Consider the following 72,089-nt stretch of genomic DNA (forward strand, 5'->3'; position numbering starts at 1 on the left):
ATTGACCCGATGACCACCGGAGGGAATGGGGGATGATCTCCCCATACTCCCCCAGTGGTCACCAACCCCCTCCCACACTAAAAAAATAAAAATAAAACACTTTTTTGCCAGCCTGTATGCCAGCCTCAAATGGGTGCAGTGCACTTCAGGCAGGCAGACCCAGGTCCACCCCCCTACCTGTTACACTTGTGGTGCTAAGTGTTGAGCTCTACAACCCCCCCCCCCAAACCCACTGTACCCACATGTAGGTGCCCCCCTTCGCCCATAAGGGCTATGGTAATAGTGTAGAGTTGTGGGGAGTGGGTTTTGGGGGGGATTTGGGGAGGCTCAGCACCCAAGGTAAGGGAGCTATGGACCTGGGAGCTATTTGTATATATTTCTTTAATTTTTAGAAGTGCCCCCTAGGGTACTCGGTTGGTGTCCTGGCATGTCAGGGGGACCAGTGCACTACAAATGCTGGCTCCTCCCACGACCAAATGCCTTGGATTTCCCGGGTTTGAGATGGCCAGCATTTCTTTCCATTATCGCTGAAAAAAATGGCGATCTCAAACCCGGCGAACTCTGGCATTTGGCCGGCCTAAACCATATTATCGATAAAAAGATGGCCTGCCATCTTTTTCGAAAATACGGTTGCGGCCAGCTGTTGCACTGCCGCCAAAATAGATTGTCGGCGACCTATTTCGCTGGCGACGTTGGATTATGCCCCTCTTTGTCTCATTAATCCATGCTTTTGAATATGCTCTGTAATTTCTCAATAAAAGTCTCTACCATTTTTGCCCGGCACCGATGTCAGACTCACCAGTCTGTAATTTCCTGGATCTCCTCTGGAACCTTTTCTAAAAATCAGTGTTACATTGGCCACCCTCCAATCTTCCAGTACCATGCTCGATTTTAAGGATAAATTACATATTACTAACAATAGCTCCGCAAGCTCATTTTTCAGTTCTATCAGTACTCTGGGATGAATACCTTCTGGTCCAGGAAATTTGCTACTCTTTAGTTTGTAGAACTGCCCCATTACATACTCCAGGTTTACAGGGAATTCATTAAGTTTCTGCGACTTGTCAGCTTCCAATACCATTTCCGGCACCGGTATCTCACCCAAATCTTCCTCAGTGAAGACCGAAGCAAAGAATTCATTTAATCTCTCCACTATGGCTTTGTCTTCCCTGATCACCCCTTTCACTCCTCGGTCATCTAGCGGTCCAACCAATTCTTTTACCAGCTTCCTGCTTTTAATATACCTTAAAAAATTTTTACTATGTGTTTTTGCCTCCAACGCAATCTTTTTTTCGAAGTCCCTCTTAGCTTTCCTTATCAGCGCTTTGCATTTGACTTGACATTCCTTATGCTGTTTCTTATTATTTTCCTACTATCCTTTTAAAGTTCTTTGGCTGTTAAGTTTCTACCTCTAAAAAATGTTTCAATTTAAAACTATGGGAAAAGTGTCTACTTCTAGAGAAAATCTCTCTCTTCCCCTTTCATCCAGTATTTCTGCTCTCTCCCTCCCCTTCTACCCAGCATCTCTCATCTCTCTCATCCCCTTTTATCTAGTGTCTCCCTTCCCCCTTCCATCCAGCATCTCCCCCCTCTCTCTCACCCTTTGCAGCATCTCCCATCTCTCTCATTCCTTTCCATCCAGTGTCTCCTTTTCCCCTTCCATTTGGCATCTCCCTCTCTCTCTCTCTCCCCTTTGCAGCATCTTCCATCTCTCTCTCTCATTCCTTTCCATCCAGTGTCTCCCCAGGGCCTTCCATTCAGCATCTTCCCCTCTCTCCTTTTGGAGCATCTCCAATTTCTCTCATTTCTTTCCATCCAGTGTCTCCCTTCTCCCTTCCATTTAGCATCTTTCCTTCTCTCTCTCCCCCCCCCCTTCGCAGCATCTCCCATCTCTCTCATTCCTTTTCATCCAGTTTCTCCCCAGGCCCTTCTATTCAGCATCTTCTCCTTTCTCTATCTCTTTGCAGGATCTCCCATCTCTCTCATTCCTTTCCATCCTTTCCATAAGCCCCCTAAATATGTCATGTAGAAATTTGCAATTCTCATGTGGTAAAATCACACGTTATGTCATGCCAACTGCAAATTTTAGCATACTTTAATAAAAGAAGGCCCGATGCATAAAGCTAACCATGCTGTTAATGTTTGCTTTATGCTGATTGTGGCCAGTCTAAAGCAAACATTATTTAGTGAGTAATGCACAAAGGGGTTTTCCATGGCTCTAAAATCCTATGCAAATGCATTACAAAAAGCTCATTAGTGCCCATGCTGACTTCATGCATTTCAATTTCTTGCTAAGCTCCTTCCAGTTTGCTCTTTTGCTTGCCAAACAGGACTACGACATCCAGTTGACAAATTCTCTTGGCTCAAACCCTCGATGTCTCTTTGCCACACTGAACTCTCTCCTCAAAGTGCCTTCACCTCCAACTCCTCCTTCATTTTCTCACCAGACTTTGGCTGAGTACTTGCATGATAAGGTTCATAAGTTTAAACTTGAATTCTCAACCAAGTCACCTCTTCTTCCCTTAGTCCATTCTCTCAACCCTCCTTCAACCCCTGCCTCCTTTTCTGAAATCACTGAAGAAACTGCACGTTTTCTTTCCTCCTTGAAAATAACTCAGTTCCTCTTATCCCATTCCCACCTGTCGGGGCCTTTGCATTCTGTCGGGTCTTCGAGGCAGAACCGGGATTCATGAGCCCTTGGGCCACTGCCGAGGAGCGGCAGCGGCAGGCAAGACCACCCTGGAACTGGATACACAGAAGAGCAGGGCTGGAACTTTGGACTGGAGTAGTACTGAGGCAGGCAACTAGAACAGGCAGAACAGGAACAACTTCACCTGCGCTTGACCACCGTTCCTCCGGAGTTGAGCTCCGGAGTGCGGGTGGCCGGCAGGACTTCAAGGATCAGGCAGGAACGAAGATCCAGAGGACCCACCCTGGGTCCAGGATACACGAGGGAGACTAGGCTAAATACTAGACTCGGACTGAAAGCTGCATGCAGCCACTAAGCCAGAAACACAAGACAGACCAAGGGGACAAGATGTACACAAAGGCTAGGCAGAGACAGGATTCAGGATATACACTCAGGATATACACCCTAGCTAGGCAGAGACAGGATTCAGGATATACCTTCAGGATATACACACTAGCTAGGCAGAGACAGGATTCAGGATCTACACTCAGGATATACACACTAGCTAGGCAGAAGCAGGACTCAGGAAATACAAGCAAGCTAGGCAGCTTAGACAGAAGAAGAACCAGGAACTAGCAGAGTCTTTAGGCAGGCAGCGGACAATAGAATAAACCAGGAGCAAACAGAGTCTTTGGGCAGGCAGCAGGCAGAGGAATAAACCAGGAGCTAACAGAGTCTTAGGGCAGGCAGCGGATAATAGAATAAACCAGGAGCAAACAGAGTCTTTGGGTAGGCAGCGGATAATAGAATAAACCAGGAGCAAACAGAGTCTTTGGGCAGGCAGCGGATAATAGAATAAACCAGGAGCAAACAGAGTCTTTGGGCAGGCAGCGGGCAGAGGAAAAAACCAGGAGCTAACAGAGTCTTTGGGCAGGCAGCAGGCAGAGGAATAAACCAGGGATAAAAAAGTCAGGGCTGAAGCTTCAGCAGCTCCAAACACAGACAGAGAGAAAATGGCTGAAGCTTCAGACTCCAAACGCAGAGCAAGGCAAAGGAAGTACTAGCAGTCCACAGACACAAAACAGAAGGGCAAAAGCCCACACGGAAGGACTAGCAGTCCACAGACACAAAGCACAGGGGCAGCACCCAAACAGAAGGACTGGCAGTCCACAGACACAAATAGCAGAATGGGCAAGAGCCCCCAGAGGAAGGCTAAGTAGCAGCACAACAGTGCTCTCACTAACCTTACGACCTATTGGCATAACACTCTTACTTACTATGCAAAGGCCCTGAATGCAAGCACAGTACTTCCTTATGAAGGCTCTCCCTGATGATGTCACCTACTGCAGGACAGGAGCAGGGAACACACTCACACCAAGGAGAGGCTTGGAACACATAGGAAGAACAGGCAGGAGCCATCTTGGAAGCTGGCACAAAACAAACGGGAGCCATCTTAGAAGCTGGCTCCTCAGAGAGGCACAACCCACACAGGTGAGGTCTAGTGAAGCAATCAGCACACAGAGACAGAAACAAAACTAACACAGAAACAGACAGAAGCCAGCATAGATGCTGACCCCCAGAAATAAAGTAAGTCTGAGGGTGGTCACAACCACAGACGTCACATATATTCTGTCCTCATCCTTCTTGATCTATCTGCTGCTTTTGACACTGTTGATCACTGCCTACTCCTTGATACCTGTCCTCACTTGGATTTCAGGGCTGTGTTCTTTCCTGGTTTTCTTCTTATCTTTCCCATTGTACTGTTAGTTTATACTCTGGTGGATCCTCCTCCACTTCTATCCCACTATCAGTTGGTGTACCTCAGGGATCTGTCCATGGACCTCTTCTTTTCTCCATCTATACTTCCTCACTTGGTACTCTGATCTCATCCCATGGTTTTCAGTATCACCTTTATGCTGATGACTCCCAGATCTACCTCTCTACACCAGAAATTTCAGCAGGAATCCAGGCATGAGAGCTGCTATTATCTGGTATAGGGCCACGTTAACTACCTATGGGGCCCTAGGCAAACATTTGTGGATGTCCCCCCTCCCAAGTCCAGCTTCCTTAGCCCCCTGCTGAAATATTATGGCATAAATATGTAGAGCCATTGTCTAGGCCATGCAAAGATGATTAGGGTGGTGCATCCCAAACAGTAAGAGTGAAGGCCAAGGAATGAGGTTTTTCCGTGATGTATTTGGGTTATAAATTTGGGACTGAGGTCTAGGGAAGGGTTGCAGGCTACTTTTATTGACAAGCAATGCCTTCAAATGCATCCAAAAATGGATTTCTGTGTCATAGGTGATGTTACATATTTTAAACTCAATTATTTCAAGCACAAAACGACACCCACACACACACCTATGGAAACAATTCAACTGTATTTAAAGACTCATCAAGAGACAGTGAGGGACATAATCGAACACGAACGCCTATCTCCATGGGCGTCTATGTCTGAAAATGGGTACGTGAAGAGGTGGGACAGACCGTATTTTCGAAAAAAAAGGACATCTTTTTTTTGTTTCGAAAATACGGTTTGTACGGACCAAATGCCATGGATTTGTTTGTTTCTGAGCTGAGCGTTTTTTTTTTTTTTTTAGCGATAATGGAAACTAAAACCGGCCAGCTCAAAAACGTCCTAATCCGAGCCATTTGGTCGTGGGAGGGGCCAGGATTCGTAGTACACTGGCACCCCTCACATGCCAGGACACCAACTGGGCACCCTAGAGGTCAGTGCGGTGGACTTCAGAAACAGCTCCCACATGCATAGCTCCCTTACCATGGGTGCTGAGCCCCCAACCCCCTCCCCCAAACCCACTACCCACAAATGTACAACACTACCATAGCTCTTATGGGTGAAGGGGGCACCTACATGTGGGTACAGTGGGTTTTGGAGGCCTTCCATTTACCAGCACAAGTGTTACAGGTAGGGGGGATGGGCCTGGGTTTGCCTGCCTGAAGTGCACTGCAGTACCCACTAAAAGTGCTCCAGGGACCTGCATACACGCAGGCCTCTAGGACTTGTTGCTGCTGTAGAACCTTGGCACACCAGTTGACACCTGAAGACTAATGTCTCCGAAAACGTCCTTTATTGGAATAAGCATGTTTACTCACAGTTAACTGCAGATCAGAGGTTGTGCCCCACTGGCAAAGAGTCTCCCTGGTACTGAGATTAGCAGTAGGTCAGAGCTGGCAGAATGCTGTACAATGCCCACTTTCAGTATTGTGGCTAACACATGAAAGGGAGCTAAAACTGGCTTACAAAAATGGCCATTACCTCATGGACTACCGGAAACAAAACAGGGCACACTCTGACCCAGTAAGCAGAGGGAAAAGCACCATGGGAGTAGAGCCTACCAACTACCAACATCGTCAGCATTTAACACAAGCTAGTGGAATCACAGAGCCCAATACCCTACTCCCCCCACAATGCATTGCTGATGTGACTCTGCAGTGTGCATAACAGAAAAGGTGTCACACTCACCTGAGAGCCACATCAGAACCAGGGAAAGGCTGTCAGAGGATAGAACACATTCTGCTGTCATGGAGGTGGGTACGACATTTGAGGTTGGCATACAGGCTGGGAAAAAAGTTTGTATAGTGGTTTTTTTTTTGGTGGGAGGGGGTTAGTGACCACTGGGGGAGTCAGGGGAGGTGATCCCCGATTCTCTCCGGTGGTCATCTGGTCAGTTGGGACACTTTTTTGGGATTTGGACCTGAAAAAAAAAGGGTCCAAATAAAGCGGACTAAATTCTCGTCAAATATGCCCTTCTTGTTTCGATTATCAGCTAAAGACGCCCATCTCTCCTCGGCAGATAACCACGCCCCAGTCCCGCCTTCACTACGCCTCTGACATGCCCCCATCCACTTAGTTCGTTCCTGCGACGGAGTGCAGTTGAAGACGACCAAAATCGACTTTCGATTATACCGATTTGTTCGCCCACGGGAGAAAGACGCCCATCTCCCGATTTGGGTCGAAATATGGGCGTCTTTCTCTTTCGAAAATAAGCTGGAGTGTCTCATACTTTAAACCTGATCAAACACAATTCTACTATTATGACAACTATCTCAACACATATCAGATCCTGTAAAATCTAAAACCCCGTCTGATATTATAACAAACTAAAACTATATTAGTTTTGATGTTCCTTCAGTAAGGCCAACACACAATCCCTCCACTGCAAAACACTATGCACAAACTTGTGTAAAAAACACATTTATAATCTTACCATACCAACAGCACAACTCCCAGGCCTCAAAGAGCAACAACCTTATCTATGAAAAGGTAGCACTATACATATTACACTGGGGCCTAAAATGTCAATACACCAATTCGTGAGAAAATAGAACAAATGGGACTGCTATAGATCTCTATACAGAAACTACATTCTAGCAGAATACCACATCTTCTAATACACACAAAACATAGATAGACCCTCAACGAATATAAAAGAAGGGACCACAGATAAGTAATAGAGAGTTGAAGGAAAAAACACACAGAGAGAAATAGAAACTGAAATGCAAGATATCAAAGATGTGCATTCCCAAATCTGTCATATTCCAATTAATAAATTCAAATTAAAATACTTTTTTCCACTTTTGTTGTCTGAGCATTTTATTTTTTCTATTCACTTTGGTCCCAGTGTCTCTTTTCTCTTTCCTCAGTTTTTTTCTGTCTTTGCAGGGATAGGTTATGAAAAAGCTGCTGTGAAATTGATGTAAAAAAACCAAACAAAAAAAAAACCAGAAAAAAACCCCCACATGGAGCGATTCTGGTTGTGAGTGTAGTTTATACTGAGTTGACTTTATTCAGGTTCAGGTAAAGAAAGGGTGGAACCTGATTTAAAGCCCTAGGCTTAACCTATGAGGCTATAGATGAGAGTATGTGCTGAATCTGATTTTGAGTGCTCTTCAATAGAACAGGGAATTTGTGCTAAGATTAGGCCTAGAAGACAGGGATGCCTAATTTATTTTTGTTTTTATTATAGTTAATAATGTCACAGTGAGAGAATGTGTTAATTAAAAAAAATAGGGAGTTAATGTTTTCCTTTATTGAGTTTTTTAAAGCATAAGTTAGTAGCTAGACCTGCGGCAACCAATGCTGCACGCTAGAGAAGGGCCCCACTTCAAGAAAGACCAAAGTCTCTTTCAAGACAGATCACAGCTAAGTGAAACTTCATCACATGAACAAAGTGGGACTAGATTTTTATAGAATAAGCATCACTAAGAGGGTGGGAGTATTGATTTTGGGGTAACAAAACTACACTTACCTGGAAAAGTGGGTCCTAGAATCCATAGTGGGTCTCGAGCCTGTTGAAAGAAAAGTAAGTACAAAGGATCAATTTCTTGTAAGAGTTAAAGAAACAGGGAATTGTGCTAAGATTAGGCCTGGAAGACAGGGATGCCTAATTTATTTTTATTTTTATCATAGTTATAGATGTCCCTTTATAGCAGTGGCGTAGCCACAGGTGGGCCTGGGTGGGCTGGGGCCCATCCACTTAAGGCTCAGGCCCACCCAACAGTAGCACACATGGTTGCTGGTGGGGATTCCAAACTCTGCCAGCTGAAGTCTTCCCCCGATGGTAATGAAAACGCTACTCTCCACCATACCGGCATCTGCGCATGCTCAGTTTTCATCGCATGCCTGCTGCAGACTGCCAAGGTGGAAACAATTTGTTTCCCGTCAGCTGAGATATTGTTTTTTTTTTTTTTTTGGGAGGGGGAGAGGAGAACACTTGGTGCCCACCCACTTCTTGCCTAGGCCCACCCAAAATCTGTTCTCTGGCTACGCCCCTGCTTTATAGTACTTATATGATAGGTTTTTTTTCCTGTAAACTCTGGTTCAAACAAGCCGGGGTACCCCATTCTTAAACACAACAGTCTAGGTATGTTAAGCAGCTGTTCACTGGGGGGGGAAAAAGACATATAAAATAAGCTTGAAAATTGTTGGAAACACTTTTTATGTGAAAATTCTTGTTATTTGACTTTGAATTGAAATCCTTAAAAGAATTCACACTTTGAAAATTGAGTTATTGTCAGACTGAACAAAACAAATCCTGAAATCTAGTTACATTTCCTGCACTCAATACAGATTGAGTGTACATGGTTAGTGAAACTGAATGTTTCCCAAAGATGGTGACAAGCTCGAGGTAAAAGGACACAACTGCAAACACCTTGTAATGTAGAGCTTGTCCGCTCTAAGGCGGGGTATTACAGATTGAAGGCCCCAATGACAGCAGCCTGACTGCCAAGTCGCCGATGACGGTTAAAAACAAAAACAAAAACAGAGAGGACAACGGGAAACGATGAATGGGAAGAAGGGAGATAGACAGATGTAGCACTTGTCATGGAGCAGGGGATGAAAGAGAGAGAGAGAGAGAGAGAGAGAGAGAGAGAGAGAGAGAGAGAGCTAAATTTGCCAGTGGGAAACTGTATTTCTGGGTCCTCCTTTTTGCAGGGGACCAGAGCAGCTGCCCCTTTTGCCCATTGGTAAAAGCAGCCCTGCTCAGGCAGCCTGCAGAAAACGGAAGAGAAAGAAGATGAACAGGGAGAATAGCAGAGAACAGCCAGTCTAATCTCTAATTCAGCCCCTCTTCTGTTGCTGTTTTCCCAGCCCTACCTTCTCCTTCCATCAGCTCCACAATTCCACTTCCTTTTTATCTACAAAATTATGCCCTGTTAGAGTTTCTACAGTACTTACAAATGTTAATTTTGAGTGATTTGAGAAATGTAAAAAAAAAAAAATCACTAAAGTTCAATCTCCACTCTAGCAGACTCTTGGGGTATGCAATGCCAATACTCAAGTGCCACAAACCTGTCAGATTTTCAAGCTTTCCACACTGAATATGCATGAGCTGCATTTGCACGCAGTCTCCATTGTATACAAAGCCATCTCATGCATATTCAGTGTAGATATCCTATAAACTCAAGTAGCCTGTAGCATTCAAGGACCAGGGTTGCTTTCCACTGTGCTTGCATCCTTTAAATGAACTCTAAATTCCAAGCCAACCACAAACGATATCCAACCAGTTCTAAACTAAAGACCAAAGAAATTCTTTCCTATCCCATGTGGACAATTTTATAGATAACAACACACCGAGGAAACTTGTGATCCCATCCCCTTGTTTAAATGTTTATGTAGGAAAGGGAATTAGTTGAAGATAACCTGATCCCCAGGGTGTCTTCTCGCCACTGTATTACTATCTGACATTTTTGTAATCTTTCTTAATTGAAATGTTCTGAGCAGATAAACAGAGACAGTCTGAGACCATCTTTAGCAGCCAGACTGGAACGAGGACAACCAGTGGTAAACATATACTTTCCTAGAATTCTGCCGATGAGCTACAGCAAGCTTAGACAAAGTGCACATTACTGGGGGATGAAATCATTTCGGTTTTTCAGCTGTTTTCACCTTCTGACAGTTCCATATAAAACCCAGGCCGTGCATCTATAATCCTACCCCTGCAGAGAGATAAAGCTAGTAAAATAATAATAATAATATAGATAGATAGATAGATAGATAGATAGATAGATAGATAGATAGATAGATAGATAGATAGATAGATAGCTTGTTTACTGTCAGGGGAAAAAAGACAAATTATCTACATGTGTCGTAATTTAAATGTTCTCACTGAAACTCTGTTGATTTGTTCATGCTCTCTCACTTACATAAATGCACCACCAAAGGAATGCCAGCTTCCTGAATTTCTAAGTGCTTTGCTTTTTTTGGGAGATGGAGAGGTTTGCTTTTAAGTTTTTTCTTTTATTTCTTCTAAAGTAAATTCCCAGCAAAAGATCACAGTTCCTGGTGCATTTATTTGCTGATTGAAATCCACTTCAGAAATACTTTGGTCAAGATGATGAGTTACTGTGTTTATATAAAAAAGAAACAGAGAAACCCTAGACACAGGAAAATCTACTGGGGGGGGGGGGGTGAAATAAATGTCTGGTTTAAAGATTTAAATCTTTTTTTTGCCCTTGACACTGCTGGTAACACAGCAATGTGCTCCCCCTCCCCCCATCTTTTGACAGAGTAATAAAAATCTCATTATCTTTGAATAGGCAGCAATTGCATTATCTAATCTTTTTACCAAAAGGTTAGTTAATTAATCAGAAACAAATCCTGATTATTATTTCAATAGAATTAGAAAGACAAATCACCAGTGTGCAGCTAAATAGGGCAGGCCTGTGGTTTAACCTGCCTCATTTGCATACATGTACAATGATTGTCAGGCGCTCTCAGCAAGCAAACAGCCTCCCAAACATAAGCCAGCAGATGGTCCTTTCTCGGAGCTAGCCTTTCCTCTTCTCTAATGCCTGTGATCCCATTACCTCACTGAATCCGTTACCAGGGTAACTGTTAAATTGCTCTGAAAGGCATGGTAATAAAGTAACCTGTCACAGTGGCAATAAAAAGCAGCAGAATTTTCCTGTTCACTGAACTTTCCAGCTCATCAATACTCACTTTATGGGGAAATTCACCACTATAGGCAGGTCAGTTGCAAGGATTGTTTCAGGAGGCTTCAGAAATGCAAACTAAAGTTCAAGTAAACATCAGAAAGAGAGAGAGAGAGAGAGAAATTGAAAAACTGGATCCAGAAATATAATTAGAGTAAATGCTTTAGTTTGAGTTTCAACATCTAGTTAGACATGGGAAAAATGGAGTTTGCTCTTTTTAATCAAAAGGGTAAAGCGGATAGAGCATGCATCTTCAGAGAGAAAAGAACAGTGATACTGTCTGAAGAACTGCCACTTCAGTGCAATTTTGTTACACTGAAAGCCGAAGGGGCCCTTTTACTAAGCCGCGTAAGGGTCTATGTGCGCCCAATACACACCAAAATGGAGTTACTGCACGGTTACTGCGTGGCTGTTGCGGTAATTTCATTTTTGGCGCATGGCCGATACGCGCAGCCGAAAAATAATTTTTAATTTCTGCTCTGCGTATCGGATGCGTGCCAAGTGGTATTTAGTGGCCGTAGGTCATTACCACCTGGTTACCGCATGAGACTTTACTGCTAGATCAATGGCGGAAGCACGTCTATTTTTGACAAAAATTTTAAAAAGGCCTTTTTTACAGGTGCGCTGAAAAATGATTCTGCACGCATCCAAAACCCGTGCCTACACTACCACAGGCCATTTTTCAGCGCACCTTAGTAAAAGGACCCCCGAGTTTGCATACAGAGATAGACTCAGTAAATGGCACTGAAGGTTAGATGCCAGAAAGATCCATTCTGAAATTTCATTCTATAAATAGCATTCCCCACCAAGAGCCCATTATAGAATAGTACTTAGAGTTGATCCCATGACCGACTTTGCGTAAACAGACTTTCACCAAGTGAAACCTGGTGTAAATCCTGGCACGCAAGTTGAGCGCGTAACTCTGGAATTCTGTAACATTGCGATAAAATTATGGGAATGCCCCTGACCATACCATGCCCCTCCCATGGCCACACCCTTTTTGAGTTGCATGCAAGACAATTTCAGCAATCAACTTTATAGAACAGGTCATGGATCTCATCCCTTTGGATGGTACTCCCCTCTTCTTGGTGGTCTAAGGATTTAGTACATTTTTTTCTTTATCTATTTATTTGCTGCATAGCTTAGTGTTCTCTTTTTCATTATTCTTATTTAAGTTGTTAAAAAAAAAAGAAGGATCGCTCACAAGCAGAAGCATGTTTAGGTGGGAGTGAATACTGGGGCACCAGATGTGGCTGGAGTGATGGGGAGATAACAGTGACTTTAACTAGGCACTCATGGGTAACAAGCCAGGTAATCACTACATCTAGGCAAGATCTTATAGGTATTAGAAATGGCAAGTGAAAGAGCTTCACCATTCCCTGGTGTCATGCATCATCAGTGTAAGAAGCTCATTAGTCCAGATATGAAACATTTTCATTGGTCAAATTCAGCATAGTTTTCCTTTATAATTGTGGCAGCAGGACAAAATCTTGTAGGCAATAAAGAAAGCTAACTGAGGCCCTTTTACTAAATCTTAGCACATACTAATGAAATTAGCATGCACTAAATGCTGCTCATACTATTTTATATCTATGGGGTACATGGCACTTAGCATATGCTAATATCCGTTAGCACGTGCTAAGCTTTAGTAAAAGGGTCTCTAAGGTCGACCACAGTGCCATTATGCCATTGGCATAAAAAGCTCATAAATCCAGCATTCTCAGCATCGTCAGTGATCCAATCCAGCCTAACTTCCTTTCAACAAGAAATAAATTTAATCATTCCATTGCATTCATCTACATGCAGGGCATAAATCTCTATTAGGTCATATCATCATGTAGCTTTCATAATAAGGATTTAATTAAAAAAGAATTCTTAGTTTTCAAAACCATAATCACAGAAAGATATCACAATAAAAAATTACAATAATATAATAAAAAAATCATTCAATCAATTCCTCTTTTCAAGCCAAATGGTTCTAAAGCATTAAGCTGAAAAATCCATTTTTGTTCCAAACATATCAAAAGATTACACCAATCACTGCCTTGCAGCATTTTGAGAATGTGATCGATAATTATACAGTGCAAAAGGCAAACATCAACATGAGTATCTACTTTTTCTTTTTCTTGACACAATACTGGTGTTATGCTAGTATTGTTCTTAGTGATCTAGCTATTTTCTCCACAAATACTTTATTGCTAGGGCAGTTGATAAATCACAAATGATGATGCACATTTGTTTTCTCAACTGATATATATTTTTTTACAAAATGGATTTACAAATACATCCCAGATATACTAGCACAAGTTACACAATTCCCACAGGCATATTCCAACAGCTCCTGTCCACGTGGTGTTAAATTTCAATTCTACTGGACAAAACAATTTTCAAATTTTTATCACAGCTTGTCAATTTTATAGTGGCAAACCAAGAATGTACCAATAGAATTGGTTAATCTCTTTTCAATATAGGTGTAATTTCGTGTGAGTAGATAGAAAACCTCATTACACAAACCAATTGCTCGTCTTGCATAGAATTATAGATCTCTGTCGTCATATAAGGTTTGCTTCTAAGACTTTCTAATAACAAAGGGAGGATGTTCATGATGTAGTTCTTGAACTTTCAATTTGAATTCAGTAGTTGAGAAACTAATTATTTTTATAAGTCAAAAACTGGGAAGATGGGAGATTATTTTGATCTGTAGACTTTTAAAATACAGTTGTATTAAAATCATCTATAGTTTGAACACATCAACATCTAAGAAATTAATTTGCCGACGATCATATTTCATTTCAATTTGAATATATGAATTCTGTGAGTAAAGCCAGTTCAAAAGTACTAGCAGTTCTTGGTACATCTTCCAACAATAAAAATATGCTATCAATATAATGTTTCCATCTTTTGATCCCTGACCTGAAAGGAGATGTAGTAACCCAGCATTTTCCAATACCCTCCACAGAAAAATTATCTCATGAATAGGCAAATGTTGCTCCCTTTGCTTTTTCCTAGAAAAGGGTGATTAGCCCTTGCTCATGAATTGCTTTTGCAGATTGTCCAAGGCTGTATTGCCCATATGGTGTTCATTTGTCCAACATCATATTGGACATTTTTCTTACTATGATACAGGAACTTTTGGAAAGTTGTTTGCGAGGAGGTTTGTCCACAGTTATATGTGGTGGTGGTGGTGGGGGGGGGGGGGGGGGAGTGGTGACAAGCCTTGGGCTGTCACCGCTTGTGGCCTAGTGGGAGTGAATACTGGGGCACTAGATGTGGCTGGAGCGATGTTGGGGAGATAACAGTGACTTTAACTACGCACTCATGGGTAGCATCGATGTCACCTTAAGTCATGCATAGTTGATGGGGTATTATGGTAAGCAATTAAGGGATGCTAGCTTTGACACCAAATAGTACCCCAGGGATTAGTAAGCCACACTGGAGGCTCATATTGTTGTATTTGGGTACATGTTGATAATTGTTGAATGAGAATTTATTTATATAAATTGTTATTAAAGATAAATAAAGCTGTGGCCAAAGATTTACCATTGGAAACTGGTGTGTATTGGTTTTGGTTGAAGAGGTGATTGATATGTGCCAGTTGCAATGTGCGAATGCCAATGTTATGAGACACAAGGTTTGGCATGGCCTATTGTTTGATTTTGTTTTTATTTTTTTGCAGCAAAAGATTTTGATGAACTTGAAGTGCTCGATTTGCTGAACAAATCGAGCAGAGTAAATGCTAGCACTTTTGCTCTTGTGATCTTTGATATCCAATCCTAAACAAAGACTTTTCTGATATTTTTTACTAGGGTATTCGTTGGATATAGTATTTGACAAACAAACCTACTTATGCTACAGCTCTGGCTAAATTTGCTTGATCATCTGCAGTGACCACTGAGCCCTCAGCTCTAACCTGGGTTGCAACAATGGAACAGTCATAGAATGAGGCATATCCAAGTGATCTTCTAATTAGATTAGTTTTTTTTTTTTAATTAATTAATTAAATAATTAATGTGGTTTTCATGTCTACAATTCAGGAGTTAAAATCTTACTTACACGCCCCTGTCTGACCGAGTATACAAAATGAAATCAATGATGGAGAGCAGATGGATGCAGTGGTTGTGTTTCAAAATAAACTGCACAAATTAGAAACTATGAGAAAAACAAGTATTGATGCAAAATCTGTGCAATATGCATAGTATTGCTTATAAAGGCTCTGATATTTGGATAATTGCTGATCTATTCTCATACAGACTTTCATCCCTTAACTCAGCTGTTGCAACAATGTGGTACCAAATGCTCTTGGCATTTTCCATTTACACTATCCTTCCCCTGGAATGATTGTATTTGACAACTCTCTACCACTGACTCTTGTCAAAAGTGGGAACCCATCTTAGGAGGAGAAAGTAGAGAACACCCTGCTCAATTGAGGAACAATACTGGATGGATACTGAACACCACCAAAAGGAGGAAGATGGCAAATGACAGATGACATGTCTCAATGTAATCAATGTTGACACCATCAGAGATCTCTGTTCATACAGACACTGTGACTCCACCTTGATAGCCCTTAGCAGTGTACTTCTTCCTTTGATAGTCTTAGTAGTAGCAATTGATTTGGACTGTATATCTATTTTCATATTTTGTTAATTTTTTTCCCAGCCAATTTCAATGCTGGTCTATTGATTCAGAGAAACTAAGTGGTTGGTAGGTGAGGTACTATCACAACTTCACCCCCCCCTTGTGATGCTGCCTAAGATTAGCATCAACCTGATAGCTTTAGTGCACTACCTTTCTGAATTTTCTTTCTTTTTCTGGTTCTGTTGGGATATGAGGAGAGTGGATGGACAAGAAGGGGTAGAGTGGATGATAACCAGAAACAGGAATATATATGGGCCCATCACTTTATAGATAAGAGGCATATCTGGTTATTTTTCTTCTTATGTCTTATAAATTAGTAACTTAGAATCTGAATGGTCTCAATCATCCTATTAAAAGGAAGAGAGTCTTGTCCCTTTGGCTCATGTTCAAATTGCTTTCTTGCAGGAAACTCATTTGTCAGCTCTTGAACATCAGAAGTTGACCAAATAATTTTTGCCTTCTTTTGCAAATCTAAGGGAGGAGTTGCTATATTGATTGCAAAGACATACTAATTTCATTTACAGCAGGCCATTTCAGACTGAGGGTCAATATGTGATATTGGTATCTAACATCTGTGCACCTTCAAACAACCGCATCCTGGCTCACTTAAATCACCAATAATCTGCAATTCTTAGATGCGCTCACAGGGGCATGGTCCAAATTTGCCCATTTTAATTATAATTCAGAATTGCATCCTTTTATAATTTGGGGTGTAGCTAAGGCCACTCGTCAGGGAACTATTATTTTTATTGCAGTTCATATTGACAAAAAAGGATCAGCTTTCTTTGAGATCTTATGCTTAGATAAAGTTTTAGAAGCAGATCATAATTAATCTGGGAATAACAAAATTTTGACTGCTTTATCAAAGATATGTGAGGAGATTGCTACACTTAAATCAACCCTTATAGAATATTATCTTAATTTAATGAACGTACGTGATTATGCACATACTAATAAAGCAAGTAAACTTCTCTTAAAGCAGCTAAAGAGAAGGAAAATCAAGTTAAGAGTTGATAGGCAGGGTAAATTACTCATTAAAGTACCAGAGACTGCCAGTTGTTTTGCTGAATTTTTATCATGACTTATATGCTTCTAAGTTGAAAGTATTGCTGTAAGGTATTGAGGATATGTTAGGTCACCTACACACAGTGATATGATCTTTGAAAAATAATAAGGCCAAGGGCCCAGATCATTTACTAGCAGAATTTTATAAAAAGCTAAGTGATCATCTGCCCCCCCCCCCCCTCGCCAAGTTAGTTAGGTTTTTTAATGGAATACAGATTGATGGATGAATGTCTGCATCCTTTTATGAAGCCACAGTGACTTATCCCATAAGAAGGAAAGGACCTCATCGTGGGCCTAGATTCTATATATATATGGTTCCAAAATAATCAGTGTAAAAAAAGTGCTAGTCTATAAGCCACACTTAAAGTTATGTATGGTTTATAGAGCAGCACTTATGCCCAGGAATTGCATCTAACTTTAGTCATGGCCATTTGCACCAACTATTAGGTGCATATCCCCATTATTCTATAAAAATGAGCATTATTTTTAGGAATGCCCTGTTCCACCCATGACCCTCCCTTTTCCCCACCCCCTTTTTCAAAGCATACACTTTAGGTGCAGATCCCTTGCCTAAATTTATGCACACAAATTTCAATTAAATATAATTAGTGCCAATAATTGATTGTTAAAAAGACAAGTATTGGTGCTAATTAGATCATTAATTAAATTGCACATGCAATTTTGACAACTTTTACAGAATTAAGGGGTTTATGTGCTAATTATAGACTGATTTTGCTTGATTATAAAATATATGCAAATACTTTGAGTATGAGGATTGAATATCATTGTTCATCCATATCAGACTGACTTTAAGAAGAGACAAAATGACTCTGATAATGTCAGAAGGTTAATTAATATTGTTTATGCTTCTCAGCATCAAGGAGACCAGTCTGAGGTTTTATCTCTAAATGCTGAGAAGCCTTTGATAACATGAAGTGGCCTTATCTTTTTAGCAGGGTAAATCTTGGATTTGGCTCTGATTTTCTTAAATGGATTCAAGTTTTATTCTTATGACCCTCATTATCAGTAGTTGTTAATGGGTGCTTTTTCTCTCCATTTCAACTTGGACAAGGAACACATCAGGGTTGCCCTGTGTCACTTCTGTTATTTGCCAATGTTATTCAGCCCCCAGCTAATTAATTAGACATGTTGATAAAATCCGAGGCTTCATTATTGGGAGAGAAGTTCATACTATTTTGCTTTATCCAGATGACACTCTGATCTAGTTCAAAAATCCTCTCCATTAGTTGCCAGATTTTTTAGAGCTCATTAAAGACTTTGGAAGTGTCACAAAAAAATTCAGTTTATTTCGCTAAATCAGCTATTATGCTCCGTAGCCCTCATGTTTTATCTTAATTCTTCACATTGTTGGCGTTGGCCTTCAGGTAGTGTCTAAGTTTAAATATTAAGTATTATGATCTCATGTGGCCTATTCTCTCTTTATGCTTTAAATAATGAGCCTCTACTGTGTCATATCCAGTCTGAACTGCAGGAATGGAAATATTGTTGTGCATCCTGGCTAGGCAGAATTAGTGCTATTAAGATTCTGATTCTCCCTGAGATACTATTCTTTGATTACCTGCCCATTTCTTTACAGAGAGCTTTTTTCCAGATGTTACAAAAAAAACAAAAACAAACAACAACAACAACTTATAACTCAGATTATTTAGTAGGGTATGAGGGCCAATGCATCATTTAACAAGTTAATTCTGCCTAAGAAGGAAGGGAGTTTAGGCATTCCTAATTTGATGTGGTATTATTTGGTCATTAGATGTAAATCTTTGCACCAGTGGCTGCCTTCTACAGGTCATTTATATTCCTCCAAATTCTACATATGGCACCTAAAATTGTGCATGTTAATTTAGCTGCATGGCCAAATTGTGCGCAAAACTTAAATTGAACAACATGCCAATCAGCACTGATAATTGGAAATTAACAACCAGTTATCAGCACTAATTGGCAATAATTAGGAATTCTATAATAGAATATGCCTAAATCCTATCACGCATAACAATTTGGGGGTATGTTTAGGGGCATTCCCTGGAGCATTCCAAGTTTTTATGCATGTTGATATAGAATAATGCCTGAGTGAGCCTAAAGGGTCCTTTTATTAAGCTGCGGTAACAAGTGGCCTGCGGTAGTGTAGGCGTGTGTATTGGGTGCATGCTGGGCCAGTTTTTACCGCATCTGCAAAAAGGGCTTTTTTTAAATGGGACAAGAAAAGAGCCGGTGGTAAAACTGAAACCAGCATGTGCCCAAAACCAACTTGAGCCCTTAACGCCACCCATTGATCTAGCGGTAAGTGCTCACGTGTTTCACACGTGGTGACTTGTCAGCACACACCAAGTGTCCATTACCGCTGGAAATGATGCACGTGGGAGGAAATAAGGGCCCCTTTTACTAAGTAGCAGTAAGCCCAATGCGGACTTACTGCTTGCTAAATAGGAAGTACTGCTGGGCTACCACAGCAGCCTGGCGGTACTTCCCACTCCTAGCGAGCTGTCATATCTGGCACTACAAAAAATATTTATTTTTGTAGCGCCAGAGTGTACCCAGTGGTAATTGAGCAGTGCCGTGTGCTGCCTGGTTACCGCCATCTTAGCAAGGGAGCCCTTTCCACCAATTTCAATGGGTGGCAGTAAGGGCTCCCCCCAAAAATGGCCGTGTGGCAAGGGCTTTACTTGCCCCGTGGCCATTTCCTTCAGGAAAGAGACTTTGCTTTTGTCCCCTGGGGTAAAAGGCCTCAGCTGATGTGAAAAACATGCGCCAATGCCAGCACTGGACCCTTTTGCCAGAGCTTGGTAAAAGGAGCCCTAAATAAAATAAATCATCCAGACAGTATGTTCATATGCCAAATCTGAAATTACTGCCAGGGGGCATGGTAGCCTGGCAGTGATCTCATTTTGGTGCATGCTGCATGTGCAACCGCACATTACCCGAGGGCCCAGAGGCTCTAGGAGGACCAGAGGCTCTGCCCAGATGCCTACCACACACTGCAGCCCTCCCCGGTCCTACCATTAAAGGTGCGCTGCTGGTGATCTAGTGGCCTCTGCTTGGGGGGGGGGGGGGGGGACACACATATTCTTTCCTGACTATTATGCTTCTGATATTTTCCCTGCCCGGCCTCATCGTACTTTATAAATGGTGACCAAGAATCCCTACGAAAGCCTTTCGAGACTGTCGAGACTCGTGAGACTACTGCGGGAAGTCTCAGCTGCCATTTTGAAAACACGGCGGTGCCGGCAGGTGGAGGAATAGCAGCATTACAGCAGGCAGGATAGAACATGCTCCCCCCCCCCCCCCCCGCAGAGACCACTAGACCACAAGGGCCATTCAGGTAAGACTGGGGCAGTGGGGGCGTCGGCTGCGGCGATAGGGGGGCAGCAGCATGGGGGTAGGGGGGTGTCAGGCAGAGGTCAGGTGGGGGGCCCAGATCACCCTCAGTGGCTGGGAGCCCAGACCACTCTCAGTCCATCCCTGATGTAATGTTGTATGCTCTAATATTTAAATGCAGGATGCATTGACAATTCTGACCCAACACTGGCTGTGTTTCAGCTTCAGGGGTCATCAGGGGTCCTTATTGTCAGTAACCAAATAAAACAGCACGGAGCATATCCAGAAGTGAAATAGAATACACTGGCTGAAAGCAGCACAAACCCATACACATCCTTAAATAAAGACAGTTTCACTGTGTTTTAAGTAGAACAATCAGCAAAGCAAGAAAACGCTGTAACTGGAGAAAAGCACCACATGCCTATGATTGCATTCTCTACTCCCCCCAGTGGTCACTAACCCCTCCCATTCCTTAAAGATGTGAAAGAAACGTACATACCAGCCTCTATGATAGCCTCATATATTATAGCTAGTCCTACTGGAGAGCAAGCAGGTCCCTGGAGTAGCCTAGTGGTCAGTGCAGTGCACTGTAGAGAAGGGGGCCCAGGGCAATTTCTCACTCAAACTGTTCCACTAGTATTGGAAAGTGTGAGTCCTCCAAAACTCACCAAAACTACTGTGCCCACATATAAGTGACACCTGCAGCCATAAGAGCTATTGTAGTAGTGTATGGTTGGGTATAGTAGGTTTTTGGTGGGAATTGGAGGGCTCACCATACAATATAAAGGGGCAATGGTGAATGTGTACCTGGAACCTTTTATGTGAAATCCCTGCAATGCCCCCTCAGATGCTCCATTGTTCTGTTGAAATGTCTGTGTGGCCAGTCTACTAAGAATGCTGACTCCTCCTACATCCTAATGACTTGATTTTGCATGTTTTCCACTTGGACAGGTTTTTTTTTTAATGGACCAAAAAAATAAATGTACAGAGCACTAAAACAACTAGCAAGTGGCCATTAAAAAAAAAGATTGTTGTTTTGGTGTTTTGAAAATCACTATATTTGCCACTTGGATTATGGACATTTTGAGCAAAACGTCCAAAGTCGGATTTAGATGTCATATCAAAAATTCCCCTCCATATCATATCACCCCTGTCTCCTCTCCTCTAGAGATATACATATTCAGGTCCTCAAGTCTCTTCTCATACATCTTAGGGTACAGACCTAACCCCATCTTCTAAACTGCTTCAATTCTTTTTATATTCTTAGCAAAATATGGCCTCTGCAACAGAATGCAATACTCCAATTTAAGCCTCATCAAAGAATTCTACAGGGGTATTATCAGCTCCTTCTGATTGTTATACCTCTCTGTATGCAGCCTCGTATCCTTCTGAATTTGGCTACCGCCTTGTCATACTGTTTAATCACCTTGAAATCCTCAGACACCATCACCCTGAGGTCCCTCTCCTGGTTTGTACACAGTCTCTCTCTTCATTTCATGTACAACGCCTTTGGATTTCTGAACCCAAAATGCATCGCTCTGCATTTCTTTGTTTATAGATTAATTGCCAAGTTTTAGCCCATGCTTCAAAAATGTTTTATAGTATTTATTAATTTCAAAATTATACATCAAGAAACAATATTGAGAAGCAATTCTTACTGAAAACTAAAGAAAAAGAAAACCAACAAAATAGATATGAAATGAAAAATTGCAGACCACAATTGGGAGGATTCCAAGAATAGAAAGAAAATAACAGAGAACTCTTAATGAGGAAAATAACAATTATTAAATCTAACATTCATGCACTGAAAACCCCAACCCACATATTTATGATGCTCCATTAACTCAGACTTTCACTGTAATCACTTCTACACCTGATTTCATGTTCTGAATGAAAGTTTGCAGCTGTGTTGGATCATAAAGTACATATGATGCCTCACACAGTTGAATCTTACATTTACATGGAAACCATATGAAAAATTGAAACCCAAGAGTCAGGATTTACTGCTTCATAGCAAGGAACTGTTTCCTGTGGTCCTGGCTTTTTTTTATAAACATCCAGAAAAATTGTAATCTTATATCCAATCATAAACTATAGCAAGGGTATCTGATCTTACTTTTCTCTTTGAATGGAGGAAAAGACTTCAGATGTTTGGCTTATCGTTGTACATTTTCAACCAAAACTGCTTATCAGTCATAAAAACCTCTGTTCAGTGAATTTTATTTTTAAGTTTTTTTTCTTAATTTTCTTATTGTTTTCTTTCATTACTTTATAACAGTGTTTTTAATATCTCCTATATTAGGAACCTTAAAAATCTAGGACACATCTCAATTTTGATATGTTTCACATCAGTTTGCTCAACAGAGTGCCTCTGTTTCACAACTTGCTTCCTCAGGAGACAAACCGCCAGCTGTTCACATTTTTTGTGTCCTGCACAAACTAAAATAAATAAGTAAAATCTAGAGCTGCATATACTTTTTCTCCAGAACTTATGGCAACATTGATTCATGTTCCTTCGGGTCTGTCTCAGCATCTTTGACAATGTCAAAATGGTGTCTAACTTTTTTTTTTTTTAATAGACCCTGTTATATTTTAACCAACTAGCTTGCTGGTTACCTCATCTTAAAGGGACAAACTAGATCCTTCTACGTGCTCATTTGCATAATTGCCTTCTTTACAAGAATGCCCTCCATTCAATTTTATCGTTAAGACCTTTTGGGATGACAGATTGTAATTTGTATATCCATCTTTGTTCCAGTTGTAACAATTTGCTGCCCCTGTCTCCTCCTCGAATTGTGCTTAAAACTTGATCAATGACTACACATTTATAATCCGTAAAGGTATGCTGCTCTATATGCAGGGGTTTGACTCGGGAGGAAAATCGCTGGGCAGGTGTTTGACTCGGGAGAAAAATCGCTGCTTAAAACTGCCTAAAGCTAAGTGTTATGATTATAATATATTTCGATGTTAACATTTAAGGAAGACTTATTGGAAGATGTTGATTTATGAAGAGAGTTTTATGAAAAAGTGAACTTTAAATTCTTGAAAAAATAGATCGTTATAAAAAAAAGCAAATGGGTGTATCAATGACGATGTGAACAACACCACTAAAAATGCTGGAATAAGTTCCCTGGAAAGTGTCTGTTGTCAAACGAAATTCTGAGGATCCCCGTTTATCAAATAATGATGAACTATGAGTGAAGGTACATTGTAGTTAGAATAGTGATAGCACTGGCCTTCTGTGAATTTAATATGATAGAGTGTCTGAGATAAGATGAAAACAGTGTAAAGCAATAATCTCCACACATTAGAGGTCTCCTGAATTAGATTGCTCTATATTATGCATAACTACTGGGGCTTCTATTTTTTGAAGTAATAAATTGTGTTGATGCTCACTTAACCGCTGTTTCAATGCCCTAGTGGTCTTCCTCACATATAATTTTGGACAGGGGCAAATCAGAGCATAAACTACATGATTACTATTGCAATCTGTATGTCCTTTGATGATATATCATTTATTGTCAATCGGATTCATAAACTCTTTTAACGTAAGTATACTGGAACAAAACGAACATGATCCACAGATCTTGTGTCTTCTGGTGTCTTCATTTAGCATTTCCTTGGGACCTTCATTTTGTAAGATCTCTCTGATGTTCTTTCTCCAGGAGAGTGCTATTCTTAATTGATGATCCTTTAAAACTGGATTGAAATAAGTGTCCTAGATTTTTAAGGTTACAAATATGGGAGATGGAGATGGAGTATTGTGTTCAGTACTGGTCTCCGTATCTCAAAAAAGATATAGTAGAATTGGAAAAGGTACAGCGAAGGGCGACGAAAATGATAGTGGGGATGGGACGACTTTCCTATGAAGAGAGGCTGAGAAGGCTAGGGCTTTTCAGCTTGGAGAAGAGACGGCTGAGGGGAGATATGATAGAAGTGTATAAAATAATGAGTGGAATGGATCGGGTTGATGTGAAGCGACTGTTCACGCTATCCAAAAATACTAGGACTAGAGGGCATGAGTTGAAGCTACAGTGTGGTAAATTTAAAACGAATCGGAGAAAATTTTTCTTCACCCAACGTGTAATTAGACTCTGGAATTCGTTGCCGGAGAACGTGGTACGGGCGGTTAGCTTGACGGAGTTTAAAAAGGGGTTAGATAGATTCCTAAAGGACAAGTCCATAGACCGCTATTAAATGGACTTGGAAAAATTCCGCATTTTTAGGTATAACTTGTCTGGAATGTTTTTACGTTTGGGGAGCGTGCCAGGTGCCCTTGACCTGGATTGGCCACTGTCGGTGACAGGATGCTGGGCTAGATGGACCTTTGGTCTTTCCCAGTATGGCACTACTTATGTACTTATGTATAAAAACACTATTGTTATAAAGTAATGAAAGACAACAATAAGAAAATTAAGAAAAAATCTTAAAAAATAAAATTTACTGAATGGATGTTTTTTATGACAGATAAGGAAGTTTGCCTGGTAGTTTTGCTTGAAAATATACAATGATAATCCGAGCATCTGAAATCTTTCCCTCCATTCAAAGAGAAAAGTAAGATCAGATACCCTTGCTATAGTTTGTGATTAGAGGTTTCTCATAAGCAAGGTAATTGCCATATAGTTAATACAATCTTATATCCAAGAAATTCTACATTTTGAAAACAAAAATGCAAGCACATCACTGAGTCTCAGTCCTGAGCAAATACGAAGGAAACAATTAATGTGGCAGTTCCAGTCACAAATTCTCCAGAAGCTTCCAGCAGGTCAGTAACATCTAATTCAGAGGAAGTCATGCTTCTAATTTTTGTAGATCGCTTCTCTTGTTGTCTACTCTATTTGGGGTGTCCACTCTGCTGCACAGGATATAGCAGAGTTAGAAATGTCCATAGAAAGGTGATGACAATGATAAAGGAGAGAACTCCTCTGTATGAAGAAGGATAAACAGATTAGAGATAGCATGGAGATAGGATGGCTGAGACGGGATATTGAAAGACTTTTATAAAATTATAATAGGGTGGAAAGGTTAAATAGGGAATGGCTGTTTAGCCTTTCAATTAATGTAAATAAGAGGTCAATCTACAAAACTAATCACCAGCAGATTAAAAATAAATCATATAGATGTACATAATCTAAGAAGTCACAGAAAGCTTTGCAACTTTTACTTTTTTTTGCTCACATGGTCAAATGGAAAACTTATTTCAAATAAACCATGCTTGAACACATCATGAGAAAGGTGATAAAATATTGACCACTTTTTAATGGCAAAAAGCCACTTTGAAAGAGGAACTACTTTATTCTTTGTAGTAGTTTATGGCTCTCATTTTTAAAGTATTTTTGCATTTTATCATGTTCTTTCTCAATTTTTTATAAAAGTGTCATTAATCCTCTATAAAAGTAATGTATGCATGAAGCAAAAGTCTCTGCTGTCTGACATTTTGAGGGCAATTCTATAACAGTGTGCCTATATGTTGACACCCAGAGAGCACTTTATTGACACTTATTCTATAAAGAAAAGTAGGCACTTACTTTCCCCGTTATAGAATTCTAGTTTAAGAGGGTATATATGCACATATGCACTTAGGCGTGAGCAGTAGCACCTGCTATAGAACTGGAGTAAATGCTCATGTCTATGTTCCATTGATAAACATGTAGGGCTAGATTCAGTTAGCCCGGTTAGCGCATGAGACCTTACTGCTAAGTCAATGAGTGGCAGTAAGGTCTCAGGCCAAAAATGGACGTATGCTGGTTTTCATTTTGTCATGCGTCCAATTTCCGGCAAGGAAAAAATGCCTTTTTTCCAGGCGCGCTGAGAAAATGGACCAGCACACGCCCTACACACGTGCCTACACCAGCATAGGCCACCTTTGTGTGTGCTTTAGTAAAAGGGCCCCTTAGTTGTTTGCAACTCAGGATTGCACCCAAACTTGAGTGAGTCTCTCTGCCCATGCCCTGCCTAGATGCTGTCCATGTGTACTCCCACCTGTAGACCAGTGGCGTAGCCAAGGGTGGGCCTGGGTGGGCCAGGCCCACCCACTTTGGGCTCAGTACCACCCAGTAGCAGCACACCTATGCTGATTCCCTAGCCCCACCAGCTGAAAACTCCCAAGTACTGTTCCTCCTGCATACCTTGTAAATAGCAGATGGCATGCAGGTGAGACAAGGAGAGGCCAAATCACCTGTGGGACAGGGAGGGGTTCTTCTGTCCACCCATCTTGAGTCCAGGCCCACCCAAAGTTGGGTGTCTGGCTACGCCCCTGCAGTAGACTACATGAAATCAGATATGTACGTAGTTACAAAATAGCGCTTAGGCGGCGTATTTGAATACACACTCTTATATGCTAGTATTCCAAACATTTTCTTATGTAACTGGCATGTAGATGACAGCATCTACTTTACAGAATTACTATGTTCACCTGTAAAGTTAAGAGGTGTAGTAGCCGTGTTAGTCCACTCTTAAAGGTTATCAATAGATTCCTGTAAAGTTAGAAATTTTCTGTTTCCTGCAGTGATGTCCTTGAGGCCATCAGAATTTCCTGATATCTTCCTGCCAGGACAGTTTTTCTTCCTCCTATGCCATAGTAATCTATGTGCAAGCGGTGGAATTCATCCTTATAATGACAGGCACAATCATATGAAAAATAGTAATACAGGAACAGAGTACCTGATGGCAAATAAAGACAAATTGGTTTATCTAGGCTAGTTTATTTTGCTAAGGGGGAATGTCAAGTTCCAGCTCTAGAAGCAGCTTGTACAATATTACTACTTATTCAAATTAGTTTTTGGCTTCCTCTTTGCTTCTCTAACATACTAGTGTTAACGTACAATTTACCATATTTATGCCAACACTCGGCTCTCAGCAGTTATTTCTAAGGGACTGATGCAGTAAAATGTGTTAGGCTTCAGTGCATTGATTTACTCAAGATATTCTCACACTAGTTGTACTCCCCAATGCAGAAAGCCTTCTAGTGCAAGAAAAACTTGAGTATAACCACTGAGCTAAAGGACAGCATGTAAAACACATCCAACATGCAGGAATAAGTAATTGCTACAAATGTAAAAACTAAACTTGAATTCAGCACTATTTTTTTAATCTTCACTTAATCTTGTGTCTTTACCGCAGCTCAGGAACAAAGTAAAGATGTCGTGCAGGAGTACAGGAGTCATGAGGAGTAAGTGCAGCACCTCACTTCAGTTAACCCAAGGGTTGCTAGTCATTTGGGACCCTGCAATTCGACCCCCAGTATTCACAATGTAATGGTATCAGTTTATTACTGAAATATGTAGCATATTTGCTGGATTATATATATACCAATATATTTGTGTATCTTTTAAAAATATATATTTGACACTGCAGCAGAGAAAATAGTCTCATTCCAAAAGCCCTATTCCCTCTCCCTTTGGGGCCTCACCTTGCCTTTTCTCATTCCTTAAACAAAAGACTTAAGACTGCTTTAAAGTTTTAAATTGACTCTATTCCTCTGATCAACACAACAAAGATTGGACCTAACCAGAGGATGCAAGGAGACAGAGAGTCTGGAGAACCCATTGAAGACAAAGACTTCAGAGGGGAGACCATAAACAGGACATTTGCTTGTCAAAGGTATACCTGCCCCTCCCATCAGCTTTCAGACATGTGCAGAAAGGAAGGACTTATAATGTGGTCATGTGAACAGACTACATTAACTATAATGCCTTGCAAAATATCCAAGACATGCACACACCATGCTTCTCTGCTAACATTATAAAAGGCCTGGAAACAGCCCAGCTCGCCCTCTTGGAACCTGCCTCCTCTTCGGACCTGCCTCCTCTTGGGACCTGCTGCTCTCTTTGGGGTCTGCTGATGCCTTGCCCCTCAACATGTGCTCATCAATCAGCTGGACCACAGCATGCTTGTAACAAGGACTTGTAAGTTAACCTACCTGCTACTTTGTTCGATTTTTATGCACAGATTACCTGTAAAGATCTCTTAAAACCTACCTCTCGTGTGCAATTGTATATTAAATCAATCTTTTTGGAGCTAAAAATACGGTCTCTTTGTGTTCTGAGTATACTTAATTTATTTAATTTATTGCAATTATCACCTTTGGTGATTGGTGGAGAAATCAATATAAATACAGCACCTGCTCTTAAATTATAAGCAGTGGCGAGTTGCTCTAGAGCTATTTTCCCCAAAATAAATAATTTCTTGTAACAACAACACTTCCATAACTATATTCCACCCCATGACCGCATAAAGCATCCTTAGTGACTCAATGGCTCTGGTTCCTGACTCACCACCCCTACTTCTACCCCAAGGATATCCCTGGTGGCCTGTGCACCCCAAACCCTCCTATGACCCCACAAGAATACATCAGGGGCCCACAAGGACCCTCAATATCCCTAATCCTCACCCCCTCTAGAACCCCCCAAGTGAACCTTTAAAATTGAGAGGCAAAAGTGAGACCATCTGCTCTTGCCTCTGTGCTGCTTTCTTGGAAAATACTATGCCCTAATTCTATATATGGTTCAGAACTGCACCTGCAAATTTGGGTGCACAACCAATTTGCACATGTAATTTGATAAATGAGCCAATTAACACTGATAATTAGACGCTAAAATCAATTATCAGTACTACTTGGCATTTGCATGCACATCTTTAGGCACCGGGATCCATGTATAAATTTTACATATGGATCCAAAAAGGGGGCATGACCACCATGGGAGGGGCATTGGCAAATCATAGGTGTTCTTAGAATTTGCGCATAGTTGTACTGAATAAAGGAGATCCACGCCTAATTTAGGTGTGATTATTTATACCAGGTTTTAGTTGGTGTAAATCTTTGCACCTGAAATTGGGTGTGGATCTCGATGCCAAAAGCTATTCTATAAAGGCACCCAACTCCGAATGGCATTTATAGAATAGCGCTTAGTGCAAATTTTTATTGGTGCCCAAATTTGGGTGCCATTTATAGAATTGAGTCCACTAGTGTCTGACTCTGTACAGTTGCCAGTCTGTCAAATAAGTCAGACCTCAGATGCACCAAATGGAGTCAGGCATCATCATTTTCCAAGATAGTGGCACAGAGTCAGGAACAATTTTAAAGGTGCTCTTGGAGGGTTCCAAGGCTGGGGGGAGGAGGTAGAAGCACATGGGCTTCCAGGGAAATCTTTGCGGTGTAGTGTGGGAGGGTCAGGGATCAGGTAACCACTGGGCCAGCAAGCAAATATTTAGGGTGGTGAATGGAAGAGTTCAGGACCAGAAATCATGGACCATCATGGATTTTTTTGTGGGGTTGGATAAGAAAGGTCAGGAGTGTCAGGGGGTTCAGGGTCCACTGGACTACCAGGGTACTTTTGCAGGGTGGGTTGGGAAGAGGTCCAAGGTCTGAAGACTTCTGCAGTGCATGAACCAATTCCTTTGAGCAAACCCTCTGCTCAGAATGCAGCAGCAGCTAAGAGCGCAAACAGAATGTTAGGAATTATCAGAAAAGGATGGAAAACAAAAATGAGAATGATATAATGCCTTTGTATCACTTCATGGTGCGACCACACCTTGAATACCTTATACAATAATGATCACTGCATCTCAAAAAGATATAGTGGAATTAGAAAAGGTACAGAGTAGTGGAGTAGCCAGACCTCGACGTGGAGGGGGTCCAGAGCCCAAAGTGGGGAGGCACATTTTGGCCTATCACCCCGCCCCCTACTGCTGCCACCACCACTGCCACCTCACATAACTTGACTGGTGGCAGTTGGGGACCCCTGCCAGCTGAAGCGATTGTCCAGTGCTGGTCTCCTCCGCATTACCTGGACTGCTCTTCCCCTCACATTGCATGCATGCTTGTTTTAGTGAAACTGAGCATGCCTATGTATTCCTATGGACATCTTTAGCGTTTAGCGTGTGCCTATTTTTAATGCGCGCTAAAAATGCCAGCAAGTCTACATAAAAGACCCCCTTTGTTTCTTATTGCAGTACTGTACACTGCTTTTTCTGATAGTGCACACTCTAACATAATTGTAATTTGCATGCTATTTGTTTACAGCATTTGGGGAGCAACATGAGTGAGTCTTGCTACTTAGGATCTATTAGGTTGATGGATATTTCAAGGCTAACAACAGCCTTCTGGCATCAGCTGTGTCCTAACTTTATCTGGGTACTTACCCAGTTAGTGTACTGAATATCTCCGCTAACTCGGTAAATCCCACCAGCATCACCCTGATTCTGGCCCAGGCAGATCTGGAGCTGCTGGGGTAGTGCCGTGTTTGCAGTTAAGTGCCACTGAAAATCCTGAGATGGTCCACTCACCACCATTTAAATATCTGCCCTAATATTGTTTGCCATTTCTCTCTAACTAAAATCTATGCATTGAATTTTGTAGTGAGAAGGGACGGAAATGAATCTGTTGCACTTTTAGATTTTAACTGCTGCTCAGTGGAAATGACAGGAAAGAGCTGTGAAGATTTAATAAGGTCAGACCTGTCCTGTAATGTAGCAGTTTTATTGAGGCATGCTGAAATAATTTAAGCAGTTGACAGATGAAGTGTCAATTGGACTTTGGATAATGTGAGGGCATTTTATGAGCTCCCCTGTGCTTCTTTTTAATGCAAAAGAGAATTCCTTTTCATTTTATGATGTCATGAGATTACAAACCGGGTTCTGCTTCATCAGGCCATAGAAACCAACATAGAAAAAAAAAGAGTTATAGGATGGTAAATGATCTGACAGCACTGGGATTTCATACAATTAAGTAACATAAAGGGCCAGTAGGCACAGAACAGTGGAGATGGAGCTGAGCAGCCTGCTAATGAGAGTAAATCACAGAGAACAATGCAGAGGAGGCTACTGCATGCCAAACACAGCTCTCCTATCATGGTCAAGGTTAGGCATTAAATTGAAAGATAATCAAAGTTCTCTGGTTTTCCTGAATATTATTACACTGTTCTTCTCAGCAGTCAGGTTTGGGCTTTTTAAGGAACCTGAGTTTAAGAGGAATGCCAGTGTCTTTGTACAGAAGTGTGGCTTTCCCCTTTTCCCCTGCTGCTAATTCTGTTACAGCACAGCAGTGTGCTTCATCAGACCATCCTATGGCTGCATTTTCAGAATCTGAAAAGCTGCTTGCTTTTTTTTTTCCTCGCTACAATGCTCTTGCTTTGTTTATACACTGGTTTGCACATGCCACTCACTGACTATAACATATAATTGAATCAAGTGTTGCACTGATGCCACAGAGCGGGTGTGTGTGTATAGCATTCAGGTGCTTTATGGGCTGCAGCAGCATCTGAACATTACATTTCAGCTCTGATGGTTAATCTCAGTAATAGGAGTCCTTTTTCAGGAAGAAAACCGGAAGAAGCAAAGTGGTATGTATAAGACATTTACAACTAGACCATCTTTAGTTAAAAAAAAAGAAAGAAAAGAATTCATGAGACAAACAAGCAGTCCTCATTCTGTACACAAAGTGATGGAGTAGGCCAATTAAAATCAATGCAAATGAGGCGCTTTCTTGAAAATGTATTTCATGCATTGCTCATTTTAATTTATTTGGAATGGGTTTTTAACACAGAAACACTGTTCTAAATGTACGGCACATTGATTTGTTTGCCGGCTTTTTTTTCCCCATCAGAACAATTTGAAATTCAGGGACAGCCCCCCTCCCCTTGCTCTTCGTATTCAAGTCACTGCTTCCTTATTGGGTTCCAAAGCATCCCTGGACTCCAAACAGCAGAGCACAGCTGCCACTACATATGTTACTGCTGAAAATGAAGGCTTGTGGAAATGATCATTCCAGCATTTTTAAGTGGATGTGGTTTAGGCTTTGCTTGACATGTCTTGTTTCTGGAGGGAGAACATGCTCATATTTCTAAACAATGGCTACAACAAAAATTCTGTTTCCTAGATCATAGTAGAATATTGCATTACCCACAGCCATTGAAAAAAAATCACAACACTTGCTAGACCTTCGCTCTCTTTTATGTATGAAACACAGACATACACACTATGGATGAATTTATTATGTAAACATTATGGGGTTTGTGCGATAGACCTTGCCATGTAAGTTGATGCCCTTGTGCGAATTCTACAAATAATGATCTATTGAAGAAGGACTGCCTTATATGATAAATGGGTTTAAAAATGAGCACACACAATTCTACTTGTCTGCACAAGTAAATGAAAGAATATCATATCAAAATGAAGGGCTACCAGTATCATACTAAGGGGCCCTTTTACTAAAGTGTGGGAGGGTTAACGCATAGGTTGCGTGTGCCAAATCAGCGCTACTGCTGGGCTAGTACGTGCGCCTGTTAATAATTCTAAGTTTGGCATGTGCTGAATCCCACGGTAGAAAATAATTGTATATTTTCTACCATTGGGAGCGTTCCCGGTGGTAGTCAGCAGTTGGTACCGTGTGGGTAGCACGTGAGCCTTTACTGATAAGTTAATGGGTGATGCTAAGGGCTCAGGCCGTAAATAGGTAGCACTAGTTTTATTTTCAGTGCACGTCCACTTCTCAGTCCATTAAAAAAAAGCCCTTTTTCCCAGTCGCAGTAAAAAATGGCCCAGTGCACACCCAAAACATGTGCCCACACTACCTCAGGCCACTCTTTACAGCGGCTTAGTAAAAGGACCCCTAAATAACATGATGTGCTCACCGTTCATACAAAATGAGCAAAGTGGTGCCTATATTAACAGAGTGAAAGTCAATCCTATAACCTAGGTGTTCACATTTATGTGCACATTATCTCCCTGTGAGACCCCGAGCGAGGGTTGGGAGTGAGCCTATGAAATAACACAGCCAGACAAATGGGGTGAATGCAAAATATGTATTTATTTACAGAACTCCCCAGGCCTGTTCCTTTACAGGGCCCAAGACATAGTGTTGGTAAACCTCTGCAGTTAAGGAAACACAGTTATCAATCAGGACTCTAACAACAGGCCTAACACAGTTTATGACTGCTGGGGGTCGCCACGCCTCAACCACTGCCTTTTAGTTCTTGTCTTCTCTCAGAGGTACAGGTCTGGCTTCAGCCAGACCTCAAAGCGAACGTGCAATGTTCAGATCAGTATCAGTAATGGCTTACCTCAGCCAGGTCACAGCAGCTATACGTATTCAGTAAGGGCATAGGCTTGGGCTTCAGTTCCTTCCTCCCTAGGCCTTCTTAACTTTTGTCTGGCCCTACCTTTTGAACTTCCTGGCTTACTCCCTCCCAAGGTGGGACCTGCACTTTTAAGGTGGCCCAGGCTACTTAAAGAGGGACTTTTCTTAAGAGTGAGGGGCAATGCCCTATAAACCCAATCACACCCCTAAATTTTTCAACTGGCACTCAAAATTGCATGCACAAATTTGGGCACATGCCCTATTTGCACATGCAATTTAATTGAGTAATGAGCCAATTAGTGCCAATAATTGGGCACCAACAGTCAATTATCAGCATTAATTGGCAACAATTTGGACTTACACACAAGGATTTACAGCAGTTTTCAGTTGGTGTAAATATGGCAAAAATTGGGTGCGAATCCTGGCACTACGTATTACTCTATAAACAGTGCCCAACTCGGAGTGCTATTTTATTTATTTATTTATTTATTTATTTATTTATTTATTTGGATTTGGATTTGGATTTTGCTCACACCTTTTCAGTAGTAGCTCAAGATGAGTTACATTATAAAATAGTGCTTAGTGTTCATTTTTTTGGCACCCATAATTAGGTGCCATTTACAGAATCTAGTCCTATATGGGTGATTCTAAAAAGGTTGTGAAATTTGAGTGTTAAAATGCAGAATGCTGGGTGCAAACAGATAACCAAATTTCCAAAGTGGTCTCAAGTGTCTTCAATTCATTATGGAAATTGAAACTCTGACTCCCTTCAATCAACCTGAAAACACTTCTCATATGATGAAGAAGTAGATGAGGATGCCAAATTAGAGCAATCCTATGAATCCAACTCCCACACTTCCAAAGGAATCCCCTGGCTGTGTTGCCTGCACTTCTCCTGTTCCAAATGCTTTACCACACTTTCAATTCTTTAAAATTCTTTATCCCTGAATATCCCAAAGATTTTTTTTGTATGCACTCTGCTAAACCCACCTACCTGAGCACCGGACTGTCCTCCATTTTCCTCCCTCATGAATCCCTCCCCACTCATAAAGTCTCTCTCCAATGCCACACTGTGTTCCACACCGCTTGATGCTCCCACAGTATCACTCAGGACTTGGTTGCACAGTCTTTGACCCACATCCCTCCTCCTCCTCCTTCCCTTTCTCCCTCCCTGCACACGTAATGAGGTAGAACTATAAGCAAGCTACATAATAGTCATATCCCCAGTATTATTACTAGACATCTTCTGACCTGGAGTAATTTTTTCCTTTCACTCTTTGTCTTCCTCTACCCCTTCTTTTAGGTGCCATGCTAAGTAGCAAAACCTCATGAATGCTACCTCTATCACACTAGAACTCTAATCCCAACCTCCCCTCCCTCCTTCCTTCCCTCTCCCACTGTGTGCTGCTGTGTACTCAGGCACATTATTGATGAGGGCATTCTAAAGCACTGATCTATAGCAAAACCCTTCCCCTATAACTCCCCTGCCTTGAAATATGTTTGTGCCCTATAAAATTCCTGAACTTCTTAAAAGACACTGTTCCAGGACTGCTTCAACCCATCTAAATAGTCCCACACTCACTAGACATCCATTACAGTCAAAAGAGCTTTTACCCTCTATAGACTTGATTAACAAGCTGGGGCTTTTGAGAATCCTACTCTCTTCTTTTTTTTTAATTATTTCACGTTTATATTATTTCTACAAGGAAACACATAAAGCAAACCAATTGGGTACAATATCCAGTACATAAATAAGAATTAAATAAATCATACTAAACAAGTCAAAGTATACAATAAATCAAGCCCACACAAAAGGATAGAAAGCAGCACAAAGATCATAAAACGTACGGAAAAATGAGAAACAAAAAACTCTACATCTAAGCTGATACAAAGAAAAAAAAAAACCTGTATACTAACCCCCAATGCTCTGTCTTTATAATTTATGTTTTTTAGCAATGCAATTAACTCACTTCTAATTACTACTGATGCTGTATCCTTGAACAGTCCAAATTACAGTTTTTATTTCTGGTCAGTGAATTATATTTAAATAGGATTTTAGGCAGAAGCCCCCTCCTGAATTCTCTGTCCTATATGTTTCTTTCAGACAGTTACACAGGAACTTGAAAATACAGCTAGATCCTTCTGTGGATGACTTCAGGCTCAAATTTTACAAGCACAGCATGAGGAAAAATGCTGGGCAGTTTCAGCTATATAGACACAGTGAAATGGCTGGCAGCAAGCGTTCTTCTTGGCTGAATTTTCCCAGATATTACGAGGCAGTCAGATAACCAAATTGCTGTTTCAAAAAGGAGATGGGTGGGGGCACACCTACAGTTTACAAGCTGCACACTGTAAGAGATGCTGATAAAATGTTGTGATGAACCCATATCATGGCATTTGAACAGATGGGCAATACAAAAAGTATATGGAATCAAAATCCAGTTGATGCTGACTAAAGTTATCACGATCAGCTGTAAAAAAATAAAATGAAACCTTGTATAACATGGATCAACTATAATAAAGCTTTCAATAGCACCTTGATTCTTGGATAATAAACTGCTTTGAAATATGCAGGGTGAATTCTAAATTGATTGAGCGAATGAGCATATCAAGTTCAATAGGAAAATGCTGCAAACTACACTCCATTTGTACTATAAAGACATCAATTTCCAATGGAGAATATTTCAGGGAAATTTCCTGTCCGCACTCTAGTTTTGTCTGAGACTAAAGCCACTGAATATTATTAATTAATTGGACTGTGGAATTTTGCTAGAGGTGCTAATAACCTGCACATAGTATCACACCTATTGTTTATAGAGTACTAATAAAAGAGGCCCATTTCTGGGCGAAATGAAACGGGCGCTAGCAAGGGGATTTGAGGGAAAGGTTTCGAGTGTCCGCACCGAGTGCACCCCCTTTCTACCCCGATGCAGATCGTGAATACCGCTGCTCCCCCCTCATGTCCCGGCGACGCACCTTACATACCTGAGGAAACAGGATGAGCAGGTTTTGTTTTGTCACGTTTTCGAAGGTCGTGGTGGACGCCATTTGTGTATCACCGGCGCACTGGAAGGTCATTGTGAGGCAGGGAGTTGCGTCTGCGACATCACGCATTCAGCGAAATGGCTCCGCCTGCCTTCCTGCTGTTCCTCTGGCTGTGGTGGCGACGTCACGGTTTTCGCAAAATGGGTCCACCCCCGACGTTACGCGAAATGGCTCCGCCTGCCTTCCTGTTGTTCCTCTGGCTCTGGTGGCGACGTCATGCTTTTGGCGCAATGGCTCCGCCCCTGACGTAATGACGTTGTACGCGAGGGCGTGACAGACAGACAGAGGCTTCACCACCATGAAGTTACGAACCCTTCACGGACGTGGCAGGAGCTTGTGGCCTCAATGGAACGTTCAGGTAGAGAATTATGTCTGGAAGGGGCTTGGCTGGGGGCGTGGCTGAGGGCGGGTGTATGAGTGAGAGTGAGTGGTGCTGACAGGCAGCAACAGTACAGGGCTTCAGTGTTTCCCTGCCACACTGTGAGCTTCAGAATTGGAGGTGAGAATTATTAATATAGATTTGAAACTGTACAGTTCTTTTGATTGTTGTTTGATGCAATGACTCCTATGACGAAGAGTTTCTAAGATGATACAGAATGATTTAATTTTTTTTAGATTTGCTCACACCTTTTTCAGTAGTAGTTCAAAGTGATTTACATTCAGGTACACTGGGTATTTTCCAGTCCCTGGAGGGCTCACATTCTAATTTTATACCTGAGGAAATGGAGGGTTAAGTGATTTGCCCAAGATCACAAGAAGCAGCAGTGGGGTTTGAACCAGCCACTACTAGATAGTGTCGTGAATTAAGGGGTCCCGAGCCCCCCCAAGAAGGCTTAAATGACCTTAATCTGACTCCATCTCTGAATAGCCCTAGAACTGGGGCAATCAGGGGGTTGTGAAGTTCTAAGAGGAGTTGCCACTGAAAGAGACGTTAGATCTAAGAGACCCGCATTAGTCCGCCTCTCAGCACTGGCAAGGAACAGATACCAGCCTTATGACAAACTGGATTTAGGTTACAAGTTATATAATGCAGCGAGTGATAGCCTGATACAGCAGAAGCATTTATACTTACAGCCTTTCATCATTAAGTTAAGCCCACAAATCATCATTTCGAATAAGGATTTTATTTGTACATCAGACTTTAATCAGGTACATTCAGCAGACAGATTCTGGGTACAACCGGACAGAGCTTCGCCGTCTGACAGAAGCTTTGGAGAAGACTCTCAAACTAAGCCAAAATCTGCCATCTTTTATACTCTATCCTCTCCATAGAAGTGAATGGTGAGAAACCTTGCTCCTAATCTTTCTCACTTTCTGAGATCATACTTTCCCATGCGATCTGCTATCTGATGTGCCCACCTCCTTCCGTTCTCAGCTACTGCTAATTATCAACATGTTTTGGGAAGCGTTGAGATAACAGTTTCACATCTTCCGGCTGCAATACTTTTCATACCTTCTCATGAACTCTGTATTACCTCTGTATCATTGTATACCAAAACTAATAAGCTCCATTTTATTCATTACAGATGCTATATTTGATTTAAAAATTGTACCATTATTCAGACCTGCTTTTTGCAGATTCTCAAATATTAAATCACTTGCTTGTTCTTTGGCCTAGTCAGTACTTTTCTAGTACTTTTCTAGGCTGCATAGCTTTACCCATCACTATTCCAGTGGTAGCCTTAAAGCTAGGCCATATATTAACATTCCCCTCTTCACCCTATCCCATAGGGTGACACCAGGGTTAACGTACCTTGGTACCATCCATTCCAGAAGGTATTCTATGAGGCCATCAAATTATCTGAGTCTTAAGATCAACTGGTACAATTTGTTTAGTTTTCGGTTGAGACTTACTCAAACCTGTAGCGAGAAATGTTTTTATGAATGGGACTAATCCATGAGCTCATTTACAAAATCCCATGAAATATAGGTATGCGGGTAATAGCAATGTATCTGTAGCATAGTGCATGGGGAGATAATCCAATGTATCTGTCTCAGTGGTCCTTGGAAGGAATAATGGTTTTGATTAAGCATTGTTATGGGCTCAACAAATAGTACTCTGATTGCAGGCTGTTTAAGGTTGTAGGTATTCAGAATCCTTAAACAGGTCGGGATTCCTGGACCTTACTAGTACTCATCATTGGCATCCAATCATGAGCACTAATAAGTGGATAGCAAGTATGAGGTTGCCTCATACAGCAAAAATGGTCAATCCTAGGAAAATTTATATTAACCAAGGTCATGCATGGATCTTGACATATGCATAATGACCTGGAAGTATGGGAAGCATTGCATATATCCGTTACCCCTCTTGGAGCTTAGTCAAACCTACAGAAAGACATGCAGCTCAAGTAAGCCTACACCAAAGTTAAACAATTGCATAACAGGTTGATACTAACAGAGTTTACATCTACATTATGATATCTTAGCCAGTATTAGGGTTTGATGTTACCCTTGTATCTGAACAATATCAACTTCAATTTAAATTACATAAACAGAAATGACGGGGAAACTCGTGGAAAAACAATTAGAACAATTAAAGGAAATAATAGGAAAATAAAAATAAAACCTTTTCAATATCTAGACAGGATTGCTGCTAAACTGAAAATAAAAACATAATATGAATCTATAATGTCCATAAACAGCAACAGTAGTTCTCAAATTAAGTATCATTTCAAAAGTTTCTTTCATCGATCATGGTTGAGGCGGTGGAAGCGCTGAAGAATCTGGACGGAGATCTGGAAGATCCAACAGGGCTGGGTTTTCAGGCTGGCTTGCTGAAGGAAGTTGCCGGTCTTGAGATGTAACATCTGGTTCTATGGCTGAGTAAACACGTATATCTTTCACATGGACCCAAGACTTGTGGTCCAGTAGTTTGCAAGGTGTAAAGGTCATTGCCACAACCTTGGGGGATCTAACATCATTTGGGCCAGGATAGATTTTGAAGACGTACTTGTGGTGTACAAAGTGGGATCTTTTCATGTCTTTATTCTAGGCATACACCATCATAATCAGTCCATCAAGAGCCAGAGGCTGGCAAAGGAATAAGCAAAATAACTGTATGCCTGAATGATATATTGCTATATCTTAGTGGGCATAATCAGTGTGAATTGAATAGACATGAAAGACAATGTCAACATGGAGAAAACAGTGTTAATTAGGTGCAAAAGCAAAAGGGAAACCAGAAGGGTTCAATAATGAAAAGCCAATTTACATAAATGCAAGACAGATTGGTAATTATTACAATGGCATGATCAAATAACAATGGTAAAGTATATGGAACAAAAGAGAAAAACAATTAAAATTTAGAGATGATGGTAAATGTTCAATTATTGATGTATGGAGGGCAATGCGTCGCCATTTATCGCCAATAGATATGGAATCTTCACCTACGATGACTACCATTCACCAAGGGTTGAGCCCTCAGCTGCAGGAGGCCAGCAGGACTTACGAGCTAGATGATTCAGAAAGAAGGGTAGCTTAGGAAATAGTCATATTCAGAGCAGAAGTCTAATGTGCAGGAATTTAAAATGCATAACTAGTCCAGGTGATGGAAGTATCTTCTGGAATCACGATCGCTGTCTGTTGTAATAGAGAGCTCGTATGTAAAGTGCCATGTAAGTTCTGGAAAAGATGAGCCTGCAAAAATATTTAATATAGCAGAATATTTAAGAGCATAACCAAGAAGGTCTAAATTAAGGACATCATTTGGACAAAAGAAAATTCTCATTGGAGAAGTTGGTGCTCCTTTTTCTTGCCAGAGGTCAGTTGCAGTAGAAGTACTAAACTGGAATAGAGGCGGTAGATCAGGAATTGGATTTGCAGTCTTCAGTCAACCTACAGTACTGATTAAATAGAGATGACATACGAGTAATGCCGAGTATTTAAATCTTAGCACAGGATCATTAGAAAGAAAAGTTAAAGAATGCATTGCTAGTTCTTTGGTGCACCAGTATGTGGAGTATAGACTCAATATATAATATCACAAATTACAAGTAGAAAACAAGTTTTCTCTGAAGAGTTGATGGTGCTGGCACAGGAAGTCAGCAGAGTCTGAGGAAACACTGTGGTCAGAGTCTGCTCTAGGAAAATACAACAGCCTTTAATATGATATTTAGAGAGATAGAGAAAAGCCAATATCAGAAAAGAAAGATGTAAAAACTATATATTTCTATGAGGCCTCCTCACGTGACCTTTACAAGGTTTAAATAGATCAAATGAGAAGGACAGTTACCTATAGTCCTCTGTAACAGTTCAGAGCCAATTTGGAAAATGAAAATTATATTAAATTTTAAACTGATCCTTTCTATGCTTTCACAATTTGGGCCCTAAATCGTGACAGCATATCAAGATTCACATTCAGAGGGATAGCTAAAAATAAGCTTATATATTCCCAGGAATCAATTTACAATTTAAAGTATATTTTAAATACAGAGGAGGAGCCAATTTATAAGCAGGAGACACGTAGGAGCATTTCTTAAAACATTTTAGTAAAATTCAAGGATATAATAATAATTTTTATTAATGCAATAAATGCATAAATTGACCCTTAGGGTATGTTCATATGGACCAGTATGATAAATGGAACAGCTTGTAAGCCTACATTGTAAATTGAATTCTAAACAAAGTAACAAGGATAACACAGAATCATAGAATAACCCATCCAGTTATTAAAAATCTGAAACACGTAATGAATTCCTGCATCATATAAAGATGAACTTTAGAGAAAATAAGAACTACAAGGGTTAATCTCTGTCATTCGGTCTTAAGGATATCATGAAATAACGGTGCTTCCTGTGTCTAATTTGAGTTTACTACTCACTACAAGCATTGGACATTATGGTGACTGAAGATAGGATTATACATCAGACAAAAACTGTAAGTTCAAGTTTTCGTATTAAAACTTCATGCTGGTGGAATAGGTCTTCATAGAATTAATACTTCAGGAGAGGAAAAGGAGGAAGAGAAGGTTATTACTGTATCTGCTTCCAGAGATACGGTTCTCAATTGTAGCTAGTCTTATCTGAACATAGCTCTGAAATAATAGCAACCTGAATTTCTTTAGTTCTGATTTACCAGTTAGTTATGTTATGCAAGGGTTAATCATGCAAGGGTTAATCTCCAAACCTTATTGAGAACCAGAAATGCTGGAACTCTGTCTTAAAACCATAAATCTTTAAGAGGCAGGGAAGAAAGTTTGAAAGTTGTAGATAAGACGTGAAAAGAAAAAATTAAAATACTTAATACATTCTTACGGAACACATCCCCAATAAAGAGCCAGGAAGTGAACATCAGCACTAGTTATTTTAAACAACGTCACAAATAAACAGTGTTTTAGATGGCACATAATATAGACCCTTTCATAGTAAATATCTGAAACAATTATGCAATTTTCAAAGAACACACACAATAAATGAAGTTATACTCACGCTTCGTGCAATGTAATCTTCAGTGCAGGAAATCAATTGAAAAAGAGAACAGTTGGCAGGATCACTACGCCCTTCCGAACTCTCGGTGGCATAGGGAGGTCAACCGCAAAATAGCAAGGTTTGTTTCAGAAAGTCCTTACCAGAGATCTGAATAGATGTCAAATCACCAGTATCTGGTGTTGGGTACCGAGAGGAAGATATGATATAATGGGTTGTGAACATCATCACCCAATATATATTAACGGGACCTAGCGAGCAAGTGGTCTACAAATAAATTTCAAACCTGTTATTTCCTATAGAAAAATGAACTAGATTAGTAACATATATATTGACCAGTCCTAGAACCTGGTACAAGGTCAGTAGTTAAAAAAGCAGCTTCAGAGATAGCAAGGAGATCTAGAAATGATAATGTGCTAACAGTTTACAAAAACATGCAATGATTATCCTAATAGTAAAACATGCAGAGACATAACACAATCATACTCATGCATCTGTTAATGTGCTCCAACAAAGGGATCCAAAATAAAAATTACTAATTGGCGGAAAGCTCAACGCTTTGACCGCAAGTGACATTAGGAGAAAGCAAGACAAAAGCTGTAAACAGAAATATGCCTAGCGAGACAGTACAAAAGTAAATAAATACGTAGTGTCAGCTATTATATATTTATACTACTCTATCCCAAATTAATAAAAACTACTCCCCAGAGTGTGCTTCTAAAGACAGGAATAAATCTCGGTTTCTACTGCCTGCCAAGAATTATTCCGGTTACAATTGGCCATGAGCTCCAGCCCATGATAGAGCCCCCAAAAAGGGACATTGCAAACACTCCCAAAAAACTCAAAAAAACCAGCGAATAAGGTCCTATGAGTTGAAGAGCAGCGGTCCAATGGATTTCCGCAGATTAGGAATCTTCTCTTTTACCACTAACCCCTCTAATGGACCTACAGTGGTTTGGAATGTTTCTCGTTTACAACAAAACACTGAAAAATTTATGGTTAGGAATTTTCTCTGTTACCACTAACCCTACTAAAACATTGAAAGACTAGGAATTTTCTCTGTTACCACTAGCCGCTCAAAAATATTTGAAGGCCCTAGTCAACTAGTCCAAACTCGCAACGAAAAGCCTCAGACGTCTCTATATTGCTCCCACGCTCATCTGTACTAGGTAACTCATATGTGGGCAATAATGCCGAATCCGCAGGCCACTCCGAAAATGGAATGGAAGTCTGCTCAAAATCTACTAATTAAGATACTGTCATCCATTGAAGGATTTGTGACCCTCCAATAGGTGTAAGCCCCAGGCATCAGTATCGTCAATGGTTATAGCGTGACACTGGTAAAAGAAATAATAATAAAAAATTAGAAAAGGAAAAAGAGAGAAATAAAATAAAAAGATATATGGTATGTTCCTAGAAAGAATCCCTGAAACCTATTCCAGAGATAGCAAGTAAAAAAAAATAAAAAAAAGAAATAAAACACATGTAAGCTCTTCGGGGAAGGTACTACCATAAAAAAGTCATTAGTTGGAACACATTAGTCAGAACAAAAAATGTGAAAAATTACACGTTCATCATTCGCTAGACAATATGTTTTCCACTCAACAAACCACGAGAAGGAAACTCAAGAGCATTAAAGAGGACACAAGAAATTGAGCAAGGACGGGGCAAATAATAAAAATAAATTCATCCATACAGTTATACCTGTAGTACAACAGGAAAGTAATTTATATGTAAAGATAAAGTGGAGAAATAAAAAAAAGTTGTGTAGCAATGACCATAAAATTAAAACACAAAACTTGAGCACAAGCATAAAAGTCTGAAAAATATCTGACATGCAGAATATGGGGAAGTGGGTGGGACTTAGAGATTGATGGACAGGCATTGCGGACCATTAATCAAGCAGCTTTATATTCTCCCTAGTACCGGGGAGTAAAGGAATGAGCAATAAACAAACAAAATAAACATATAGAGTATACATTAAAAAAAGAAAGGAAACAGACTGTGGGGATAACCATATATGTTACTGAAACACCGATTTCAACAAAAGGCAAGAAAGGCATTGTAACATGTGTAGTCCAGAGCTGTACCCCTAGAATAAATGAAATAAAGGAAAATACATATTAAATGCTTTTGGGGCGGGTACCAGATAGATTGGAAGTAGCATCTAAACAGGAAAATATAATAAATTGTGAAACAGGACACCAGAATCGTGGTGCAAATATCACAAGTTAATAGCCGAATGCGATGGCAGGAAACTTCTGTGCCTAAACAGGTGAAAGGGGGAAAAAAAACAAGAACTTCCAATGATACGGCATAAAACATACATACTAGTCAGTGATTGGAATGATATGTGTAAATGATGACAAACAGAACAGCTGCAGCATTAGAAGGAAAGAAAAGGTGGGTTGGGTTATAAAGAAACAACAGGAAATAACTTGAGATGTGAAGCAACGCTGTATTATCATGGCACGCAGCCATCATCTTCTCAAACGGCAACTTCATTACTACCAGCATATTGCTTGATTCTGTTAAGTAAGGGTTAATTTTTAGCTTCCGGACTAAGGCTTCCTAGACGATTACGACAGGATTTATGTGCTAAGAAGCATTGTAATGTGATCACAGGAAACCACACTAGGACAAAGAAGGAGAAAGCTGGTTTTTAAAGGGGAAAGTCAAGTAATGTATGTTTGAAGGTGTGGCACGATAAGGTCTATCAAACTGTCACTTGCAGCACAAAAAGAAAGAAAAACCTGTCTCGGGGTTAAAATCACGGCTCAGAGACAGAATGAGAAAGCCTTTGTTTAAGGGAGATGGAATGAAATAGAGAGCAACGCCCAAAAGTCAAAGCAGTATGAGCAGTGAATTTTGGGGAGTGGGAGATAACGTCCTAATAAAATGACACAAAAGAGGAGAAAAAAGTATGCCCTGATAAAAGGAGAATGCAGAGTAAGACTAAAATGCAGTGCCATAATTTTAAAAGTGAAAGCAGAAATACATCCGTACAATCTTACATGCTCAGAGGTGCACGTATAACGGACTTGGCAGCATGAGGCATGAAAAGATAAGTCATTTTACAATTATGAGGGGAAACCGGAGTTGAAAGACATGAGAGAGAGTTAGTTAGACGGATTTTAGGAACAATACAGTTGACAGAGGGTTAAAAAGAATACCTGTGTAAATGACTGTTTAACTTGTACCACTTCAGCATAGAACAGGGACAAAAACGAACGGAAAAGAGGGAGAGAAAAAAAAAAAAATCACTTTTTGAGCTTTTAAAAGTGAACTGTAGAGCCTCCTCTGCCAAAGCAGTGCTGGACTGATAAGGCAGCTAAAGTGGGCAATTTTCCCAGATTCTCATGTCCTTGAGATAGTGAACTACAGCACTTGTTAGGGAAAACCTTTAAAAGCTACCGAAAGAAATGGCAGTTTCGGAAGCCTGGATAAGGATGAGAAAAAGGGGTTTAGAACTTACAGCTCTTCGGGCAAGTTTAAATAGATTTACAAAGGCAGATTCGAAGCCCAAGAGGGAGTATATATATCAAATATGACAGTTACTAGTAAGCTTTGTTCCGGAAAGAGAATCAAAACTCACAGCACATGGGACTGAGAAGGAAAAAGAAAAGTTTTCTAGGAAATCAAAAAATAAAAAAAATGATTTCTGGTTTGCACAAGAAGCCAAAAAGGTGTATGTATTATAAATTTTACACGGACCACAGACATATGGTGTAGGAGTCGGTAGAGCATCAGAGAGGAGGGCAGGGAGGATTCTTGTGGCAGAAAAAGGGGGACAAGAACAAAATGTTGTGGAGGAAGGGATTCAGATTGGACTTAAGGAAAGAAAAATGGCTATGGGGTGAGAGCACAGGACTGAGCAGCTGTGAAAAAGAGCAATCAGTTGAACTACGCAGTAAATAATAAAGATTTTGACAGGTGGAAATGAGAAATAAGAAAAGCAGAGACGGCAGACAGAGTGCAAAGACACACACAAAGATGCAAAAGGAAAAAGAACGAAATAAGAGATACTACGCAGTTATTCATGCTGCACTTATGAAAAAGAGCCGAGAAAAGTGTGGACAGGAAGGGGGGGGGGGTGTCTGGGCTGAGTGGTTAGAGAGAAAGCATAGTTCAGAAGACTGAAGGAACTGATTAGATAAGAGGAAAACAGCAGTTGGACGACGGTAAGCAGCTACAAAGCTGAACACCGTAATTACTGTTTCCAATAGGAAAAAAATGAGGAGGAATAATAAAAGGGACAGTCCCGAGACGTAAAAAGAATCTCGTGGATAACTGTCGCACACACAGAGTGAAGGCAATAGCAGATGTGAAAAGGTGGGGGCTGTCAGTTTTGAGGAGTGGTTATAAGAACAGAGAAACCAGAAGGATTTTAGAGGAGAGCAATCTGAAAGCGTGCTGTTCTCCTAGAGTAAAGGAAATTCCCTCGATACGGGAACATACAGAAGAGAAAAGAGCAGGATTAGACCCAGGGGACTAATAGGAGAGGTAGGTAGAAGAAGTTAGGATGAGGGAGAACAGGAAAAGGGGTTGGGGAGGAAAATAAGGTCAACAGAAGAAGAAAGAACAGAATACATAGTGAGAACCAGGAGATAGGGATTTGAAAAAGGAGGGATTAATACAGAACACAGGGTGGGATTGGAAACAGAAAATGCGCAATCTCTAAGGATTGTTAAGCGAGAATTGCTAGCATAAAGACCAATCCAAAGATTTTGAACATTGAAATAAGCTTACAGCAAAACCCAAATCGCAGTCGCCTGGATTCGTTGTTATGCTTCATTCACACAACAAGCACAGTCTTGCGCACATCACGCAAATCAAAGAGACGGACAGGATAGAAGAAATTTAGGGAAGCAGGTGAAAGAGATGGACAGGATGGGAGAAAGAAAAAGGGGGTGAGAAAGAACAGAACAGAATATTGAAAGACAGTGATGGGGCAAGAAAAGGCAAGAAAAGGACAGCAATCAATTGGAAGATAAAACAACAGAATTTTAGTCAAGAGCTAGAATCAATCCCCACTTTGACAAAAATTCGCATGGCGTGTTTAAATCGAACGCTGGGTCACCAATGTCGTGAATTAAGGGGTCCCGAGCCCCCCCAAGAAGGCTTAAATGACCTTAATCTGACTCCATCTCTGAATAGCCCTAGAACTGGGGCAATCAGGGGGTTGTGAAGTTCTAAGAGGAGTTGCCACTGAAAGAGACGTTAGATCTAAGAGACCCGCATTAGTCCGCCTCTCAGCACTGGCAAGGAACAGATACCAGCCTTATGACAAACTGGATTTAGGTTACAAGTTATATAATGCAGCGAGTGATAGCCTGATACAGCAGAAGCATTTATACTTACAGCCTTTCATCATTAAGTTAAGCCCACAAATCATCATTTCGAATAAGGATTTTATTTGTACATCAGACTTTAATCAGGTACATTCAGCAGACAGATTCTGGGTACAACCGGACAGAGCTTCGCCGTCTGACAGAAGCTTTGGAGAAGACTCTCAAACTAAGCCAAAATCTGCCATCTTTTATACTCTATCCTCTCCATAGAAGTGAATGGTGAGAAACCTTGCTCCTAATCTTTCTCACTTTCTGAGATCATACTTTCCCATGCGATCTGCTATCTGATGTGCCCACCTCCTTCCGTTCTCAGCTACTGCTAATTATCAACATGTTTTGGGAAGCGTTGAGATAACAGTTTCACATCTTCCGGCTGCAATACTTTTCATACCTTCTCATGAACTCTGTATTACCTCTGTATCATTGTATACCAAAACTAATAAGCTCCATTTTATTCATTACAGATGCTATATTTGATTTAAAAATTGTACCATTATTCAGACCTGCTTTTTGCAGATTCTCAAATATTAAATCACTTGCTTGTTCTTTGGCCTAGTCAGTACTTTTCTAGTACTTTTCTAGGCTGCATAGCTTTACCCATCACTATTCCAGTGGTAGCCTTAAAGCTAGGCCATATATTAACAATAGTTAGACTGGTGCTCTAACAACTAGGCTATTCCTCCACTCTCTACTACTACTACTTATCATTTCTATAGCGCTACTAGACGTACGCAGCGCTGTACACTTGAACATGAAGAGACAGTCCCTGCTCGACAGAGCCTACAATCTAATTAGGACAGACAAACAGGACAAACAAGAGATAAGGGAATATTAAAGTGAGGATGATAAAATAAGGGTTCTGAACAAGAGAACAAGGGTTAGGAGTTAAAAGCAGCATCAAAAAGGTGGGCTTTTAGCTTAGATTTGAAGACGGTCAGAGATGGAGCTTGACGTACCGGCTCAGGAAGTCTATTCCAGGCATATGGTGCAGCAAGATAAAACCACTAGGCTACTACCACTCTAACCACTAGGCTACTCCTCCAAAGGCAACCTTTCTTAATAGGAAACTAAGCACAACTGAAAATGTGTCTCTGATAAAAGATAAAGCATGAAGAAACATTTGAATATCTAGGAACAGGAGAAGATGCAACAATTCAGTACTAATTAGTGAGAGAAAAGATCAGCAAAATATTCTACAGGAGACCAAAACTGATACTGAAAAAGGTTTTAATAGAACAGAATCCACATGCTGTCCTACTGAAATCATAGACTGATTCCATACAACTCTTTAAAAATAAGATTTAAGAACAAGAAGAAATTCCTCAGGGTCCCTGAGGTAATTTATAAGAATCAGTGCAGTCCATAACAGAAGAAGGAATGGGCTTTAAAGAAAGATTATACATCTGGAATTATGATTATAGGCCTCCAAGTACTTTATACTTAACAGCATCACCAAATTCAAAAGATGTGGAATGGCATTTTAGAAAGGACTTACAAATCAGAATTGAGATATCCAGGTCAGGACATCTCAAGTTCCACTTATAAACAGTCAGTTATAATAAATGTCTACAGGCAAGTAATATATAGGTGGCCTATAGAAAATCTACTCCCAGTCACCGACAATAGAATCTCATTGTGGCTGTTGAAAGGAAATAGAGACTAAGCAACATTATTCCAGCAGACCAGGAGCATTGGGCCACAAAGCCATGGATGTTCTAGGGCTAACAGAGCAGCCCACCCCCACCCCAGCTTACCACCCATACCCCAAAGGCCTTACTCACCCCCTCCCCAGCACTAGAGCTCCACCCCAGGCTCAAGACCTTCCAACCCCCACCCATTAAACGTCCAAGCCCCCATATTCCCCCCACCCCCAACATGGCCCTTGACCCACTAAAGGGCCTACCATCTTAAATATTGATGGTCTAGGGGGTATTCAGGCAGGAGCAATGCCCAGTCGCTCCTACCCAGTATGATGTCATCTGCAAAATGGCACCCTTAGTGGTAGTCTCAGCAACTACCACTATGGGTCATGTTTCCTTATAAGCCTGACCCTATACTTACTATTTTGCACACTGATCCCACCAACTCATCCCTTACTTTGTGAACATTTTCATTGTTAGTCCAACAGTAGGAAAGAAAATGGGTTCCTTTAGCCCCAGTGCTGCCAAGTTGAAAATGATCAGTGATGCTGTACTATGCCAAGCTTGTGGGATGGGAGAAAGACATCAATTTGTGGAGCAAATATATGCTCACATTGAGATTTGTTATAGTTGGAAGAGTAGATCACAGGCTTACATTGGATGTTGAGACAGGAAAGATAAGATCACTGGGTTTTGGGAGGGGAGATGGCTCTCATTAATCAGGTTGCCTGATTATCTCCAGGCTATTGCTGGAGTAAATAGCCACTCACCACTTTTTAAAGTAGCATAGGGCCATTCACTGCCTGTATTCCGAAAATGTCTTTCTACCCACTGCAGTAAAAGGTGGCTTGGGCGTGTGGCAATCTCACGTGCCAATGCCACCGAGCCACCTTTTACTACTGCATAAGGGCCCCTTAGGGAATTAAAAGTTTAGATAGATTAAGGTTCCTAGAAAAGGGATTTTCAAAGAAAATGATCTGTTAATTTAATTTAGGTAGAGAAACAATGCTAATATGAAGTCATAGGGAACACACACACACAGATAGGGAGTCAGTTCCTCTTTTTGATTTATTTAACAAGAAGCTTAACAGGTTCTTCAGTGCAGTGCCTCTCAGCAAAAGAACAAGGGCCCCCAGCAATTTACAAGCAAGAAGAACTGATGAATCAAGAAAGCTTGAAAAATGAGCAGTTAAGTTATTCAGCACCTTCCCACTTACCACATGACCAAGTCTAAGATATCTGGCACATTCATACAGAATTTAATTTGAGACAGGTGACAAAGAAAAATAAAGATAGAGAGAAGAGAAACAGTAAAGTAAAAGAAGCGTGGAAGGACATTTTTTATATGACATCTAAATCCGATTTTGGACATTTTGCTGAGAACGTCAAAATTCAAGTGGCAAACATGGCCATTTTCAAACCTGAGAAACGTATCTTTTTTGTTTTGAAAATGGCCATTTCCCTGATGTTTTTAGACAATTTGTGCAAAGTGCATCTTTCTTTTATGTCGATTAAAAAAAAAAAGTCCAAATGAAAACATACAAAATTGAGCAATTGGGATGTAGAATGAGCCAGCATTTTTAGTAGACTGTCCACACAGATATCCCATCAAAGCAGTGGAGTACCCTAGGAGGCAGTGCAGAGGACTTCACATAAAAGGTCCCAGGTACACATCTCATGATTACCCCCTTATATTATATGGGGAGCCCTCCAAAACCCACCAAAAACATACTGTACCCAACCACACACTATTACAATATTCCTTAGGCCTGCAGGTGTCACCCATATGTGGGTACAATAGGTTCTTGGTAGGCTTAGGAGGGCTCACACTTTCTACCACAAGTGAACCATTTAGAGTGGGATATGGACCTGAGACTGTCTTCTGGACAGTGCACTGCACTGACTACTAGGCTACTCTAGGGACCTTCTTGCTGCTCTAATAGAAATGACCATGACATCTGATGCTGTTATAGAGCCTGGAATGTACTGTTTCTATTACATCTTTGGGAGATAGGAGGGGATAGTGACCACTGGGGGAGTAAGGTGGGGTCATGCTTTAATCATTCTAGTCATCATCTGGTCATTTGAAGTATCTTTTTGTCACTTAGTTGTGATTGAAACAGGTCCAGACCAAAACATCCAACTTTTAGCCCTGGGTGTTTTTACTTTGTTCCATTTTGGTAGAAAAACACCCAAGCTGTGGGGATGCCCAAATCCTCCCCCCCCCCCCCCCCCAACATGCCCCTGATATGCCTCCTTGTAATTTTGATGCATTGCAGATGAACTGCATGAGAAAACATATAAAAAAGTATTTCAAAAAAAGAAAACTGTAAGTTCTTGCAAGAAAAAAGTCCATCTGCCTCTTTGAGCTGCTTTTTGGATGTTTTTCTCTTTTGAAAATAAGCCTAATAGTATATTTACCTGAGTATCTGGTGCTGACAGGAATGCTGCACACATGTGAAAGATATTTAAATTAAGAAAAGTATTATTTAAGCTAATATCATTGTTCTGCCCCCATATTCATGGAAGCAGGGTATATTATGATATATATCTCAGTATTATCTATATTCAATTGCATTGTCTGTGTTATACATAGCACTGTGTATTAGGACTGCTTTTCCTATAGTTTGTTGTATCTTGTGATTAAAGTCCTTGTGAGATTTCCCGTTTGGTTGTTAGAACTGAGATAGAGCCAGATCTCCCTCTTTGCCCCTGCATGCTGCTTGAAAGAGCCCAGTTTTCATTGCATGCCTTGGTGATCAACAGCTGTTCGGGGGGGGGAGGGGTGATCCCTTATTAATTTACTGTAATTCCATCAAGATATTTTACCATTTCCCCAAGTCATTCCCCATTTATTTTCCCTGAGTATCTCCTCCTTATTCTTCTTTGAGTGTTACAGCTTTTCCTCTCAGCTGGGCTGAGATTCTGGCTATGTCCTTGCCTCTAGGGTGGTTAGATGCAGACTCTATGTGCAGAAGGCAACAATTCTGTCTAAGCAACTGAACTTTAACTTGGATTTTCTTTGTTTATTCTGAGTACTACAGTAAAGAAGATTTGCTTAAGAACTGAGAGTTTACTGGCAAAGCTTCTACTTTGGGATGGTTTAAGCTGACTGTTTAGCTACACTGTACTTTGCCTGGAACAGTACAATCAATGGAAATTAAATAAAGGACTAGACTAGAAATAATACTTACATGATATTGCTGCTATGTTCTTGTGAAGTATCTAAATAGGAAACTCTGTCTTTGAAATAAAATTGGTAACTTCTGTAGAAACAGTAAAGTGAAGAAAAATTTTATTGTGAAAATTCAGCTGAATTTACATTTTCAAAGTATTGAACATATTTCATATTTTGAACTCATTCTAATTATAATTGTAAAAAATGGAAATAAACAATTTGAACAATTTCTAAGGGTCCTGTTTACTAAGCTATGCTAAGGGTGCACTAGCGTTTTTAGTGCGTGCTAATGCTAAAGACACCCATAGGAATATATAGAGGGACTTTAGCATTTAGCATGCACTAAAAACACTAGCGTGCCTTAGTAAACAGGGCCCTAAGTATTTTAAAAGATTTATTTTAATTCTGATCAATATAAACTTTACACCAATTGCCATTATTTTTCAATCATTACAATTTTAACTTTAATATGTTCCATAGCAACAACACAGCTGTAACACCTATTCTCGCTAGGAGAATTTTATTATTACAAATGTATTTTCCTCTCAATTTCTTGGATAAATCGAGACAAGATTAGCTTTGTTTTTTTGATGGAGTGATTCCCTTTTTTATTTAGAAGGATTTATTTGCTACTTTTTGAATGAATTCACTCAAGGCGATCTACAGCAAGAATAAGCCCCAAACATAAGTAATAACAGCAGTAAATATATTCATATAATAATGCAAAGTATGGCATGGTATACTACTTACAATGTCAATACAATGTATGATTAAACATTCTAATAGACAGCATAGGGTATAAGCAAAGATGGATCATATGGATAGATAAGAGTAACAGGAGTAAGAAAATAAGAAAACTAATTTAAAGAAAGTTGCACATGAGGCCAGAAAGGTGTTTGGATATTATCTTAGCTAGGGTAGGCGTGGATAAACATGTGCTACTATACTATTTGCAGTGTGTGTGTTATGTGTGTGTGTGTGTGTGTGTTTGTGTGTGACACTAACAAATTACTTCTTCCATTAAAGACCCTGTTGAGCCAAGCTTTTATTTGCTTCCTGAAGTAGTGATAGTCTTGTGTTAAGCAAAGTCTTTTAGTGAGTGCCTTCCAGAGTGTGGGTGATACTCTGGAGAAGGCTCACTAGTGGGTATCACATTGTATGATGTTCTTTGGAGAAGGTGCGGTTCGAGGATACTCTGTTTCAGGCACCACCACTGGCAACTGTGACAGTCTTTAAGCAAACACATGGAAACTGTATGTCAGAGTGATTATTTGGAGATAGGGGGGGGTGCTACAATAGAGCTCCTCCCACACTCTAAAACAGTGTTCTTTAATGTAAGGCCCAGGTACCCAAGCTTATGATAGAAAGAGAAAAGTGGATGGGGAGGAGCCATATGCTTGAAGGTCAAGGCAGTTCTCAATAGAAGAAGAGAATACATTTAGAAACGCCCACCTCCTTGAGGATCCCCATAGTGGAAAGTTTGAGTGGAGCTGGAAGGTATGGATATCATTGACACCCACTGGTCAGCAGTGCTGCAGCTCCACATAGGAAAATAACTAGTGAAGAACACTGCCCTAAAACATCAAGCTCCCTGCAGTTCCCATCCAAGAAATCTCCTTCCTTCCCTTCAATAGCTATGAATACTCTCCTAGCACGCTCCACCAGCTCCCAGCACCCACACACATTATCAGCAATGGCACAGAGAGACATATATACAAACACACACAGATAAACCCAGGCATACGGCCACACCTATAAACACACAAACACTGGCAGAGGGGCACACCCAAATATAGTAATACAAACATATGTACACACACAGATAAACACACAACTCCACGTTAGGAGCCACTGACCAAGAAAGGGATCTTGGCGTTGTTGTTGATGATACGTTGAAATCTTCTGCTCAGTGTGCTGCGGCAGCTAAGAAAGCAAATAGAATGTTAGGTATTAATAGGAAAGGAATGGAAAACAATAGTAAGGATGTTATAATGCCTTTGTATTGGTCCATGGTGTGACCACACCTCAAATATTGTGTTCAATTCTGGTCGCTGCATTTCAAAAAAGATAAAGTGGAATTAGAAAAGGTACAGAAAAGGGCAGCAAAAATGATAAAGGGGATGAGACGACTTCCCTATGAGGAAACACTGAAGTGCCTAGGGCTCTTCAGCTTGGAGAAGAGATGGCTGAGGGGAGATATGCTAGAGGTCTATAAAATAATGAGTGGAGTGGAATGGGTAGACGTGAATCGTTTGTTTACTCTTTCCAAAAATACTAGGACTAGGGGGCATGCGATGAAGCTACAAAGTAGTAAATTTAATACAAATGAGAGAAAATGTTTCTTCACTCAATGTGTAATTAAACTCTGGAATTCGTTAGCTTAGCGGAGTTTAAAAAGGGTCTGGATGGCTTCCTAAAGGAAAAGTCCATAGACCATTATTAAATTGACTTGGGGAAAATCCACTGCTTATTTCTGGGATAAGCAGCATAAAATGTATTGAGCTTTTTTGGGATCTTGCCAGGTATTTGTGATCTGGATTGGCCACTGTTGGAAACAGGATGCTGGGCTTGATGGGCCTTTGGTCTGTCCTAATGTGGCAATAATTATGTACTGTTTGACAATGCTCAATCAGGCTTTCCCTGGTGAAGCCAAAATCTTGAAGTTTTCTTTTGGTCTTTTGACATAATTTAGAAAATTATGAACAGCTAGGACAGTGCTCTGTACCACACTTAGAATAGGACACAAATAAATATAGATCTGAGGGATCTGGGACCCAAACAAAATGTGCATATATATTCAGGAGGACAAGTCTTTATGGATGTGTCTATAGGAGGAATAGATGGTGTTAATTTTGCCTCTATAGAGACTTTTCCACAGTATGAATATCTATTAAAAAAAACCCAAACTATTTACACGTCTCCCAAAAGTTAAAAAAAAAAAATAAGGTGAATAGAGTCCATAACGAATTACCAAATCCTTTTAGCATCATGTTTGCTAGAGGACTGAACAAATCACCTCATAACCAGTCAGCTAATTGTGGAACTTGATTGCAACTGTTGGGAATTAATTAGGCAAGGACCTTCAGCACAGCAGCAGGATGCCTCCCAGTGACCTTTATTTACAGTCAGTTAAACAAAAGTGTGACTAAAAATGCCAGGGAGCAAATCAGATTATTAATATTGATTGCTTAAAGAAAATGAATAATTTAGAAGCAGATCCAGAATAAATAAGCAGTGACAGAGATGAAAGAGCACAATACTCGGTGTTAAGTGTTCATCTATCATGCAGCAATGCCCATGCTCAGGTACAGAGAATTTTCACCCTCAGAAAACACAATTAGTTTCATGACCCTAGCATGATTGCCTTATTTCTACCACTGGGAGCTAATTCAGGCTGTGAAGCTCTAGTCAGGTGTAGGATGTGAACAGGAGCACTTTTCTGGATTATTAAGGACAAACTCAATTAATATGCCATCAGTTAATTATCATTAAGTTTTGATTGAACAACTGCATATCATGTCTTCCAGGCAAGAATGTAAACATGCGTATTGGTCTGCATCTGTCATAGGGTGTAGTGAAAAATGTTCAGGGGAGCTCTAGGGGTTTGTATTTTATTTTACAAGTTATAAGCAGTGTACTATACTGTTCATTAATGCAAAGGTTAAAAACCTCAAACTAGAGAATGACATGGGGACAAAGTTTGTCCCTGTCCCCGTGAGTTCTGTTTCCATCTCCATCCCATCCCTGCAGGTTCTGTCTCTGTCCCCGCCCCATCCCCGCATGCCCTGTCTCCATCCCTGCCTCATTCCCGCAGGTTCTATCTCCGTCCCTGCCCCATCCCCATGGGCTCTGCCTCATCTGCAGAAGCTTCAAACAATTATGATTTTATATTTAAATCTTTTTTTTTAAGTGGAGGAGTGGCCTAGTGGTTAGGGTGGTGGACTTTGGTCCTGGGGACCTGAGGAACTAAGTTTGATTCCCAGCACAGGCAGCTCCTTGTGACTTTGGGCAAGTCACTTAATCCTCCATTGCCTGCCGCATTGAGCCTGCCATGAGTGGGAAAGTGGGAGGGGGGTACAAATGTAACAAAAAAAAAAAACTATATGATGTGTACCTGTTGTGTATAAATTATAAATAGAAAATAATAATAACAGCAAGCAGCTATAATAACCTTCCTCACCACCACCCTCTACCCTTCCACCCCAACAATAGCTAATTTCTACTACCCCAAGGAATCTTAATCCACCCTGTTAAAATGTTAAGGGGTACAAAATACAATCTGTTCTGTATGCCCTAGGGGGAAGAAATATGTCCTATGAAGCACTGTTATGATTTTTTCCATCTGTGGATGAATAAGAAGTCATCAACAATCTCAGGATTCAGTCTAGCTCTCCTGTCTACCATAGTCCTTCCTGCAGCAGAAGATGTCTTGTTAGAAGATGTGCTGGTAGCAGGATGTACAGGATCCCCCATGCAAAGTTTGCTAGTTGTGACCAGCATGTTTGCTTGTTTTTCCTAAAAATCAAAATATCATTGTCTGCATCACTCAAACATAAATAACAGTCTAGTTCATTAACAGGCTTCAAAGTGGAAAATGATACAGGGACAAAGTTTGACCTCTTCACCGTGGGCTCTGTCTCCATCCCCGTGGGGTCTGTCCCTGTCCCAGCCCCATCCCCATAGGATCTGCCCCCACCCATCCCCGCAGGCTCTGTCCCTGTCCCCATTCCTGCAGTTACTATGGGTCCCTGTCCCCGTGTCATTCTCTACCTCAACCCTCAAGGAACTGAGAGTGTGATTTTCAGTAGGATCTAGCAAGCTAATTTAGAGGTCCTTTTACTAAAGCTTAGTACATGCTAAATGCTAAGAAGCCCATTTTATATCTATGTGCTTCTTAGTATTTAGTGCAGGCTAATTCCGTTAGCGCATGCTAAAAAGCCCCTTAGAGTTTAGCTGAATCTCAGAGTAGAAATATCATCCCACAGTGTGGCCAAATGTGGCTGGCTAGATTCACTAGCTTGATAATGAATATATTTACCAACACATAATAATGTATCAATTTCTAAGTAACAGGTTTGTGCTCTTAGTAAACAGACCTCACTAAATTTAATAAGGTATATTTACTAAGTACAAATTAAGGTGAGATGGTGGTCATTTGTGGGTCACTGCATATTGGTATGTATCCCTCAACCAGTTCCTGACCAAGTCAGTTTAGGGCCTAAACCGAGGTTACTCAGTTTATTAATCACCTATGTAGAACCATGTCAAAAGATTTGCTAAAATCTAAGTACTCCACAACTAACACTCTCCCTTGATCTAACTCTTTGGTCACCCAGTCAAAGAAATTAATAGATTTGTCTGATAAGACCTGCCTCTAAAGAAACCATGTTGCCTTGGGTCCTGCAATCCATTGTATTCCACAAACTTCACTATTCTCTTTTTAAAAATTGTTTCCATGAATTTACTTACCACAGAAATCAGATTTACTACTAATCATTTCTATAGTACTACTAGACACATGCAGCACTGTACACATTATAAGCATGTACTTTCTCTCTCCCTAGAGGGCTCACAATCTAAGTTTTTGTACCTAGGGTAATGGAGGGTTAAGTGACTTGTCCAAAGTCACAAGGAGCTGCAGTGAGAAACAAACCCAGGTCATGAGGATCAAAACCTGCTGCACTAACCAGCCTGCAGTTCCCAACCTCTTCCTTACTTCCACTTATTTTCCACTTTTGTGGAGAGGGACCATATCCACCCTTCTCCAGTCCTCCTGGACCACTCCTAACTCTAGAGAAGCATTGAAAATATCAACTACCAGAATTTTCCTAAGTTCCTTCAGTACCCTCGGATGTATGCCATCTGGCCCCATTGCTTTGTCCACCAGCTATTCACGAATACACTCCTCCGAAAATCATTCAGGTCTACCACTTCTCTATTCCTACTACTTATCATTTCTATAGCGCTACTAGACGTACGCAGCACTGTACACTTGAACATGAAGAGACAGTCCCTGCTCGAAAGAGCTTACAATCTAATTAGGACAGACAAACAGGACAAATAAGGGATAAGGACAAAGTATTTGTATTTGTCTTCTGCAGTGCTGCTCCCGGCCCTTCAGCTGTGAACACAGAACAGAAATATTTGTCATGCAATTCCACCGTATCTTTATCAGCTTCTACATGTTTCTCTCATTCACCTTTCAGTCTCACATTGCCACTTTTGCACTTCCTCCTATCATTAACATAGCTAACAATGTCTTGACTCCCCATTTTACCATATTTACTATTTTTAATTCCATTTGTATTTTTGTTTTTATGACTACTTTACTCTTAGCTTTTCCAGATATTGTTGCCTGTCTTCTTCTTTCTGTGATCTCTTGTAGTTTATAAAGGCTAACCTCTTTTTCCTTACCTTTCCTTACTTTTGAGAACCAAAGTGGCTTATTCTGCTTACTTCTATTTACTTTCCTTACAAAAAGGTTGGTTGCCCTTAAAATAGCTCCTTTCAATTTTTCCCACTGTTTCCTTACTTCTTCCAGATGCTCCTTTTCAGTGAACAACTTCTTGAAATAATCCCGTATCTGAACAGTTAGTTATTTTGAAGTCTAGAACCTTCACTTGAACGAATCCTCTCCACACTTGTCTTAATATTAAAGCCCTCATTCAGTGATCGCTGGATGACAGATGACCACCTACTATAACATCAGAAACACTTTCTTCATTCGTAAGCACTAAGTCCAATATGGCCCCTTCCTACTTGGGTTCCATTACCAAATACTGGAACAGTTCACCATGTAGAGAATCCAGGATCTCCCTGCTTCCAGAAGACCCCTCAATAGGGATACTCCAATCAACATCTGGCATATTAAAATCACCTATTAGTAGTACTTCCCCTTTCATAGCTATATTTTTTATATATTTCTTTAATTAAATCTCTGGCCACTTCTTCTGTCTGTAGAAGAGGCCTGTATATCACACCAATGTAAATACATTTTCCATTCCTTCTTTCCAGATAGACCTACAGTACCTCTTTCTTACTCTGTAGGTTCTGTAATTGTGGCTTTACTATTATCTTTAACATACTGTATAATGCCACTCATTCTCTCTTTCTTCTTTTTACCCTGTCTTTCCTGATCAGATTATGGCCCAGTATAAATATATCCCAGCATAGGTCTCCATGAACCACATCTCTGTGACTGCCACTAAATCCAAATCAGCCTGTTTCATCATAGTCTCTAGATCCAGAACCTTATTTCCCATACTTTGGGCATTAGTATACACTGCTTTCCAGATGTTGCCCATTTCCCATTTGTGTAGAGGTATTTACTGTGTCACTTACCTGAGGGCTTATGCTTACCTGACAGCTTTTATCACTTAGTCCCAATGATTGTAGTTTAAAGCCCTCTTCAATAGGTTATCCTGTCTGCTGAAGACACTTCTTCCCTTCCTTGATAATGTAGTGAAGTGGAGGGGCATGGTGCAGTCCTGGTCACCAGTCTTATCTGCTCCAATTTCAAGATTAGAAAGGAAGAGGGGGGGAAAAAAACCCATAATCCGGATCCTAATCTGGTCTGGTACTTCTATGGAGCTATAAATTGACAGGACTTTACAGGTAATGAAAAGCACACACATTAACAAGTAGGACTTGTCCACACCAATTAATCCGAGCACAATCTAGCATATGCAATTGATTCTCAAACTGTTGTTTACATATGGGGACTGATGTAGAAACATAGAAACCTGACAGTAGATAAAGGTCAAATAGCCAATCCAGTAAGCCCATCTTCAGCATCCACTATCTCCTCCTTGCCTGTCCCACACTTTCTTAAATTCAGACACTGTCCTTGTCTCCACCACCTCCACCGGTTCCACCACCCTCTCCATGAAAAAGTATTTCCTTAGATTACTCCTCAGTTTATAACCTCTTAACTTCATCCTATGCCCTTTCATTCCAGAGTTTTCTTTCAACTGAAAAAGGCTCACCTCCTGTATGTTAATGCCACGGAGATATTTAAATATCTCTATTATATCCCCTCTCTCCCACCTTTCTTCCAGAGTATACATATTGAGGTCTATAAGTCTGTCCCCATATGCTTTATCACAGAGACCACTGATCAATTTTGTAGCCACCCTCTGGACCAACTCCATCCTATTTACATCTTTTTGAAGGTGCGGTCTCCAGAATTGCACACATTATTCTAAATAAGGCCTCTCCGGAGACTTATACAAGGACACTATCACCTCTTTTTTCCTGATGGCTAGTCCTCTCCCTATGCACCTGATCATTTTTCTGGCTTTGACCATTACCTCTTCTACCTGTTTGGCCAACTTAAGATCATCAGATATGATCACCTCTAAGTCCCACTCTTCTTTTGTACGCAGAAGAATTTCACCCCTTATACTTTGTTCCCTTGGATTATTGCAACCCAAGTGCATGACCCTGCATTTTTTAGCATTAAATCTTAGCTGCCAATTTCTGGCCCATTCATCAAGCTTTGTGAGATCCCTCCTCATGATATCCACACCCTCTAGGGTATCTATCCTATTATAGAGTTTGGTATCATCCGCAAAGAGACAAACCTTACCAGACAGTCCTTAAGCAATAAAGTATGCTCACCTTCTATACACATTCTAATAGATTTTAACAGTGGTGTATTGAGGGGGGGGGGGGATGGACTGCCCTGGGCACCATCTTGGCAGGAGGGCAATGGGTGCCCTAGGCCCCCTCCCCAAATTGAGGCATTTGGCTAATGGGAGTCCACAAGCCCCACCATCAGCCCTCCTGCCCACACACCATGCCATCTACTACCCTAGCACCTGCGTAATGCTGGGTGTTTGTACAACCAATCATGTGTGAGGGAGACATGCCCCGTGTATACACTATTTTCATACATGCACAGTTTTTGTACATGTGTGGAGGTGAGCCTCCTTCTTGCATGCTTGGTTGTATAGAAACCTAGCATTGCTTGGGGGGGGGGGGGAGTGGACAGTGCTCATGCAGGAGGGCTTCCACTGGTGGGGCTTGGGGACTCCACCAGTTCAGGCATGTGGTGTGTGCCAGGGGGAACAGAGGCAAACAGTGGTGTAGTAAGAGGGCAGGGTGCGGTCCTCCCCCTCCGCCCTGGGTGCCATCCTCTCTTACTATGCCACTAGGTTTTAGCATGCATTCTAAAGATCACTATGGTATAATTTTATAGTAGGGTGCCTATAGCAAAGTTGAAGAAAAAAAGCTTGTCTTGTGTGAGAACAAGGTCTCTGCATTGCTTGGAAGGAGCAAGAGAAGGATACCTATGCCCATGAAAGTTGTAGGACCTTGGTGGCCCTCTGATATAAAAAAAACTCCTAGAAAAGGAGGCAAGGTCATAAGTGGGCCATAGACGGGCTAGGTCATCTGGTCAGGTATTTTTCCATCACCAAGTCACATCCAGGTCCTAATGGGGCTCAGAATTGATGCAGATTGCTCTGGTGATCATCTCCAGTCCATATGGTGCATTGGAAGTCACTGGTGCCCATGCTTGACAAAAAAGCCAGTTGTTTGAGGCAGGTAGAGACACAGGCATCTCCTGCAGAGTAGAAGTCTGAATCAGAGTAATCCTGGGTATCTGAAGAAGATCCAGGAGTTTTCTTGAAGGAGGAATCCATTAGTCTTCCATCAGATCTCTCCCCACCACATTAAAGTTGTAAATCTCTACCAGAGGAGCTTTAGTTCATCAAGTTTATCAGGGAGATAGCTAAGGCTGTCCCATTTCCTTTAGAGATGGAAGAGGAGCTCAGGGCAGAAACTGTAGACATCCTCCAATTACTCCATCCCTTTAAGGAAGCTGTGACAGTGCATGTTCACAGGATCCTGAAAGAAGTAAACAAATGAGGATGTGGGAGCCCACCACCCTCTCTGTACTTTTTGTTAATAAGAATGATAACTCTACGTATACAGTCCAAAGGGCTCTGGGATTTGAGAAGCTGCAGCATTCTCACTATTAAGTGGAGTTCGAATACAGTCTCAAAAGATCCAAGAGTATGAAGACTCATTCCTTGGTGCCCCCACAGAGAGAGGCAAGGACAACCACAAGGGGTACTATTTTGACAGACAGCACTGAAAAGACAAGAGCAACTGGGGATTGCTTTTGCTCAGGGACCACTGGACCACCAAGCACACAGACATCAGAATGGGATGCTGGTTGGGAGGAATTCAGGAAGTTGAGGACTGGATGGGGGGGGGGGAACTTGGGTCAGGGGACTGGGGGGCCTGATCAGGAGGGTGGGGGCTGGAAGTCAAGACCGAGAGCATCGGAACACAGCTTGGCAGCCCAGTGCTAGAATAGCACTGCTTGCGACATAACTTGCAAGCAGGGTTATTCACTTACCACGGTAGTCAGTGATCTGTGGGACTGTTTAACCACATGTTACAGACTACAGTGGTAAATCACCTTTTACTGCACCTTGATAACTTCCCCCCTAAATGGCCAGATACTATCCCTATAAATAAGAAACGGATTAGGGTGGGACACAGGTGGTGATAAAAATTATCCATTTTGAAGCAAAATTCTGGTTCTGGTAATTAGGCTGACCATATTACTAGCTAGAACATTGTAGCAAATACGAAAATAGGTAGTAGCATTTTAGAGGTTTAGGGTCCCTTTTACAAAGTAGCGAGTCAGCCCACAGCAGGCTTACCAAGCAAATCTGGAGCTACTGCCAACCCAACGCAGGCACCGGCTGGTAGTTCCACTCCCAGCATGTGGCATTTCCAGTGCTAGCGGAAATAATCCAAAAAAACACTTCTGCAGGGGTATAGCCAGTGTAATCAGGCAGTGCCGCGTGCTACCCAGTTACTGCCAGGTTAGTGTGGGAACCCTTACCACCACCTCAAAAGTAAGAGCAATCGTACCACATGGCCATGTCTTTTTTCGTGGAAAAATGACAAAGCAGATCGATATAAGACAAACAATAGTTTATTATTGTAAATCTAATGTACAGATCAGCCCGACACAGGCCGTGTTTCACCCAACAGGGCTGCTTCAGGGGCTACACAATGATCAGCCAGCATAGCTGCTTTTGTGGGGGTGTCTGCAAGGTTCTGGTTTGTTTTGAAATGAAGGTTACCACTCCTTTTCGTTTATTCAATTGAGCTGTTTTTTTCAACATATTTTAGAAGACCAATGGTTGTAGTTTTCTGTACATTTGTTTTCATCAATACATATTCATCATATTTTGGCAGTAAAAGATTATTGGGCGAAACACGGCCTATGTCGGGCTGATCTGTGCATTAGATTTACAATAATAAACTATTGTTTGTCTTATATCGATCTGCTTTGTCATTTTTCCACCTTGGAGTTTGCAGATCGTCTGCCCTTTTGTTTTCTTGGACCCATGTCCTTTTTCAGCATTTGTACCTGCTGCAGTAAAAAGAGCCTCAAGGCGCGGCAAAAATGGCCCCTACCACTAGCGCAGGGCGCTTTTTACTTTAGCTTAGTAAAAGGGCCCCTTACTGTTGGTTCTTGTTTTTATATTTGTATCTCTAAATGTGTATGTTCTTCTTTGTGATGCATTTAGAACTAGTTTTATGGCAAATAAGAAAGATAAATGAAAAAAAAAAACAAAGTCCCTTTATATAGCAGAATTTTATGTATACACCTATTTTGGGAGCTTCAAGCTAAAGCTTGTGTTTCCCTGCGCAAATAAAGGCTTTTCCCTCTTCCTTTCTGTTATGGAAAATGTGTTAATTAAACTAACAGTGCTTCTGACAGCTTTATTTGGCTCCTATGGCCAATCTTTCATATTTCATGAAAAAATATCTTATGGCAGAGTGGGAAAATGCTGTAAATACTTGCATGCTACAACCTGCTAAAGGCAACCTAATGCTCAGAAGTAACACTGGAATCAACAACTTCAACACTTTGAGAGCTCCACTATCATAAATTCATAATGTAATCTACTGACTTGAAAATGTGACATTACTACTACTACTATTTAGCATTTCTATAGCGCTACAAGGCATACGCAGCGCTGCACAAACATAGAAGAAAGACAGTCCCTGCTCAAAGAGCTTACAATCTAATAGACAAAAAATAAATAAAGTAAGCAAATCAAATCAATTAATGTGAACGGGAAGGAAGAGAGGAGGGTAGGTGGAGGCGAGTGGTTACAAGTGGTTACGAGTCAAAAGCAATGTTAAAGAGGTGGGCTTTCAGTCTAGATTTAAAGGTGGCCAAGGATGGGGCAAGACATAGAGAATCATTGTGACCTTTCATTAGTGAGCCACCTTTAATCTAGATCTAAGCAAGTTATCAAATAAACCCAACCTTGAACCTAAGCATGAGGTGATAAGATTGTAGATAAGGGTTTTGGTAGTGTGCTTAGAAAGGAAGGGATGAATTCTGGTACAGAGAAATAAATGACAGATTTTAGCAGTCTGTTGGATTTGTGCAGAGAAAGAGAGAAAGGACTCAAAGATGACCCCAAGGTTACAAGCTGACAAGACAGGGAGTACGAGAGAATACTCCCGAGTCTATCTTAATTTACTATAAATATAAGAACCCCTCATTCTAAAATCTCCTTTCCATTAAAAGAGGGCAAACTCATTTGAATTTATATCTTGGAAGTACTTAAATGCTTCACCACTTCACTTTCAGGGAGGTACATTAATTTTTAGATAAATAGTAAACTTCAAAAAAGGCTGCAATTTTCAGTTCATATATGAATATTCCATCACATGGGCATGGTTACTGAATGACCCAAAAAATCTATTTGATTGTAGTTCCCATTAGTCTATGGAGCCAGGAAACGAGTGCATATTGGGCTTAGTCAATTTGAGGCTCACTTGTCATCAAACCCATGACCCCTAGGGATGGAAGCTAAAGATTGACAAGTGAAACCACTAAACCTCAACACAAAAGGTAGAAGCCAGCCAGTGGCGTACCAAGGGAGGGGGGGGGGCGCATCGGTGATCTGCCCCGGGTGTCATGCAGGCTAGGATCGCCACTGAAGCCAGCACATAGCTTCTTCCTGGAAAGCAAAAGGAAAGACACGCCCCTTAAGGGACCCACTTGACCAGTGTTTGGTGCCTAATCAAGGACAAGCCCTGTGCTACTATCATGGTCTCATTTGGGGCGGGGGTGCCTTGACTTCTGCTGCCCAGAGAATAACTTTGTACTGGTTTCCTCTCTTGACTGTGTAGCTCAGAAAAAAAGTTTTCGGCCTTTATTGTTGAGGGTAATAGGTTAAATCCCCTGTTACATTTCCTAGGCAGGGTAGTACAACTGTGTGAAAGGGCAATGAAGAAGCAGGAGACCGTTGACTTATCAGAATAAAATGCTGGACAATCCTAGCCCAGGCTCGTTTCCAAATCCCATGACTGTTGACAATATCATGAACTTGAGACTAGTGCCATTTCTCTTTTGAACCTCATTGGGTGAGAAGCTTATATTAGGCTTCAGTGGGGAAAGGGTGAAAATAATCAGGTTTGGAGACAGAAGGAAAGCAAAGATCAGACACAAGGCTCATGTTCAGAGAGATGTGCACTGATTGAGTTTGAAAAAAGTGGCTCTGTGGTGAGATATATAGATAAGCAAACATTTGAAGTGTTTAACTTTGTTTCCACTTTTTAAAAAACTTTATATAGTGATATATTAAAAAGTCAGTTACCACAGTTCAGAATGCATAAGTAAGCTACTCACTGAATAGTGTTGCTTGTTCAGTAAAACTAGATAAATATCTACAACATGTGTCAGATTATTTTAACAGTTTTATTTATAATTCTGATTTAAATTAGTTGCCAATCAAAAGCTGCTCTTGATGACATATACAGTACATAAAACAGGTAACAAGATAACATGTAAATGAAATAGCAGCACCAACCAACAATAAATAACAAACACAAACAGCAGATTAATAACAGAGAATGTGTAGGATGAGAAATATAGTAGCTACATAAGTACATAAGTACATAAGTAGTGCCATACTGGGAAAGACCAAAGGTCCATCTAGCCCAGCATCCTGTCACCGACAGTGGCCAATCCAGGTCAAGGGCACCTGGCACGCTCCCCAAACGTAAAAACATTCCAGACAAGTTATACCTAAAAATGAGGAATTTTTCCAGTCCATTTAATAGCGGTCTATGGACTTGTCCTTTAGGAATCTATCTAACCCCTTTTTAAACTCCGTCAAGCTAACCGCCCGTACCACGTTCTCCGGCAATGAATTCCAGAGTCTAATTACACGTTGGGTGAAGAAAAATTTTCTCCGATTCGTTTTAAATTTACCACACTGTAGCTTCAACTCATGCCCTCTAGTCCTAGTATTTTTGGATAGCGTGAACAGTCGCTTCACATCCACCCGATCCATTCCACTCATTATTTTATACACTTCTATCATATCTCCCCTCAGCCGTCTCTTCTCCAAGCTGAAAAGCCCTAGCCTTCTCAGCCTCTCTTCATAGGAAAGTCGTCCCATCCCCACTATCATTTTCGTCGCCCTTCGCTGTACCTTTTCCAATTCTACTATATCTTTTTTGAGATACGGAGACCAGTACTGAACACAATACTCCAGGTGCGGTCGCACCATGGAGCGATACAACGGCATTATAACATCCGCACACCTGGACTCCATACCCTTCTTAATAACACCCAACATTCTATTCGCTTTCCTAGCCGCAGCAGCACACTGAGCAGAAGGTTTCAGCGTATCATCGACGACGACACCCAGATCCCTTTCTTGATCCGTAACTCCTAACGCGGAACCTTGCAAGACGTAGCTATAATTCGGGTTCCTCTTACCCACATGCATCACTTTGCACTTGTCAACATTGAACTTCATCTGCCACTTGCACGCCCATTCTCCCAGTCTCGCAAGGTCCTCCTGTAATCATTCACATTCCTCCTGCGACTTGACGACCCTGAATAATTTTGTGTCATCGGCGAATTTAATTACCTCACTAGTTATTCCCATCTCTAGGTCATTTATAAATACATTAAAAAGCAACGGACCCAGCACAGACCCCTGCGGGACCCCACTAACTACCCTCCTCCACTGAGAATACTGGCCACGCAATCCTACTCTCTGCTTCCTATCTTTCAACCAGTTCTTAATCCATAATAATACCCTACCTCCGATTCCATGACTCTGCAATTTCTTCAGGAGTCTTTCGTGCGGCACTTTGTCAAACGCCTTCTGAAAATCCAGATATACAATATCAACCGGCTCCCCATTGTCCACATGTTTGCTTACCCCCTCAAAAAAATTCATTAGATTGGTGAGGCAAGACTTCCCTTCACTAAATCCGTGCTGACTTTGTCTCATCAGTCCATGTTTTTGTATATGCTCTGCAATTTTATTCTTAATAATAGCCTCCACCATCTTGCCCGGCACCGACGTCAGACTCACCGGTCTATAATTTCCCGGATCTCCTCTGGAACCTTTCTTAAAAATCGGAGTAACATTGGCTACCCTCCAGTCTTCCGGTATTACACTCGATTTTAGGGACAGATTGCATATTTCTAACAGTAGCTCCGCAAGTTCATTTTTTAGTTCTATTAATACTCTGGGATGAATACCATCAGGTCCCGGTGATTTACTACTCTTCAGCTTGCTGAACTGACCCATTACATCCTCCAAGGTTACAGAGAATTTGTTTAGTTTCTCCGACTCCCCCGCTTCAAATATTCTTTCCGGCACCGGTGTCCCCCCCAAATCCTCCTCGGTGAAGACCGAAGCAAAGAATTCATTTAATTTCTCCGCTACGGCTTTGTCCTCCTTGATCGCCCCTTTAACACCATTTTCGTCCAGCGGCCCAACCGACTCTTTGGCCGGTTTCCTGCTTTTAATGTATCTAAAAAAGTTTTTACTATGTATTTTTGCTTCCAACGCTAATTTCTTCTCAAAGTCCTTTTTTGCCCTCCTTATCTCCGCTTTGCATTTGGCTTGGCATTCCTTATGATCTATCCTGTTACTTTCAGTTGGTTCTCTTCTCCACTTTCTGAAGGATTGTTTTTTGGCTCTAATGATTTCCTTTATCTTACTGTTTAGCCACGCCGGCTGACGTTTAGTCTTTTTTCCCTTTTTTCTAATACGTGGAATATATTTGTCCTGAACCTCCAGGATGGTGTTTTTAAACAGCATCCACGCCTGATGCAAGTTTTTTACTCTGCGAGCTGCTCCTTTCAGTCTTTTTTTCACCATTTTTCTCATTTTGTCGTAATCACCTTTTCTATAGTTAAACGCTAGCGTACTTGATTTCCTAGTTTCACTTCCTTCAATGCCAATATCAAAACCGATCATATTATGATCACTGTTATCAAGCGGCCCTCGTATCGTTACCCCCTGCACTAGATCATGAGCACCACTAAGGACTAAGTCTAGTATTTTTCCTTCTCTTGTCGGCTCCTGAACTAGCTGTTCCATGAAGCTGTCCTTGATTTCATCAAGAAATCTTATGTCCCTTGCGTGTACAGATGTTACATTACCCCAGTCTATATGCGGGTAATTGAAATCCCCCATTATTATTGTGTTGCCCAGTTTGTTTGCGTCCCTGATTTCCTTTAACATTTCCGCATCCGTCTGTTCGTCCTGGCCAGGCGGACGGTAGTACACTCCTATCACTATCCTTTTCCCCTTTGCACATGGAATTTCAATCCACAGTGATTCCAAGGAGTGTTTTGCTTCCTGCAGAATTTTCAATCTATTTGATTCAAGGCTCTCGTTAATATACAATGCTACCCCTCCACCAATCCGATTCACCCTATCACTACGATATAATTTGTACCCCGGTATGACAGTGTCCCACTGGTTATCCTCCTTCCACCAGGTCTCAGAGATGCCTATTATATCTAATTTTTCATTTAGTGCAATATATTCTAACTCCCCCATCTTATTTCTTAGGCTCCTGGCATTCGCATATAGACATTTCAAACTATGTTTGTTGTTCCTAAGTACATCATGCTTAGTACTTGACAGTATTAATTGGCAATCTTTTGTCTGATTTTTATTGTTATTTAAAGATACCCGATCTACTACAATCTCTTTTGCAACCTCACTATCAGGATACTCTATCTTCCCTGTTATGGTGATATCTTTGAAAGATACCTTATCCCGAACCATGCTCTTTTGAGCGACTGTCGGCCTTCCCCCCATTTCTAGTTTAAAAGCTGCTCTATCTCCTTCTTAAACGCCGATGCCAGCAGCCTGGTCCCACTCTGGTTAAGATGGAGCCCATCCTTTCGGAATAGGCTCCCCCTTCCCCAGAATGTTGCCCAGTTCCTAACAAATCTAAAGCCCTCCTCCCTGCACCATCGTCTCATCCACGCATTGAGACTCTGGAGCTCTGCCTGTCTCTTGGGCCCTGCGCGTGGCACAGGTAGCATTTCAGAAAATGCTACCCTGGAGGATCTGGATTTCAGCTTTCTACCTAAGAGCCTAAATTTTGCTTCCAGAACCTCTCTCCCACATTTTCCTATGTCATTGGTACCCACATGTACCAAGACAGCGGACTCCTCCCCAGCACTATCTAGAATCCTATCTAGGTGACACGTGAGGTCCGCCACCTTCGCACCAGGCAGGCAAGTCACCAGGCGATCCTCACGTCCACCAGCCACCCAGCTATCTATATGCCTAATGATCGAATCACCAAGTACAACAGCTGTCCTAACCTTTCCCTCCCGGGCAACATTTGATGAGATCAAGTTTTCACCAATACACTAAAAATAAGACATTCTATTCTTTTTTTCTGGCATTTGGGGGAATGATTAAATACTCTAAGAACATTAAGCTTTATCTTGATGTTATTTTTTAGTGTGCTGGCAGGGAAAGGTGGAGTCACCTACAGAAATCTTCAGTTCTCTCAATTTAGATTTGAGAAAAGATTTGTTTCTGTCAAAACATCACGTCTTTCTAGCCTCTGATATTACAGTGCTGTCATAATTTACATGCTGCATTTTCTGTTTTGCAAACAAGAGCATTGACACTGCTGTAAAACAGTGTCTGACCTGCTGTTCAGCATCTAGTTTGCACTGGTTTAAAAACTGCAGCCAGCAAAGCAACAACAGTTCCTTTTATTTGCTACACACAGACACAGACAGACGCACACACATATGGACACACCTCAGCAAAAATGAATTGTGTTAGCCTTAGCATGTGCAGGGCAATTCTTTTCATCAGAATAGTGGTATATGCACATATACTGTATGTGTACACACGTGTGAATATATGCCAAAATTCTGCCTCTGTGCTACTCTGCAAAAACACACATTTTACATGGGGGTGCTTTTACTAAGCAGTGGCAAAAAGTGGCCTATAGTAGTGGTTAGAGCACTGGTCTTGCAATCCAGAGGTGGCCGGTTCAAACCCCGCTACTGCTCCTTGTGATCTTGGGCAAGTCACTTAACCCTCCTGGGACAGAGAAATATCCAGTGTACCTGACTATAACTCACCTTGAGCTACTACTGAAAAAGGTGTGAGCAAAATCTAAATAAATAAAACTGGGCAGTGCCTGAGGGCCCAGAGGCTCTAGGGGGGCCCTAGAGGCTCTGCCTAGATGCCCACTGCACACTACAGCCCTCCCTGGTCCTATATTTAATGGCATGCTGCTGGTGATCTACTGGCCCCTGAGGGGGAGGGGGAACATGTTCTTTCCTGAATGTTGTTGTGCTGCTGCTATTTCCCCTGTCTGGCACCACCGTACTTTAAAAATGGCAGCAGAGATTCCCTGCTGATGTCTCGCGAGACTGTCCAGACCTACGAGACTATCATAGGAGGTCTCAGCAGCCACTTTGAAAACATGGCAGCGCTGGCAGATGGTGGAATAGCAACAGCACAGCAGGCAGGAAGGAACATGCTCCCCCCCCCCCCCTCCCCGCAGAGACCACTAGACCGCCAGGCCCTTCAGGTAGGACCGGGGCAGCCGGGCCGTCGGCTGCAGCGGTAAGGGGGCAGCAGTATGGCAGCAGGGAATATCTCAGGCCCAGGATCCCAAACCACTCTCAGTCCACCCCTGGTGTAGGTGCATGTTTTTGGCACACGCTGGGCCATTTTTTATCGTGGCTGAGAAAAAAGGCATTTTTCAATGAGGAAGTAAATTACCGTGTACTAAAACTAAATGTAGTATGCTGTTATTTGCTGCCTGACCTCATAACACTACCAATTGGCCTAGTGGTAAAGGCTCATACACTACTCTCTTGGTAATCATGCAGCGCATGCCAACATGGACGCACTGCCAATTACTACTGGGAATTCCCCCCCCCCCCCCCCCCCCCCCGTGGTTCAAAAGAGAAAATTAGTTTCTATCATGGGAGGCGGTGCACGCTAACCGGAATTACCGCCGAGGGCCTACACTATCCCAGAGATAGTGCCTATGTGGTGCGTGCTACCCATGCGTTAGCCCTACTGCTGCTTTGCAAAAGGACCCATAATATGCATTGTATAGATGGGCATACACATTTACAGAGTCTGGGGAGAGCATGATGGGACTCATTTATGCAAGCAATTTATTGAATATTGTAAGTTATGCGCACATCTCTGGCATTTAGGTGCACGCACTTATGCCTGCTCTGAGGAATTCCTAAGTGATTTGCCTAATTTCTAGGTGCATATCCATGGTTATGCTAATAGTCTATAAAGGAACATAGGTACCTAAGTTCCTTTATAGAAAAGGCTGCTACTATGTACCCTCTGGGTATCTATTTATGGGGGAGGGGGGTCCATTTACAGAATTGTTTCTTTAATATGAAATTTTTCTATTAAGAAAGTAGGCAGCCTACTATCAAAGGAACATGCTTTATTTATTTATTTATTTATTTATTGTTTGCATTTGTATCCCACATTTTCCCACCTCTTTGCGGGCTCAGTGTGGCTTACAATAAGATATGAATAATGAGAATACAGTTGTTACAACTTGGTTATGGGTTACATTGTACAAGTTATGCAAGATAATCAAATTATCATTAGGGATATCACAATGGGACATCAACATTGAGACATTAGGAGGAGACAATGGGAAGCTTAAGGGCAGTGTTAAGACACAGAGGCACATGGTGTACATATTTCTGTGAGTAAATGTATGAGTAATGTGGAATTATGCTTACTTAAATATGTGGCATTTATTTAAAATTTTCATGCTATTATTGTAAGCATGGAAGTCATTCATTCCATTTATTTTGTTTGTAAACATGCTTCTTTTCAAGATTCTCTATATACAATTGCCTATTATTTTTCCCGGTTGCACTATAATCATCATGTAGTATGAGATTGGCAAAATGG

Source organism: Microcaecilia unicolor, chromosome 2 (assembly GCF_901765095.1).
Source record: "Microcaecilia unicolor chromosome 2, aMicUni1.1, whole genome shotgun sequence".
NCBI classification, from domain to species: Eukaryota; Metazoa; Chordata; class Amphibia; order Gymnophiona; family Siphonopidae; genus Microcaecilia; species Microcaecilia unicolor.